Here is a 56,242-nt window from a genome sequence, read left to right on the forward strand (position 1 = left end):
GGAGTTCTTGATCATGCCAAGTATTCGGTTAGCTTTGATTGTAACTTTAGTGGTATAATCATGAAACTTAAGCTTGTCATCAAAGAGAATTCCGAGGTCATTGTGGGATGTAACTGTGTCAAATGGAATTCCATTAAGGTAATAGAAGCCATGATGGTGAGTTGAGCCAAAATGGAGATGCTTACATTTGGAGATGTTAAAATTCAATTGCCAGAGTTATTACCATCTGTTTTACTTCAAAACTTTCTGCGAAGGCCTGGATCAACTATGAAACAATGTTTTGGAGTGATTTTTATGATTCACTATAGATCAATGCAATGTAGCTATATGCCACTGAGCTATAAGACTGAGTTAACAACCTCAGCTGGACTATTGCTGGTGGGATCACAGTTATTGAAAACTTCCTGAACCTGAAACCGTCTCTGAAAATTCCTAGATCCGCCACTACAACAATAATTAGGCCACTACACTTTGATTTCAGCCATGTTTAGCCAGTTACACAGCATTGCATGGGAAGCTCCTCTGGAACCATTCCAGTCATTACAGTAACAGTAAATACAGATAACTTCTGTTACATGTGTAGGGAAGCCATTACGTGAAGCTAGCTACCACAAATCAACATCTTCCACTGTCAGTAAAGATACATAAAGGAGGACTCAAGTAGGTCCATGATGTTCACATTATAAGTACTGCGGTATGCCAAATTAAGATACCAAGTGATGTTGAACAGTGAAGAAATCAGGGGGTCTGTTCCAGGTAGTTGTAAAGCTAAGTACTGTGTGAAAATACACATATAGGTAGCAGGTATGTCCAGGTTTGCCAAACAATATCCCTATGTTGTCAAAAGTTGTCCTACAGTCCAAAGGTTCAACTAAAGGAGGTCCAGAGGTTGCTGTCTTCAAATCCCAATGTCCAGAGGTCCAAAGGTTCCATCACAGGACTGAGGTATTATCCTTGCATTATCCCAAGGTCCAGAGGTTGCTGTCATCTAATCCCAAGGTCCAGAAGTCCAAAGGTTCAACTAGAGGACTGAGGTATTATTCCTGCATTATCCCAAGGTCCAGAGGTTGCTGTCATCTAATCCCAAGGTCCAGAAGTCCAAAGGTTCAACTACAGGACTGAGGTATTATCCCTGCATTATCCCAAGGTCCAGAGGTTGCTGTCATCTAATAGAGGCCCAAAGGTTCACTATAGGACTGAGGTATTATCCCTGCATTATCCCAAGGTCCAGAGGTTGCTGTCATCTAATCCCAAGGTCCAGAGGTTCAAAGGTTCACTATAGGACTGAGGTATTATCCCTGCATTATCGTTCAAAGGTTCACTATAGGACTGAGGTATTATCCCTGCATTATCCCAAGGTCCAGAGGTCCAAAGGTTCAACTACAGGACCGGGGTATTATTCCTACGTTATCCCAAGGTCCAGAGGTTGTTGTCATCTAATCCAGAGGTCCAAAGGTTCAACTACAAGACTGAGGTATTATCCCTGCTTATCCCAAGGTCCAGAGGTTGCTGTCATCTAATCCCAAGGTCCAGAAGTCCAAAGGTTCAACTACAGGACTGAGGTATTATCCCTGCATTATCCCAAGGTCCAGAGGTTGCTGTCATCTAATCCCAAGGTCCAGAAGTCCAAAGGTTCAACTACAGGACTGAGGTATTATCCCTGCATTATCCCAAGGTCCAGAGGTTGCTGTCATCTAATCCCAAGGTCCAGAGGTCCAAAGGTTCACTATAGGACTGAGGTATTATCCCTGCATTATCCCAAGGTCCAGAGGTCCAAAGGTTCAACTACAGGACCGAGGTATTATCCCTACGTTATCCCAAGGTCCAGAGGTTGCTGTCATCTAATCCCAAGGTCCAGAGGTCCAAAGGTTCACTATAGGTCTGAGGTATTATCCCTGCATTATCCCAAGGTCCAGAGGTTGCTGTCAACTAATCCCAAGGTCCAGAGGTCCAAAGGTTCAACTACAGGACCGAGGTATTATCCCTACGTTATCCCAAGGTCCAGAGGTTGCTGTCATCTAATTCCAAGGTCCAGAGGTTGTTGTCATCTAATCCAGAGGTCCAAAGGTTCAACTACAGGACTGAGGTATTATCCCTGCTTATCCCAAGGTCCAGAGGTTGCTGTCATCTAATCCCAAGGTCCAGAAGTCCAAAGGTTCAACTACAGGACTGAAGTATTATCCCTACGTTATCCCAAAGTCCAGAGGTTGCTGTCATCTAATCCCAAGGTTCAGAGGTCCAAAGGTTCACTATAGGACTGAGGTATTATCCCTGCATTATCCCAAGGTCCAGAGGTTGCTGTCATCTAATCCCAAAGTCCAGAGGTCCAAAAGTTTAACTATAGGACTGAGGTATTATCCCTACGTTATCCCAAGGTCCAGAGGTTGCTGTCATCTAATCCCAAAGTCCAGAGGTCCAAAGGTTCAACTACAGGATTGAGGTATTATCCCTGCATCATCCAGAGGTTGCTGTCATCAAATCCCAGGGTACAGTGGTTCAAAGGTTCAACCATAGGACTGAGGTACGTATTATCCCTAAATTATCCAAATGCCAAAAGGTTGCTGTCCTTATATTTAAAGATCCTGAGGTCCAAATAAAGTGTATGTCATGCGTATGAAGTTTATATTGTTTTAGTTGATTTCTTGCATTTACGTTGTTTATAGATTATTTATATAATTGTATATATGTGATTCTAAATCTATATGCCACATGTCAGATAACCAGAAAGTGTAATATAGCCATGTATTCAGTCACTTAAGTTATAATTGTAATTTAAAACAAATTGATTGTGGAGAGAATACAACTGACTATAAATCATTCATGTACAATGAAATGTATAGTAGTAATTTTCTACATATAGCTAGATGATTTTAACTTGATCAACTCTTTGGCGTTGTGTAAATGGCAAATGTAAGTTAGGAAGAATGTGTATACATGTTGGTTCATTCTCTTTGTCATCTTTCCAAAAGCTGACATCCATGAAAACGTCTGCTCACACACTTCTGTGTCCACCTAAGGAAATAAGCAGCAGGACATAATAATGGTACTAGATAAACATTATAAAAATAAAAGAGAACTATATTTATTTTATCATTTTAATTCTCAATAATGCATGTCCTGCAGTAAATTGTAATTGTACAAATAAGGTGGTCAATCAAAGCATATAAACGTTATGTCTAGGGTGGTGGAGCAGCTAAAGCAGATGGGAACTTTAGAGATGGGGTTATACAATGACATTTGAAGCAGTATTATGTTGATATTATGGGACTCTGAAAATCACAGCATACTTTTCAAGCTTTCTACTTATCCAATGCTATCAATTTTATTGAATCTTAATAGAGATGTATGTGTGGAAATTTTAAAATATTCTATCCCTCATCAAGTACACTGACCTAAATAGCCAGGAATTATCAGCATACTATTGGTTGGTCCTGAGATATATGTACTGTATAAGTGTATATATAAAATTTTAGTCAACTAAGAAGCAGCTCACCCAGATGCAATGTAACTATATACATAAAAGCAAAGCAACTCCGGCAGCCATGTGAAACACAGATATAATTGCTGCCCAGTGAACCAACACTGGGATGCCTGTGCACCACTCAAGCACGTATGCCTTGTGCAGGTAAATCCTCCTAGGGCGGGGCTAGTAATCTGCAGGAGGACTGTCCAGGTCTCATGGAGAGAGGTCACGGAACCCAAAGTTTCACAACAACCCCACCACCACTAAGCAAGACAATGATAGTTGGGCGTTTGCTTCCCCAGGTATCCATCGATGTGGTTTCAAGGGTATTCTATCACATATTGAACAGTCATATTTGATTCCAGTAAATAGCGATTTAAGTAACAGGGTGAAAGTACAGGTACTGTAGTCTAACTTAACTAATTGTGATAGCTAATAATACAGCCATACAGGTAGGTGCCTGGGTATGGCATATAAGATACTGTGCTAGGTACGCATAGCAATTCATAATTATTAATGAGAAACATGGGAATGCTATGCTAATAATTTGCCAAATTTTATTTTTTCCAGCAGTGGTATTGTTTTTTTCCTCTAATTTCACTTGAAATCGTCACACACAGATCTCTATTCAGACTGAATGGATATGCATAGTTTCCATAAAATTATGGTCAGATACAGGGTGGGTTTGACATGTCTACTGCAGTGATAGAATGATTTTATTGATTGACTCTTGTTCTTTAGTGATCTCAATTTCACACAATTACATTTTAAAAGTATTCTTATCAAAACAGCACAGTATAAGTACTGTTTAAGTAGGGATCGCCCCAAAACTGGTACACACCACCAAAAATGCCACCATTAAAAGTCATCAGTTACAGTTGACATTACATTTGTTTTGCCCTTAGTAAAATGGCTGATAGTTTGCACCCAAGGCACTTTTATGGTCACAAATCTTCATTGCACACCTTTATACAGTGTACACTATAATAATGTGACTGGAATCACTGGTGTGGGAAAAGTAGTCTTATTGCCCATGACAATAAGCTTGAATTTTAGTCCCAAATGTATATAGCTACATTAATACACTAGTTATTAAATTTCACTCTCATAACCAGCCAGATTTAAGTGGTCTGCTTCTGTTGACTGTGTTTTCCAAGCACAGTGTGGTGAGCCTTTCTAAGTCCAGTGCCTTGATGAAGCTATGGCCAATCAGGAGGTGGCTATGTGTATGGCGGTACAGCTCCATGGTATTGGATAAATAAGTTTTCTTTGTATCTTTAGCTAATTGTGGTCCCCATGACTTAGCCTAATACACACGACACATTCCTGTTTCATTATTTCATTAATCTTTTCCTTACTTTGGCCCTTTTTCTGTTACACCTTATTAACTATAAGTCATTGAAGTCTAAATCATTGTATTTAGGTTAGGTAATCCAAAGGCTGCAACACAAGTTGCTGTCAGACCTTCAGTGCTGGTCACTGTAAAGTGTTAATAATAATAACCTTTTGCCCTCCTCTCCACCCACTACTGCTCACCTGATACAGTCAATCTGGATCAACCTTGGTAAAACCCATCTAAAATGGCAGGAAACCTATCTATTGGCTACCTGTTCTTCAGTGGATCATTTAAGGAATTGGCATGAAGGCAAAACATGTGAAAATCTTGTGCACATAGCTACAAGAATTGGTGAACTACAACACTCAAAACCGGTATTTCTTAACAGTTAATTGTAAACAGATGATACTACCAGTTATTACAGAGACAGTCTCAGATGGAAATTTGGCATTTGTATATTAATAACGTCATACAATTCATATAACTTACATCATTAAGCTCTTCAAAATTGTTCGGATCACAATTTTCAGCACACCACTTGTCAACATGTCCTCTCATGTGTAGCTTATCTATTACAATCTCTATCTTAGCCAGTGCAGCAGCAGCTGAAGACACTTCATTACGTTGGGAGTTTCTGGCATACTTTCTCAAGTGACATCCATCATCATAACATATAAACTCTATATTTAAATATAGAATATATTTGGGTTACATGGTTATGCTTGTTTATAGTGTGTAGCCTTATTAATTTGTTTTGCATGTCTGACAATTGATCACAACTGTATGGAGACATAATGGTGTGTACTAGTATTATTGCAAGACAGTCACATACAACCATTATCTGTAATTCATGATGCATCAATTATTGTCAAGAGTGGTAATAGTAAAAGGCTTCATTACAGACCTACATCTTAAATGGTGCAGATAATGCAGAGTGGATTTTGATGTCTAGCTGGAATCTCTTTGACAAAGGAACTTGGAGGAAACTGGATTGGCACTAACAGGCTTGTAGCTAACCACAAATCAACAAACCACATCCACCATTCTCTAAGCTAGTAAGTCATACACTAGTACCTAGCACCTTAAAGTAAATTACTTTAGAGTACAATTGCAAGCAGTGGTGGGTGTAGGGGGGTTGCAATAGTTACAGCTAAATCCCCCTCTGAAAATAGCACACGTTCCCCTAATATATTTACAATTCGTGTGGGTGATAACATCACCAAGAGTTATACATAGTGTATATATTATATTAGGACTTTTTCTACTGGCCAAACTTCATACTTTTCCTTTGAAATCACCATTACGACATTCAACAGCGGGTAGTTGCATTTTTCTTTGGTCTTTGACTTAAAACTAGGCTAAAGTTACTATTCCAGAGTGGAATTCCCCTTTCATAAAGTCTGGATCTGCCCCTGACAGTTATTAAAAACTTCCTCAACCTGAAACCCCCACTGAAAAACTAGATCAACCACTGACAAGGATGCAGTAAAATTATTCTATCACCTCCCCTTCAATTGCCTCAAAGATGCAAGAAGTCAAAGTCTTACTATGGTACAATGGACATGATAGCCCTTGCATAATTATATTTTGCTTACATTAATCATTATAGCAGGAACACATACACAAAATCACATAACAAAGTGTGAGTTTTGTGCTTTTTGTTGTATAATACATACACTCCTGATTATAATAATAACAACTTACTTATAGTGGAGCAGACATCAGGGAATGTATTGTACATGTCATACAAGTATCCATATACAAGCCCAATTGACTCAGAACAATACAGTTAATTAAGTGATGTTATGATTCCACACGGCCACATTGTTGCAAGTACACCTAAAATTGTATAAATTTATCACACATGCCACATTAGCATAAAATTCACTAATATACGTGTAATAAAGTATTGCAAGTTATCTACATTCCATAATCTGAATGTTGGTGCACCATATAATAGTATGTAGTTTGGAGTTAGAAACATTTTGTAGAATCATCCTTGGACCATGAATTGTTCAACTAATTCTAATTCAATGCTTAATAAGTCAGCACAAAATACATTTGCAAACTCCATGTGCTCACAGGCACAGTCCCGGTAACATTTGTACATCTCTAACTTGTCCAGAAACATTTTTGGCATATTCTAATTATAAAGAAGATAAATTATAGACCAAAATTTTGCTCTTTTATCGGCACAAAATTTCTCAACCTTAAACATTTATTAGCAATAAAGTTATATATATGTACCTGCTGTCCTGTGATTCAAACGCATGTTCTTATCCTTCTCAGTATTGCACTTCAACTTATCTTCCTTCATATCATTATCCATGAGTTTCCTGGTAGAGCAGAACTTAAAGTCACCATAGATGTGATTGTCTTATTTATATGTACAAGTAAATGTAATTTTTGAATTTTTTAGCTAGGGATCATGGTAGAAATAAAAAGTAAAGATACAAGGGTGATTGCCTACACCTCCAGCCATATAAATTATACTAGTGAACATATAATCACTACTAGTCATGACATGAAAGGATGTAGACTGAAGTATATCCATTAGTATATAGGTGATCATCCCTATGAACTTATCTTCGTTTACTCTTTGTAACTAGCTAGTGAACCCAAGCATACAAAATAATGGATCCAGACATCTGAACATGCATACCAATAATATTAATCAGTGAAAAGTCAATGGGTCATTCCGGTTCACTTTTTTTGTTCAGCACTTTACAAATGAAGAATAGCATTAGAACCACCTCTACAATCAATCCAGTCACTATAATTATGGAAAATAGGAAAGATTCACTCATCTAAACACTCGTGCCCCAACCATCAACTTGTGAAAGTTACTGTACTATGTTCAGCCCATTACACAGTGTCACAAAGTACAAGATTGTGTGGAGCATGTCTGCAGTTAGTATGGATAATATGGACATTTACTGCATGGGAAGCCACAGTGATGCACTACTATGAATCGACACCTTACACTGTCAGCAAAAGCATTGGGACACAAAAGAGGTAAGTCCATGATGCATTCATTGTATGTACTGCAGTATGCCAAATTGCACCAGTCAGGATGAAGCGACGTCTAACAGGGAAAAAGTAAGCCCTTAGCCTTAACTGTTGTCAAGTTATGCTTGTCTGAAGGCATCAGTTACAGTAGTAGTCAATCAGTAGAATAATTTCTTAGCAACCTAACATACACATAATTGGCTGCTCTGAAGACACTTTTGGGCTTAATTCCACTGAGCCATGAACATGATCATTACTAGATTAGAAACCCTAGCTTCATTGCAAAAAGGAACTTTTCCTGGGTTCCCAACCTAATATTATTATATGAAGGTGAGTAAGAGAGATTTAATAAAATGCTGTTCCACACTTTGAAGTGACAAAACAACCTTCTCCTTATCTGACAACAGAGCTACTACAATTTAATTAGTACTGCAATTTCATACTGACAGTCACTACGTATACATGGTGAAATTTTAGCTAGACAGTAGAAAATTTCCATTAATTTTGAGCAAAATAGATATTATCTTGGAACAAAACTATGGAGTACAATTGGTAGAAAAAGCAAAATAGCATAGTGATACACAAACCAACAGGGTTGGATTCAGCCAAGAACAGGTCTGATTGCTTGCTAAATATAGTAAGACTACTGGGTTGCTACATAGATGAAGAAAGCAACTACAAATACTTAATTAATACCTATTAACTACAAATAATGTGTGAAGAAGTTTAATTGATGCTGATTCTTAATTTTATTAATATTACAATGAAAATTTATTCTAAAGGTATTACTGTCACATATACTGTAGGATAAAGCTGACACATTTTATGACTTGCAATTTAAATAATAAATAAATTTATGGTTATAAAAAATCATAACCAACCACACACATCTACCAACGCCTTAATGCATGCAGGCCCAAACAAATATATCTATCAACCAATATAAACTTTCTGCTTTCATAAATATCACCAAGGTGGGATTTATTCTTACCCTTGTGTCATTACTGTTTCATCCTCTGTATCAGTGCGTCTTCTTTTGGCACTATGATCTTTGCTTTGATCATCAGCTTCTTTATTGTCATCTTCATTATCATCTTCATGTCGTTTATAGTCCTCCACCATTTCTTTAGTAACATTAGATTCTGGTTCCCAAGTAACTTTATCATTTGGTCCAACACATAAAACCTTTAATTTTGCACAATCATAATGATACACACTGTCGCACTATTGAATTTACATTTAATTTTGTATAAAATGCACCACATAGACCCTGCAAAGAAATGGTATACTGTGGTATTTCAAAATTAATACGTTTATGTATATGCAGTTATGGGACTAGAATAATGGACTGGACCACTGGACTTACATAGGTATTGCTCTAACACTTTTTAAAGTTCATGCAATAATGGCTTCACATGGTAGACGTACATACAGCTAACTGATTAGTTGATTTGAGTTCGTTTCAGATTTTAAAGCTCTGAGATAGCTTTTTAAAATTGCTGGCTAGAAACTTACAGCTTTTAAAAATGTTTCTATTTTATTTGTACATAGCCTTATACCAGCATGCTGTGCATTAGTGTTGTTTTACTACAACTAAAACTAAAAGTACTTTAGTAAGACAAATATGTTTTAGGTACCTAAAACTATAACTAAAAGCAAATCCATATAAATCTATAATTAAAAAACAACTAAATAATTTCATATCAAAACATTTGTCAACTTTTACCATACATTCTAAAAATCCGTAACATAAAAAAATACGCAAAAATTATACCGACTGCTAAATACGGCACCATAACTTCCGCATACGTTCATTTACGGAGATCTACTATGGCTCATCAGAATCCTTAATCAATGGCGATTCGAGTGATATATAGGAGTTTGTGAAGTAACTAAGAGAAACGGCAGAATAGAGCCTTGTATCGCTAGATTATGTGTTCAGATAAGTAATAATTTAGCAGAAAATAACTGTTTTTTCGTATGTTTTGCAATGTAACTCTGTACAACAATTAGTTAGACACTTACTTCGGGTGGATTCTTAATCAGCAAGTGTCGATACGTAGAATGATACCAAGTTTAGCGAATTTGGTTGAGGGTAACACATTGCTTTTTTGGGGTTTCCCACCCGATTAATTAAATTCTCCATAGGAAATTGTATGGGGGCACGTATTATGTTGTAATCAACAGTAAATAACTTTTACTATGGTAACAGTAGAGGGTTACTTCGGGCGGAATCGTGCATAGCAATTCAAGGGCTTTATTTTGTTGTATAATGTCCTGTAGAGATTATGGGTGCTAATGGTTGCTTTTTGTATTTAGTATAAAATCCATGTATTTTGAATGGGGGAAGAAATAATGGCTGCCGACAAGGTTTTTCAACCAACTGGTTTGACTAAGTTATGAATACCAAAATGACGTGGAGTTGATTTTAAACTATTTTATTACATAATTCATAAGATGTAATAGTAAAACTTGATGTTATGCAAAATTTTGTTTAGACCGCTTCGGTTTACAACTCCCAATAGAATGTTTTGATATGTGCCAAAACTAAATCTAAGAATTGGGAAGAATAACTAAAACTATCTTATGCACAACTTAAACTATAACTAAAACTAAAAGGTTTTCATGTTCTTAAATAAAGCTATAACTAAAACTAAAATGACACAAGCAATATAACCATAACTCAATCTATAACCAAGAAGAATTACTAAAACTAAACTCATTGAAGAAACTAGCTAGCGACGTAAGACTAAGTAAAACTAAAACTCCTTACTAAAACAACACCATGTTGCTTAGATCACTGCATGTATATAAGTTAACATACGTTCTACAGGTGGAACGAAATTAATTATAGCTTTAGTTTAAAAAGTAAAAATCTTTTAGTTATAGTTTTAGTAAAATCTATAAAAAACCTTTAGTTTTGGTTACAGTTTTAGCTGTACATAAAAAAATTGCATTGCATTGCATAGTGCTTGTATTAGTGCCGGTAATAGGCAAGTTATCTTCAATGAACTATGCAGTTATACTACCAATGAGATTTAACAAATAATGTACAAATTTTAGTGCCATGGTGAGTTACTTCGTGGTTAAGCAATAAAACAAAACAACCAGTCCAGTCTTGTAATCCATCCAGTTAATGTATATATATCTAATATTGTGGAAAATATTGTACAGGTCACACTTGTACCAATAGCTCATAGAATACCAAACCTATCAGTTGCTTTGGTTATAATTATTAGAAACTGCGTTGTTTGTAAACCAAATCACGGTAAGTACCCTGTATAATTGGTTAATATCTATGCAAGTATCAATGTGTAATGAATGCTGAGGCATAATATGTTAGATACAGACAGAGTTTAGACTGAAATGGTCAAACAAAAGTGGTTGAATTTGCGAAAAGGGGTCTTCCCCACACATCCAATTCTGTGAACTCAGAAGACCATAACTCAGTGTTCAAGAAACATAACATTCTGAAAAATATTCCATCCACTAATCTATGTTGGTACTTAGTACTGGTCAAATTTCAAGTCAATAGCCTTTTCCAATCTGAAGTTATGAGATGTCAATGTTGGTAAATTGGATGTGTGTGTAAGACCGTTTTTTGCAAATCCGGTCACAAATTGTCCTTTATCCATTATGAATCATTATGAATGTAATAATCATTACTGTATACCTGATAATATATTCCAGCACGTGTGGTCTTCTTGGCTGTAATGACTTTAAGTGGCTGTTCATTTGATGCCCCTGACAATGAAGTATGATCAGCACAGTAGCGGCTTTTGTAAGCTGGTGTATTAATACAACCAGTCTTTATCTGACCAGGAAGATTCATAAACTCAATGTGCCCTGAATTCTTTGCAAAGCATATGTCTCTGTGGTTTTTCATATTTCCGTCAATCACTAGCACATATCCACAGCCTGGATATAAGCACCTGTGAGCTGCACATGCAAATAAATACATTATACATAAATACTGACTTACAAACCTGAGTATCTTTGTTTAAAAGCTAAACAGAGCTTTGGGTTAATTTCTTTCAGGGTATAGTGTATGTCTGGTTTGATTGTTGTATCACTAAACACCTCCGGAAAACTTCTCTGGATACGAAGTACCGCAAACCGCAAATGCGCATTTTCCAGCCTCCTTCTATCAAGTGGTGTTCTGTTGCTACAATAATGGTCAATATAAAATATAAATAAGAGTTGCTACTAGACAAGCTATATACACCTAAGCAATACCCATTATACACAAGAAACTGCAAATTCTAAGTGGTGATACATGTAAAGGTCACATTTTATATGTACCAAATTGAAATAATTATGGTTTGTGTATGTATGCATGCAGGGCTGAAATGTTATTGGGAAAATCAATTTTGTAGTTAAAGTTATCCATAGTAAATTTTGTAAAATGACTAAAATGTTTACTCCGGCGTAGAAGCAGTTCATGAACCTGAAATTATTGTTGGACATCTGCTATTTTATTACAAAATCTGGCTAATGTTTGAACACATTTAGAACAGTACTAATGAGTATGTCCAACCACATAACAGGACTGATTTGTCATCATTTCCAAAACATAATTTCAGACTCTGGAGTAGGAAATTCTGTGCAAATGAAGTTATACTGATACTTTAAATACATATCTATTAGCAACAGGAGTCAGAATGCTAGTGTAATCATTTTACATAACAAGTGGTATTATATCAGACTGTCTAATTAAATTCCTTTAGAAATTATTTGGGATCTGTATTTCATGTGGCATCAGACTAACCTTTTACATGTTTCACTTGTAAGAAGCACCTCATCACTTTGAAAAGTTGTACTCTTCTTTTTACTATCTAATTTGGTGTTGCGCTTTTTGAAGCTGTCATAGCATTGGTAATGGTTGTAAATGTCGGCCTTTTGGTTGTATGATAATTGCCCAATTAAAAGCTCTGAGTCCATCTTCTTCAAAAATTCTGTCTCAAATACCGTCTCTTGTGAGGAAACGAAGTATGGGAGGTCTGCCCAATTATCATCATACTGTGCACCAGATTTCAGCCCACTAGTTACATAGCCATAGTGTTGTACAACTTTACATTTGGGATTTTTGCACAACTTATGGTAGTGCATTCCAACAGTAGTACCCACTGATTCAGAATAAATCGTGACTTGGCTAGGACGATCAGACCTTAGTCTAAGACTGTTGCCACACTGGAAACACGAAGATTTATCGGAAATCAAAACCACGCCCAACTCTCCGCTTCCGTCGCGCTTTTGCATGTGCACCAGTTCCTCTGCGAGCTCTCTGTCAGATATAAATGCAGCAGGATAAATGGTCCTGAGATTTTGCAAGGCTATTTGTAGCTTCCTTTTAAAACTCTCTTCCAAGACATCTGGGTTGTCACCTGTAGCGAACTTAACCACCGTCTCCCAATAAAGAGGATACTCCTTTGGTAAAGCAGCAGACACGAAAATTAACCGTCTACGTACAACAGCACTTGGAACTAGTGTACACAGTATATCCATTGGCGATAGGTTATCAATGGGCCAATTTAACGTCGCGTCGGAATTCCGGCTCCTTATAATTAACTTCCGCAAGAACTTCCGCCATAGGTAATTTACGAGTACATTAGTGTTTCACAGTGGATCCTGAGGGTATCCGATCCGGACTTGCTTCCCATTATGACGTAAACGTTCACTGTAAATTTCCGCGGGTGCTTGACTCATTTCTTTGCATCACCAAGTTCTTGCAACCATTTGAGTCTTAGTTTGTTGTAGTTAGCTACAGCGCATAATGAATAGCACACTGAAGGAATTTGTGTCTACCAGCCAAGCGAAGGTTAGCGCAGAAGCTGCTGAGACGAGAAGAAGGTTGGAGAGATGCTGGCCTTTTGACGTGAATTGGGATCTTTACCCCAAAAAGCTTTCTCTTGTAAGTTAACAATACATGAATAGCGAAAATAGACTTGTGCATAAACTAGCTACGTTGGATACTAGATAGCAGAATGTAGCTACCTACTGATTAGCTACCTATATTCTACCCTGAGTAGCTTTTGTGTATCACAGCCGGCAGTGACCAACACCGAAGGTCTAACTGCAACTTGTGCTGCAGCGGTCTTAGGATTACATGCATGTAGCTACTTTCATTTAATTTTTGTATCTGTAAGTGTTTAGTGCTGTATATGGAAGAATGTTCCAAGAGAATAAATAGATTTTCTTCATAGGGTTGTAAGCAGTTTGGAAAGTCTCTTGGAGTTCCATCAAGTTGTATATTGGCCGGGCTTGTAATCCTATGCAGTTTTATGTTGTCTCCAGCCCAAGTCGCTGTCCCAGGAACAAGCTGGACAGAACCAGTTCTTGTATGGATCACAATGTCGATGTCGACAGGTTCTAGGAAATCAACTATATATAGTCTGCTATCCAGGATTGTCAAGGATGTGAAAGAGAAAGTTGGGATTAAAGGTGAGGTTTTGTTTACCAGAATGTTCTTTATATAAAAAAATTATCATGGTGTATCTAGGCACACAAAACATTATTAAAACTGTGTATTGTTTCTGCAATCAACACTAGTGTAAGATTTTACTGATCCAGTAGCTACATGGCTTCATAATTACTTACTCCATTTTACACCACTTTAAAAATCACTTACTATTTACAATTTAAAATGTCACAAGTCTACTCCTTAGAAAAGTTTCTAAGTGCATACAGCCCATTACAATTATGTCACAGTAGAGAGTCCAAGCAATTCATTAGACTGAACTTCTTGTAGCTACAGTAGCTACCACCAGGTGAATGCATAACATTGATAGGAAGAAGCAATTATTGTTTGCATTTCTACTGCTGTGAAAGGATAGCAAGACATCCTGTATATAATTAACACTATAATAATCCCTGTGTCCATGGTTACAACCAGGTGGATGGTCTTAGTGTTACAAAAGTGCTACACAGTGAATGTCACTGAAGCAGCTGGTTACAATGTTGTGCAGATATATTCTCACCTGTATGGCTAACTATCAATGTGTGAGCTGAAATCGTTAATGTTCTTCATGTACAGTAGATATAATGACATGAAATGGCTACTGTTTGATATGAAATAGCTACAATTTGAGCCTTAAAAACCACACTCATGGGGAGTTTGGAGAATGTGAGCTATAGCTATATGCTAGCTATAGCTATATGCTAGCTATAGCTACATGCTAGTTCAAAGGGTTACATTGTATGCCTGCATTTTGTTTAGAAACAAGATCATGGGGAATGAAGGACACAAGTTTTCAGAAGATGGGAGAACTAATGGCAGATAACGATGGAAGACTTTTGGGAATTTTTGATGAACTCTCCTCATTTTTGGCCAAAATAAATATTTATAATGGCAAAAGTATATGTGACTCCAACGAACTATCAATGCTATTAGAGCTATATAATGGCAATGGTTGGTCAAGGAACACTGGTAAGTTATTTTTTGTTATTGCATGAATAATCCTGTTAATACAATAGCCAGAACGTAGTGTCACAGTCCCAAAATAACAGTTCACATATATTTTATATATACATGCACACATCATGATTAGTATTATCATGATAACATGTCATGCAGCTATGAACAAATGGATAGTCATCACTATACACAGAATCCAAGAAAACTTTATTTTCAACAGTATGGATATGTAGTACTATCATACACTACAGTAGTACTGCATATCTGGGGATGATTAGAGTCTCAGAGTAGCCAAAAATGTTGCTAGCCAAGTAGCTATGAAATTTAATTCAGTGGAATTTGTGCTGACTGACCGGTTTAATTTAGTGGAATTTTCTGCTGACTGACCGATGCCTGCCTTCATACAGGTGTAACTCCATAACAGCTAAGGTTACAGGCTTGATTTATTCACTGTTAGACATTATATACTTCAGCCCAATTGGTATATTGCAGCATAATTATATTAATTTCATTAAATTTTAATTATGAGGCAAGCTATGTAAAGAAAGCCAAGCTATTTTGCATTAAACTAGTTGTCTTACTTGCTAGTTTTTCTACATGCCTTACTTTGTAAAATGTGAATTCTACCTTGAATCTATATCTATATATATCCAATGTAAAGGTTTGCAACTGCACCAAGGGGGTTAGAATTTTTAGAACAGTTTAGTTACTATTAAAAGTGTGTGGGTGCCAAACTTTGGACAGTTTTTGTTTTCAATGTTCTATCTTCACCATGCAAGCAAATCATTTCATACGGTGATAAAACCTATTCTATGGTGCATCCGTCCTGCAAGTTTCATTATAATATCTCCATCAGTTCAGGAGCTATGCTCCAAAATTCAATTGTGTGTAATTTTCGTGAATGTTTGTAACTGCGGACACTTGTTATTACGCCTGAAACAATGTTTCAGAAGATGATTTCAAATTTTAAACACTGCCACATTTAACTTAATAGCATCTATTTCCCACTTCGTACTCAAATTTGAAAGTAATAATTCTTGCATTGTCAAGTTTTGGAAATTTCAATCAAAGTGTATTTCGGCAAGTTTAAGTGCAGTTTGAATGAGACTGGCTCATACAAAATCATCCATAATGAGTATTTGGCTGATTGAGTGACTGTAAACGAATGGAACTTGGTACAGTGGTAATTCATAGTAGGCATTTCTGCCCTTTTTAGAAAATGGACATTTTATATGCTCATTGTATAGATAGAGTATTGATCGCTGATCTCAGAAATATATTATTTTGTTGGGTTGGAATTGGCTACTTTGGCATGCACAGTTCTTTTACAAGGCTCCAGAGCTCCACATACATTTTAAAAGAAAATATGGCACAATTGAAATAGGAAGCCATCTAGTAACATGGACTGTCTAGAAATTTCTATAGTTATGCAGTAGTTGCAAGTTTGTACATGTAATGAGAGTAACTTTAGGTTTTGTTGATACCCAGTGACCTTAGTATATACGCCTTGTGGTGAACAAATACTGATGTTTCACCAAATGGGCACTTGTCAATACAATGCTGTATAGTTACCCAATGCAAGGCAAGTGGCTATCTCAAGTAAGTGAAAAATATTAAAAGTTAACAAGTTATAAAGGTAACAACTGAAGCGGAGGTGTGTCACAATGATGCAACAGTATTCCTGCCTTGCCAGTGGGAATTCATGGAGAATCTTTTATTTTAAAAATCTTGGATACTGAAATGCCTATTCGTAGTTGTATTCTGTGCTGTACTAAAATCAGCTAGATAGCACTATTTGCTTCAAATATTGAACATCATATCTCAAAAAGTAGCTGCTGTATTTATTTGAGATGAATGCTTCATTTATGATGATACTATGATTCCAAAATGTACTGCTAGTTAAGGTGACTGACTGATGCATTCAGACAAGCGTAACTCGATAACGGCTGGCTTGATTTTTTCACTATTTGGTGTCACTTCGGTCCGAGAGGTGCCTTTTGGCATACTACAGTGCGTACAATACTATGCATGACAAAATTATCAAAAATTCATCGCACTTGGTGTGCAACATAATGCTATGTCTTAACACATTAGTTCAAATCTATTGTTTTACTGTAGTGTCAGGTGAAGCCAACTTTCAAATGCCAAGTACAAGCTTGACAGTTGGGGGATTTAATCAGCCACCAATAGCACGAAGCCTGATTGAAATACAGCGAAACGCTGAGAAAGGACTGTCACAACGATTTATGTGGTTTTTCCCCAAGCCAATTTGTGGAAAACTTCGTGATCTGCAGCCACTGGATAAAATCTTTTATGATCAGCTTGGTATGAAATAAACATGTAAATACATGCAAGTATCTCTTTGTTTGTATAATTTAAGTCAATTTTGTTGTTTATGTGTTTGTCAGTTTCACAGGGTAGTCAGGCATGAATGCAGTTTCATTGTAAACATACCTGAGTGTTAAACTATGGTGTACAGTGTCCCACCTACTTCAAAAATCACCTAGCACAGAACAGTGTTATTATTTCAACCAGAGTAATTATCAGTGAAAAGTGAGAATCACAACATTCAGTAAACATTTTCTGACCTGGCAAAATATTGGGAAATGGATGGCAATCTTGCTAATTGGTCGGCAAATGGCTGATGGCCAACTGTTACTGTCATCCTAAGCACATTCTTTCCTGAGTATATATTTTACATAGCTGTTCTCAAGTAGATATTGTTTTAGGGTGTACATTATGTCTAATATGCAACAGATGGCTCCTTTATCAATGTAACCATACGGCACAGTATCACAGGGAGTCATAATCATGCAGTACGATATACTGTATAGTAGAGTCCACAAAGATGCGGGTGTGGCCCATAAAAACAACATTTAAAATCCTGCATCATTTCCCCTAACAATGATGAAGCAGTATTGGTTAGATAAAACTAAGCCCACAAGCCTTCAGATTGACCCAAAATGTTTTCAACAAGTTGCTAAGGGATTTTAAAAATATATGTTTAACAGAATTTCTACTAACTGACTGACTGACTGATGCATTCAGACAAGCGTAACTCGATTACGACTGGCTTGGTTTTTTCACTATTTGGTGTCACTTCGGTCCGAGAGGTGCCTTTTGGCATACCACAGTGCATATAATGCATTCTTCATGGACTTACCAGTGGCCTCCTTTATGTCCAATTCATCTTTGCTGATGGCAAAAATCAAAGTGTCGATTTTGGCAGTAGCACGTGATGGCTTTCCTTAGGCTACTTTGATTGCAGAGGTGCTTTTTGAACAGCTCTTGATTTTTAATGCTGTGTAATGGGTAGAACATAGCTGATACACTTTTAAGATGATAACTGATAGCTGGGGTACACGGTATCATTTCTTTCTTTTGATGCGGTATGCATAGGTTCACCAGTCATAGTAATTTTGTTTTACAAACAAAGTTAACAAACAAGTACACAAAAGAGTTTGGAATTTTCGACAGAGTAGGGACCATTACTTGAGCACAGTAGGGATATACACTTCTTATGGCTTTACTGTGATTATATTTTAATACTGTGCACTACTTCAGCTTGTTTCAGAGCTTTTATCAATGTGTTATGGTTCCTACTCTAGTTGAAATTCCAAACTATTTTGTGTACTTGTTAAGGAAAACAATGTCCCTGAAGCTACTACAGACTTTTAAGAGTCTGTGTTGCCAATGATGCTATGTTATGTAGCAGTGAATGTCCACAACATATTTATGCTCCAAATGGGAAGCACAATGACTATATACACGGGCTGAAACTAAATGGATATAATACATTCATGCAAAACTACCACAAATTTATTGGAGACAGCAATATAAGATGTCAATGTAACTATTGATATTTGTCTATTCTGTGTTACAAGTCACCCCTGAACTATGAATACAACATACCAAATAGTTGGTAACACATACATTGATTTGGATATCTGATTTATAAACACAATACTTGGAGAAACAAAACAACTATTGCCACATTTCCTTGAGCATTATATTTACAAATCAGATATGGGTAAGTATATATTAACTGTTACTTAAATATAATATTTTAGTTGACTTGTTTTTTGAAACCTGGCAACGTGGAAATGATGACTCAGATGACTGCCTGACAACTCGTGAATTTATATTTTTAAATGAGCACTTTGCTACTAAATATGATGAAATTCAAGAGGCAGTAAGCAAGTTGGCAGGTTTAGATGATTTGCTTGCTGGTGAGATATGCATAAGTTTATGCGTATATGCATGTAGCAAGCATAGTCAAGATACACTAATATACAATATAATAATATTATCATGTAATAACACATGTGTATGAAGAAACAGTGACTTTGTAAATGTTAGTGAGTACACAACAAATCATAATGGGTAATGATGTGGATAGCATAACCCTGTATCATGCAGATACTATTATTATGTGCCTTCCACACACATGTCCATTTTATTAACTTTGGTAATTCATGACGTCACACTGGTAAAAATATTAATGTAAAATTTGGTCAGTATTGAGCACTAACATAGCTTAGCAGATGTTTTTAGTCTAAAAAACATTTAGGTATGTCTATAAAAACAATCCAGTGGTAGCACTCGTGTTGGCTGGGGTGGTTGACCACTCAGCATGGTGAGAGATATCAGCCTTCACCGGCTTGGGTGATTAGTTGTACTGGCATGAGCGCTGTGGGCTATTAGCCTGCACTAGAGCAAACTGTTCTTTATTGCCCACAAAGAATGCTTTATTGCACGACAAAGAATGCTTTATTGTACTATTGAAGTACTCTTTGTGGGCAATAAAGCACTGTTTGCCGTCATAAAGTGTACTTTATGAAATTTAAAATACACTTTTCCTTTGATCTTGCCCATGCAAAGCTCTATAATTATATTATAATGTGTAAACCAGAGAAACAATGAAAGTACTATACACGGATGATAATTGTGACCGGATTTGCGAAAAGGTACCTTTTCCACACATTTGACATATCAGCAAACAAAATAATGTAACACTTGATTCCTTATACTGATTAACTTGCTCTTAGTATCACAATGTAGCCAGATACTGTAGCTACATTCATTGAAAATTTCAAGCAATTATACAACATGATCAAAAAGTTATGAAGCTTTACAGTTCAAATAATGGGTCAAATTTTGTGTGTGAAAAAGGTACCTTTTCGCAAATCCGGTCACAATTACAGCTCAAATATTTCATAATCTTATACTGTGTTCACTCACATCCTGGCTGAAATTTGGAAAGAATGATCTGACTAGCTAGACTTAGAAATGCACTAAGATTAAGCATCATTTCAACAGATTTGTGACAACAGAGTCACTGTGTGTACTTTACTGATAAAATGCAGCTAGTCGTGGCAAACTTAATATTATTTTTAAATTGTAGAGATAGTGCACACAACCAGTATATGGAACCGTTTCCAAACATAATGCAATGTAGTCAAATTTTATGTACTCCTCGCATCAGGGACTGTGACCAAACTGTTGGAAATCAGCATGTAGTACCAACAATCGTATTGTAATGCTTAATGTTACTACTTTTACTTTATTAGGCATGCTCAGCAAATCAACTGGTCAAATACTAAGAGTGGCAGCATGCTTCAATGTGTTGTTCAGGATCCGTGATTCAACTGAGCCATGGCCAGAAAACAATCCAGAAGACAAGATTATTCATGATGCTATAAAAGCCGCGTGTGATTTTGTGGACATATGCTGTATTCACACAGCATTCATGGCTGGGAGGTCAACCTCATTATCAAAAACGCAGGAACTTAAAACAAGCGATGAGAATTTTTTCCTTGTATTTCCTGGCAGTGTATTAATTTTAAGTGATATCATAAATGCAAGAAGGTTTAAGAGTAGGGGGAAAAAGGATGAGGCTGTAACTGCTTTAACAGCACTGCAAAATGATGGCTTGGGAACACTGAGTGACTTACCATCATCCAAGCATTCTGCACACACTGTGAGTGTCATGTGTAGTAGTATTATTGTGTTGATACAAAAATCACTTATTGCACTACAACAGAATAGTGTATGAATAATGATGTAGGAGCTCTCCTATTATTAACTATGATGAGAAATTGACCATTAAATTCATGTCCTAGTTATTGTATGATATATAAGTTTGATTTGCACACTTATAGTGGTCTAACTCACAGAATGCGTGAATAGCAATCTCAGCAAAATTGCAACATCTTGAGAATTTAGGACCCGTGCATTATATAGACTCGCGTAGCCAGACTGCTTTTTTCTTTTGTGTGGGCATCGGGGAAAATCCCTGACACCCACATAAGAAAAAAGCTGTCTGGCTACATGAGACTATGCATTATATAGCTCCAGAAACATTAAATATATACAGCAGTGCATGGAGTTAATAGATGTTTATGTAAAAGTGTACTTTAGGTCATGTACACTTTCTCGTCCTTTCCTGGGTCTGACTACATCAAAAAAATTTTGGTACTGCTCATGGTTGATTGCAAATAGAACTGTATACGTAAGTTGGTTACTTGCTAGAAAAGTCTAAAAATTTACATTTCATATCATAATTATGAACTTTCTAATTTCTATCGATGTAGCTAAACGCACCTTCTCACATTGTAATCAAGTTTATGTTGCATAAATTCAAATTTGCTCTCATTTTAATTGTTTATTATTATAGGATGTACAAATAACGCAGTATGCTTAACTACATATACTACTATATAATGTAAATCATACATGTACAAATTATCTGATAGGCATATCAATTCACTAAGGCTAAGGTGCCAGATTCACCAGAAGGTAAAGAAAAGTTTGCTGCTGCCTTGATGAAGCACGGGGTTTCACTGGAGGAATATGTAGAGGCATTTCAAAAGCCAAACTTCGTACATGCACCGTAAGCAATTTATTATATAGATGATTTGTGTTCCAAGTTGACAATACTACAAACAATACTTACCAATGATATTGTTATAATCGTGAAGTGTTCTCGATCAATGTTCTACCCATACTTGCCAAAGTAGTTATCCAATTGTTAGCAGCAAACACACCTTAGTTTACAGCATACAACACTAAAACTTAAACTGAGATTTCTGCTTATTGCCCAATAAACACCTTAGTATCTAATTACAGTTAAAAAGCTACATCATTGTCCTACTATCACTCTATCAATCATACGTATAGTATTACAAGTAAAGCTACAGATGCTAAGCATTTATCCAGTCATATAATTTGTATACAGTAGACAATTTTACTGTCAATCATAATTGTAAAAATAAAGATTTATAATTTATTACTTTGATACATATGTTTTCAGGCCATCAAAGAAGAAGAGGGCAATTATAGAGCCTGGTGAACAGAGCAAAACCAAAAAGTCCAAGGAGGTTGCAGAGTCAGATGAGGACTGAATGAGTACAAGCATGCACTAACACTGCCGTATATCGCACTACCATAATAATAATGGATAAGTAACAGTAATGCATGCAGCACTAGCAAACTTGATCACTTTTTGTCACTATTTGCACTGTATTACAATATTTAATTGTCACATACAAATAAGTCTTAATTTTCCTTAATGGCTTAAACGCATAGTTGCTTTCACAAAAACTATAAACAAGTCAGTTAGACATCTTCTTTATGGTGTAAGTCACGTTATCATTTCATCACCTCATTGAGTACACTTCTTGCATCTATCTTCAATCAACCTGCACGCGTAATAAACATTAATGACGTGCAATTTTATAACAAATAGAAAAGTAAACATACTATGTATCACACACAAATAGTATACTAGTCAATACAAATACACTCATAATACAGTAATATTGTATATTAGGAATCATGGAGGTTTGCATTTTCTTACAAAAAATTTTTGGACATCAGGACATTGGGATTTGATGGCAGCTACTTATGGACCTTGGGATAGCTTATGGATAAAACCTCAGTTGTATATTTGGACCTCTGGACTTAAAGGATAACACCTCAGTTGTATAGTTAAACCTTAGGACCTCTGGATAACTAAGGAATAGTACTTCAATTGTACAATTAAACCTTTGAACCTCTGGACCTTGGGATTTAATGGCAGCTATCTCTGGACCTTGGTATATCTTTGGGATAATATATTAGTGAACCTTTGGACCTCTGGACCTTGGGATAACTAAGGAATAGTACCTCAGTTGTATACATAGTTAAACCTTTGAACCTCTGGACCTTGGGATTTAATGGCAGCTACCTCTGGACCTTGGGATAACTTTGGGATAATATATTAGTGAACCTTAGGACCTCTGGACCACTAAGGAATAGTACTTCAGTTGTATAGTTAAACCTTTGAACCTCTGGACCTTGGGATTTAATGGCAGCTACCTCTGGACCTTGGAATAACTTTAGGATAACATATTAGTGAACCATTGGACCTCTGGACCTTGGAATAACTAAGGAATAGTACCTCAGTTGTATAATTAAACCTTTGAACCTCTGGACCTTGGGATTTAATGGCAGCTATCTCTGGACCTTGGTATATCTTTGGGATAATATATTAGTGAACCTTTGGACCTCTGGACCTTGGGATAACTAAGGAATAGTACCTCAGTTGTATACGTAGTTAAACCTTTGAACCTCTGGACCTTGGGATTTAATGGCAGCTACCTCTGGACCTTGGGATAACTTTGGGATAATATATTAGTGAACCTTAGGACCTCTGGACCACTAAGGAATAGTACCTCAGTTATATAGTTAAACCTTTGAACCACTGGACCTTGCGATAACTTACGGATAACACTTCTGTTGTATAGTTAAACATTTGGACCTGTGGACCTTGGGATAACTAAGGGATAACTACCTCAGTCCTATAGTTGAACCATTGGACCTGTGGACCTTGGGATAACTAAGGGATAGTACCTCAGTCCTATAGTTGAACCATTGGACCTATGGACCTTGGGATAACTAAGGGATAACTACCTCAGTCCTATAGTTGAACCATTAGACTTGTGGACCTTGGGATAACTAAGGGATAGTACCTCAGTCCTATAGTTGAACCATTGGACCTGTGGACCTTGGGATAACTACCTCAGTCCTATAGTTGAACCATTGAACCTTGGGATAACTAAGGGATAACTACCTCAGTCTGTGTACTTGAACCATTGGACTTCTGGATAACCTTGAAACCTGAAGATTTAATGACAGCAACCTCTGGAGGACCTTGGGATAAGGTAGGGATAATCACACAGTCCTATAGTTGAACTTTTGGACCTTTGTATAACTAAAGGACTTTTATTGGCAAACCTGGACATGTATGATAGGTAGGGGGTCTGGAGGCATGCCCCTAGATTCCTTCTAAGATCACTCACTGACTGCTCTATTAGAACAAATGACTTCTATCAATCTTTTTCCAAACTAATATATCAGAAAATTGATAGGTGGGCTCCATAAATTGATAGCTGGTTGTTATGTCTATGGGGATCACAAAGGTTTGGTCTCTTGCAAAAGTATCAGTTAAAATCCAGCCTAACTTGTCCTTCACTACAGCTTGGCATTATTACAAACTTGGGAACTGCATGGACTACTTGTTCAGTATTATAATAATTAACCACCCATCTCCACAATGTCCAGGTCTTATGACTGGTGGCTATATATTTTTGTGATGCTTGAGAATATGATAGCATACATAGTTCGTTATACTTCCATACCTCTGCAAGTATTTTCTTGTAGTCTACATGTCCATTTTCAGTTGAATGCACACGCTCTACTACGTCATAAAAATTCTCAACTGTTGCAACTAAACGATGGTGGCCTAAGACAGTTTTGTCATTCTCATTCTGTAAATTATTACAGAATTTTGTGAAGGGCAGGCACAAACAAAGCAGGTTTAGTTTCTTACCCTTTGCTAGGCAGGCAAATATAGAACTTCTTCCTGAACTTCACTGCATGAGCTCTGGGTAGTTTAACAAAACAAACCGGCTTCTTTGTTTCAGTCAGCAATGAAAGGGCTAATTAGACATATCATCACTTCTTTCCACTCCATTCAAAACGTCTGTTATCTTCTGCACCTTCTCCTCCATTAATCTACTGTTTTGCTTTTGGAGATGTGATTGGGATCAAGTTATTTTCCTCTACAGAAGCTCTCTGTGCGTGACCCTTTCCGACATATCTCTAAACTCAGAATAGCATAGATTATATAATCTATGATATTAATGGTGATTCGAATCTCACACCTCGCATACACTGCCACGAGGAAATCTTGTGATCCAACACTTGGAACAACAGTAGGTCAGCAACTGATACAACTGTAATGTGTCGCATCTCGCGTTGCCCCTTGCCATATGTCAGTACGACACTTGCACGATTTATAAATTATTGTGCCTTTTATGAATTCACAAAATGTGCAGCGCGATTTATAATCTGCACAAATTTACAGATTGCGCCTAACACTTTCATTTCATATCCGCGTTGCATCCGTGATATTTTAGCTGGGAGTGTAGTTTCTACTGGAGTCTAATGGAGAATGATGAGTTGAATGTATAAGAGTAGCTCTAGCTTTGCGAGACATAAGTATGTTGTTTTTCCATTAAAAATACTACAGTCTAAGATGGCAAAAACCTGGAATAAAGATTAGAAGTTGGGTTTTTTTTTTGATAATGTGCGATAAATAGAGTCAGCACAAAGGACATGTTATTGCATTCAATCTAGCATTCAGCATTGTTTCAATTAGCCTGCATGCTTTTACATTGCCTGTCCTAATGGCAGACTGCCAATTTACAGTACATTAAACAAATCTATGGAAGTTTCTAATTAGTGCACGCAGCAAAATAAACCTGCTTTCAGGCATCATTCCTGAGTTTTGCCACCTTAGAATGCCATATTTTAAACAATAAAACAACATACTTGTGTCTCATAAAGCTAGAGCTACTCTTATAGGCTTAACTTACCATTCTCCCATAGACTCCTGTACAAACTATACCCCCAGTTAAAATATCACGGATGCGACGTCGAAAGTATAGCATTCATAAAATGGATGGTATATGGCACTTATGTGGCTTTGTGAAGTTTTGGATAAAGCTCATTGGGTTCTTTTGAACCGATTGCTACAAAGTGCAAGTGTATCTATGTGTGTACTGTAAGCATAGTGTGTGTGTGTGTGTGTGTGTGTGTGTGTGTGTGTGTGTGTGTGTGTGTGTGTGTGTGTGTGTGTGTGTGTGTGTGTGTGTGTGTGTGTGTGTGTGTGTGTGTGTGTTCATATAACTTATCATGTTGTACAAGGGTCTAGCTAGTGTATCAGGTGACTGTACTGTTAGATTATGGGATACCAGTACTGAGACTCCTCATCATGTTTGTAAAGGTGTGTATAATATAGTGTGTACTGTGTACATGTGTTGAAGATACAGATCACATGGTAGACACTGTGTATAACAAGGATACAATCATATAATAGTCTCCATAGCTGTATAATACAAATCATTAATGTACACTAGTATATACAAACAGTTCAGTTATCACATGTCTCTTATGAGTCCTCAGTGTCCTGCCAAGTCTCTGAACTGTCTTGACAACTTGTCCAGTAATCACAGGATGTAATCTAGTTGTGGAGGAGATGATGTCTAATGTAGAATGAGTTGACTGTGTCTGAGCTCATCCATAAGTAAACAGGAGAGTTCTACAGTCTTGTTCCATCATGGTATTCTGTGTATCAGGGGGTACATTCTTTTGATGTGGACTTAGCATTTGGCAGTGTCTATACTCAGTAGTACAGTTGACAGCCTTTTCATTTCTATAACCATCCAAGGTTCTGTCTATTGTGCACCTAGCTTCGTCATTGCTAGAAGGACTTGTTGTCCAGGGGCTAGCTAGGTATACTCTTTAATTATGAGTGTTTCTGTTGATCTGACATGTGGCATGTAATACCTCATTTTACTAGAAGGAGTTTCTCCTCACTGTAGTCAGACTGATAGATCAGTACTGGTTAGGTAGCCACTGACAGTTATGTGTAAAAGGAGCTCATAAGGAGGACAGTTCAGTAGTGACATGTTTGGTATGTAGTTACATGAGCAGTAGGAGCTGTGAGTGTTCCTCCTGTTCCACAATCAATAACTGACTATTGTTGAGTAGTGGAAGACTTGACTTTGTGACAAAAGATGTACTAGTATAGTCAGCTACAATCATCATTGTCTGTATTGGTTGAAGGGACTTAACCACTCTGTGCAACAGTTTGTTGTATTGACTACCAAAAGCATGTGATACCTCTAAAATGCCACTAAAGCATTAGGCCATTTGGACAGGGAATCAGCTTATTGGTTTGGTCTGCCAGTAAGATGAACAATATTTGGAAGTTATATACATGAAGTTCTAAGGGCAGACATTGTGATCAAGCCCTGCTAGACTTTGATGACCCAAGTGTTTGTAATGTGCGTAATACCTAATTTTCACAGTGGCCCATATCATTGCCAGACACTGTTTTGTAGCTTAGGTTGTTGACAGGACAGCCCCAAGTCCCACATCTGAGGCATCTGTAGGTAATGTAAATGTGTCACCACAAGCAATTACAAAAGTGATTACTTTAGACCATTAATCTGTCATGTTCAACTGCCCACTTGTGGACTACACTAGTGGCCATGCCAGCAAATCTAGGACAAATATACTGGTAGAATTAGCTAGACCAATAAAATGACCTGAGCATTTATAAAGTACACTGGAATTGCCTTCTGGTATTCACCATTGTTAAGAGTACTTGAATTCCAGGTGTGAGATAGTATTCTTTTCAGGTAAAACTGGCCGCAGAGGTTGGTACTTAAATCCAATTTGCCAAGAACATGAGAGAGATCATTAGCATGTGAGGCTGAAAAACTACAATTGTTGACATACTCTAATTATCAACATAGACCTTGTGATCTCTTGACACTTCGTCTCATCTCCTATGGCACTCCATAATCTTTACCAAGTGCCAGGGTTGAATGCCATCTTCTCAGTGGAGTCCTTGTGCTTATAAGAACTGCTGAAATATAAGCACTGTGGTTCACAATTAATTCCTACAATGGTCACATCAAAAGTATCATTTTAGGTGTTCATATTGTTGTTGAAATGTGCTTGTATAGCTAACACAATTGAGTGGTACCTTATTGTAGTGTACATACTAAAAGGTTGATGTAGTATCTTATCTTTCTCTCTTGCTCTACATACATGTAGCTCACTGCCATTGGATCCTCAGTATTGCCTGGTCACCAGATGGGAAGAAGATTGCATCAGGTTGTAAAGCTGGCAAGGTGAGTGAAATGTATGGAGTTGTCCACCTCATTTCCCTCTACCACCCTTAATAATACTCTTACTACTACAGTGGAACCTGTCTAAAGTGGTCACCTTCGGGCCAGAGATATTTGGTCTTTATAGAGAGGTGGCTGCCTAACTCACTATCATATCTCTATAAAGCAGCCATAGGTCACAAACCAAGGTTGACCTTTATACAAAGATTCCTGGGATTGTAGCTATCCTCACACATGCCTACTCTTCAATCCATTACTTACATAACAGGCATAAACAAAGTAGCAGAAACCAGAAAGGATGACCAACAAGAGCGAGAAACCACTATATGGAGACATTATCACTAGGCTGCCTTGCTACAAAGCCAGTGAAGGAAAGGCTATGGTTTTTATACTGGAAAGACAGTTACCTGGTAACTACACAACTGTAAATTCCGAGATAAATTCAAAAAATTAGCATATTGTGGGGTGAGCTTTAATTGGAATCATGTGAAGAGACAAAAGCCATGGAGTGGCTATAAGCTTATCTATACAGAACACAACTGTGAGTATAAAATGTTATAGAGGTATAAAGTAGTGTAACTGGTTTACTCACCATTATGGCTGTTGCTGGCTGCTTTGTGAGAGGCTTTTGTGTAATGAAGTGCTGTTTTACGTGTTATAGAGGTGACCGCTTAATGCAAACTATTTCTGTACAAACTGTTTAGGAAGGTTAGGACCATAGTCACGTGGTCATTTTGCTGAGGTGACCGCCCAACTCAGGTGATCGTTGAGAGGTTCCACTATACTACACAGTTATACACAGTATGTTAATACCCTACTACACAGTGTGAGACATATCCAATCCTTATGTGAAAATTTCCCTTCTACACACCATGATACAATTGTTATAATACAATTTACAGGTGTGTATATGGGACTCAGTAAATGGTAAACAATTGGGGAAATCCCTAACTGGCCACAGACAGTGGATAACATGGTTGTCATGGAGACCAATGCATCAGTAAGCAAAATTAATAAGCTCATATGCAGACCATGTGTAGATGTTCTGCATATAGTTGTGAGACTGAATTGTATGGGATTTGTAAATGCGAAGTCAAACTGTTGGTGTAGTGTAGTGCGTGCATGTGTGTGTGTGTGTGTTGTACTAGTGTATGCATGTGGAGTGTGTGCGTGTGTTTGTGTGTGTTTACGCATGTGTAGTGTTTGTGTGCGTTTGCATGTGTGTGTGTGTAGTATGTGTGCATGTGTATGTTTTTGCGTGGGTGTGGGTGTGTGGTATTATCCATTATCCATACCCACAATACAGAGTTGACATATTTCCCCTTCCATAGGGAATATTATGTAGGACACTATCAGGACATGGTCACTGGGTTAGTGGTGTACATGTAGTAGTAACTGGATCATGTGAGTCAGGTGAACACACTATGTCTCAACACTGACTATGTGTTAAGGACTGGACCATATGAACCAGCTAATGACAGACTGTCTAAACCAGAAGGTATTGTGTAGTAGTTCAATATATGACCTCTCATGTACATCTGTGTTTATGGTGAAATATCTTGAAGCTATTTTGGCTTGTCATGATGTTAACAGTACTAACATTTATTGTATGTGTCAATGAATGCAGAAGACTTCCTTGATTGATATGTAATGATGTTATTTAGCATTACATAATGTGTTGTTAATTTGGATCTCTACACAGGTGACCTCCACCAGTTGTCATTAACTAGGTATGATATGAGCACCAGTAATAAGTACAGATGGTACAGTGGTTATTACCATATTAGGAAGTGATCAGTGAAGAACTACTTGTGTCGGGATCTGATGACTTTACACTGTTCCTATGGCAACCATCCACCGGCAAGAAACCATTGGCTAGAATGACAGGTAGGTACAGTGAAATACAATATTGTTTAAACAGCACTTACTGGAGAAAAAGATGTAGTTGACCTTATTATATACAAGTATAAGAAAAAATTGGGAACTTTAAATTAGATTAGGGACAGTGTATAATGCTGCAATAAAAAGTACTGAAACAAGCTGGATCAGAGTAGTACGTAATGTCCAAATACTGTAAAACAATAAGAAGTGAATATCCCTACTGTGCTACACTCAATGCACAGTAGGGATATATAATAGTTATACGGACACAATGTGGAGTCTATGAAATTTATAAACCCGAAGGCCCGGGCTGTAGCGCACGAGCGAAGCGAGGGCGCTACTAAGGGCCTGAGGGTTTATAAATTTCATAGACTCCACATTGTGCCCGTATAACTGCTTTAGACTCTATTTCACGTTACACTCAGATTACTTACCTCATCCACGGCTGTTTCTGCTGTAGGCTCGGCGAAAGCAATTGTAATTGTAATTGTAATTGTAATATTTAAACAGGGATTAAAAGGCTTACATCGACTGTAGAGTTACATTGTCAGGCTTACATTGTCAGGCTTACATTGTCAGGCTTACATCGACTGTAGAGTTTGCACCTGCTGAATTGTAATTGTAATTGTAATTGTAATATTTAAACAGTAATATTTAAAAGCGACTGGTTTTCTTACGATAATACTAGCGCCATGGCAACTATGCGTCCTCACGTGACTAAATAATCGCGCTCGTTAAATCACTGCACGTGAATAACGCATAGCGATTGGACAAACCCGAATTTGAGCATATGTCATATTGTGCTTGAAGGCGTGGAGTATATTAGAAAACAAGGTGGAGTATATGAGATTTATTACCCACCCAAAACAGCCTAAATAGAGTCTAATCACTTCTTATTGTTTTACAGTATTTGGACATTACGTACTACTCTGATCCAGCTTGTTTCAGTACTTTTTATTGCAGCATTATACATTGTCCCTAATCTAATTTAAAATTCCCAATTTTTTCTTATACTTGTTTGTGAAGTTTTTTTGCAAGCTCATGACCACTAAATATCTGCTGAGTTACTTACAGCACTATTATACTAGATTATGACTCATATAATAACAACTGATCAGTGGGCATGGCTCTACATAAGCCAACAGACAATAATGGACGTGGATTCGTGCATATCTACATGGGCGTGGCTACCATATGTCTACAGACAGTAATTTACGTAAGTGGGCGTGGATTCGTGCATACCTACACACTGATGAATGGAAGTGGTTACCATATGTCTGCAGACTGTAATTTACGTAAGTGGGCGTGGATTCGTGCATACGTACACACTGATGAATGGAAGTGGTTACCATATGTCTGCAGACTGTAATTTACGTAAGTGGGCGTGGCTCACGAAAGAAGCAGAGCTACGCTATGACGTGTAGTAACACATCCATATTTAATTTAGCACGTAGGGTCAGACCCGAATAATCTTTAAAGCAGGACCTGGATGACCCAACTCGGTTTAACATTGTTACTAATTAACTATATTTATTGACTTACACATTCGCTATATAGTTCGCCGTGAGTTGCTCTCTCTGATCGATATCAACAGCAAGTCTGACGTACGCGTGTGTTTTTGGTACAACCGGCGACCACGAGTATTCGAATAGTTTGATGCAATATACACTGGTATGGAAGCCGTATTGTAGTCTATTAACACTCAGCAGTAGAACCTTGACTGATGGCCATGGTAAAGAAGGATAAAAGGTATGACAATAGCGCAAGCATTGTATGTTTATCAATATACCAAAGGTTTTTTCTTAAGCGATCTAGAAACGTTTCTGCGAAAGAATTAGGGCTGTAGCTGTAGCCAGTTTTCTGCTACGCTTAACTGAAGACGTCAGGCAGGCAGGCAGTAGAAAATTCCATTGACTAAATTTAAAAAAAAAATTCTGTAACAACTTGATGGAAACATTTCGGGTCGATCTGAAGACACTTTTGGGCTTGGTTTTACCCAACCAATACTGTCATATCGTTTTGAGGAAAAATCGCGGCAGGTTTTTGGGTTATATTATATCATGGATCGCCCCCACACCTTCGATCTCCCTAATATACAGTACTATCGTACTGTATGATACACTAGCCTAAAATTTCCCATTTGGAGGGTCACAGTTGGCCATAAAAGTATGTGTGGTCACATGTCAGTGCATCTAGTAAGAAAGTGACCTTAGTAATGATGTTGAGTGTTTTAATGTGTGCATTGTAGTTCCATGTTGTATCACAAACCTTCTCCCAATACAAAGTGTGCCTTCCAGCTAAGATACACTAGGTGTCATGTTTGGTTGTACAGTCATGCATGGCAATAATATTATATCACAAATAACAGTATATCATCACTTTGAAAATTTTACGTAGTATTTCCTTTGATGTCTGAGGTTACTAAATCCAATAGAAACCTGTGGTGGGGTTACTAAATAGTTAGTAACTTGTGGTCTTGCTGGTGATTGTTTACTACTGTACATTCATCAAATGAAAATCGGCAAAGCCAAAAAACAGATTAATGGAAGCACCCATGACTTGGTCACCTTTCATGTAGTAGTGATGTCTGGTTGGGATTTTCCAAACAAGGTGATACCATCATGTGGTAGTGTATCGGTTACCAAAAACTTTACAAATCTTTCATTAAAGGGGATATTTGGAATCTAAATTAAAGCTTTCATTTGGAGTTTCTTGTCATTTGATTCACCAGTGAAATCATCAAATATTTTCTTCGTGTCTGTATAGGCCACTACCTCATTACTCTCTATTGATGTGTGATAATATCGAGTAATCAATTATATCATGTATATCATGATTGTGATTAACAAAAAGCTTATGTTGTGATATGATAATGTGTGTGCATGTGTTATAACCACGTTTTGTAAAATGGCTTCCAACTTAGTACTGCTCCCTACTGGAAACAGTGGCGGATACAGGGGGGTTGCAATGGTTTCAGCTGAAACCCCCACCGAAAAAGTGCGTGCGCCCCTACGATTTGTGAGTGATAAAGTCACCAACAGTTATGCATAGTGTGTCACATGGGACCTTTTCTACTCATACTTTTACCTTTGAGATCGTTAAATATGGCATTATGGCGTTGAAGCGTATTAACCACCCCTAAAATTAATTATCATTTTAGTGCTGTTTTGCTTCAAAGCTTTCCGCGAAGGCTTGGATCAACTGTGAAACAATGTTTTGGAGTGATTTTTATGATTCACTATAGATCTATGTAGCTATACGCCACTGAGCTATAAGACTGAGTTATCAACCTCAGCTGGACTATTGCTGGTGAGATCACAGTGATTGAAAACTTCCTGAACCTGAAACCCCCTCTGAAAATTCCCAGATTTGCCATTGGGAAATAGCAAAGTTTGACGTTATTTGGTTTCAGAAGTGATGAAAATGGGAAAATAATGGACAGGAGAGGAGTGATCTGCTAGCTAGGTTTGCTCACAGACTTTACCATACTTGGGAAATACAACGAATCTAACTTACATCTTAAGCACAGTTACGATGAAGAGTAGCGCTTATTAGTAGGTCAGCTCTGTTTCCGTCAACTTCCAAGTCTAAGAAAAAGGAACACTGTATTTCACAAAAAGTCTCTATACTTGAGTTAGCCAGCATTTTAAGGATTGTGAGGAGTCGGTGATGGAATATGAGTGCAAAGACATGGAACCATTGGCTACAGTTGACAGTGTTCTGTTTCTTCGACTGCTGCAGACACTGGATCCAAGGTACAAGTCTTCTTCTCATGCCTACTTTACTCGAGTATTGTTACCTGTCAAGTACAAAACTGTTAAGGGTGCTCTGTACAGTTCCGTGTATGGCTTCTGAGGTTAGCACAGCTGGGGTTTACTAATGGATTCCCATGGTCACCAGTAATTATCTAATTAGTCTGTGGCTTGTTTAACATGTGGTGCACCCAATGAGACAATGTCTTTTATGATGAAATAACTTGCCACAAACGAAGAAAGAAGAGAGATATACATGAAGGAAGTGAAGTAAGTGTTGTATCTTCTTCATCGTGGTCTAATAAATATGGTGATCCGTAATTTACCGATTATCTTCTGGTTACGCAATTAAGAAACAATAACTGTGGCCATGGAACAGCTGCGGGCGTCTCAGTTTCTACACCTTGATACTAAAATTAGAACTAGTTTGTCATTTTAGACCTGATAGGCATGAAAATTTCAGATGGGCAACCATGATGTTTATGCATTAAAAGAGCGTTTGTCGTTTTTTTTTTATAGCTCCTTCTGGCAAGGAATGGCGTGGAGGTAAAGAAGACTGATTAGTGCCAGCACAAAAACGGAAGAAGAGTATCTGATGACTGAGAAGCCAGAGAAGAAAAATATAAACGCACGTTTGTTTGTACAGTTTTCAATAATGTATTTGGGGCGAGCCTGAGCGAGTCCCACAATTGCAGTACTCTATTCGACTGTACGATCGTCGCGTTCCCAAACGTTTACGCAAAGAACACGGAAAGTCCCACACTGTTAGTAGTCCATTGGACCGTCGTACGACTTTTGCGTTCCCAAACGTTTACGCAAAGAACACGGAAAGTCCCACACTGTTAGTACTCCATTGGACCGTACGATCGTCGCATTCCCAAACGTTTACGCGAAGAACACGGAAAATCCCACACTGTTGGTAGTCAGGACCGTCACATTCAGTTTCCAAAAATTTACAGTGGTCACTTTTATTGCACGTGGCGCGATGTGACCATGGCGAGTGTTGAAAGTGCAGAACAGAGAGAAGAAAGGCTCAGAAGAAGAAGGGAGCGCGATAGGCTCAGAAGAGAGAGAGAAACCGAGGAGGAAAGACAAGCAAGGTTACACCAAACGCTTACCAGAAGACAGCAAGATCGGCGTACACGTGGAACAGAATCTGATGAACAGAGGGAAGCAAGGTGCTGCCGGGTAAAAATAGGACTGTTGATGGGTGTTAAATGCATGTATCTTTAATTTGTAACACATTAAGTTTATCAAAGAACTGTGTATTAAGTACTTTCAATAAACTAAGTGAGGCTGTGTTGATAGCCATCTAAATTGCATGTCAACATAAGTCAGTAATAAGATAGGACTGTTGACGTAATTTCTTCTTTATTATTCTTCGTTTCTCAGTGTTACTTTACGAGAAGGTCATGGTGTGGAATGCAATAAAGACAATACGCAATTAGGGTGTTTACCTGTATTGTTGCATCACTAATGTGTATAGCTAGCTATACAAGTCTTTTAGCTATAGATCAGGCTCGCCCCACAATGCTTTTAGCATCTGTCTAGTTTTAAAGAATCAAGTCTGTAGGGCATAAACTGTGGGGCTAGTTCTAGTTTGAAGCGAAAATTTATAACTCACCTTCTACAGTGAGTTAAGACATGGGATTTGGACTAAACTGTGCAGTGGTGATAGCTTATTGCAAATAAAAAGAGTTTAGCAGAATAGTTTAATGCATTCGTAAGTAATAGCAGAAAACATAATTTATGGGAAGCCATACGCGTAACTGTACAGAACACCCTTAAGGTGTCCGTTGCAGGTTTGTTGAGTAATGCTAGCTGCTTAACTATGGATATGTGGACTGGGTGCCATAGCCGTTCCTATATGGCTGTGACTGCTCACATAGTGATGAATGGAAGATGAAGAGTTTTTATCTTGCAGATTGTGAGATTACTGATTCCCACACTGCTGATAACGTAGCTACTAAACTATCAGCTGTTATGGTGGCCGTATAGCACTGGAAACCTTAGATGTAGCAGTTAGAAACCTTACCAAAGATTTACTTAACTAATTACTTTATCTCATTATTGGTCATGTCATATGGGGCTGTTTACATCATAACTGCATGACACAGTCCCTGAGGGTACACATGAAAAATCAAAAGTTGTTACACATTTACATCACATGAAGTGCCATTTGTGTATTACAAGTCACAACATTGTTCATATATTCATAAATAATTGATGTGATACATACAAAATGAAACAAAAATTTTGATGTCACACTGCTGAGAGATGAGCAATACTACCACCTAAGCATCTTGGGACAAGTGTACACATGAGGAGTTAGTAGTAGTTTGCCTGTGTAGCCAGGCATCACCACTCAGGTTGAATGCAGTGAACACCGGTAAAGAAAACAGATAAATGTTGTGGAGACTGCCGACGAACACATCATAACTACTGACCAGGCTGAGAAGAATGAGTTGTCCTACTTCAAGTACATAAGGTTACATCTAACTCTAGTTTGTTTATGAAGAGGCTAAGTTCCTATACATTACTGATGAAGACTCCTGTAACTTTGCATATCCGACATATGATACAGTACTAGTGCCAAGCATCTGCCATAAAGTACAGCCATGATCAACTCATTGTGTGGAAAGTGTACACTGCTTCGAGTGAGGTGGAATTATGATTACCATTACAGATGACTGTATATCTAAATTATTATACATAATTTATTAACACTTCCAAAATTGTGTGAGTATTAATTTGTACCACAAAGTTAGGGAAACTAGTATAAGATGGTCTCGGGCTGAGTATTGTATAACAACCATACATTTACTTTACAGGAAATAACTGGCAAAGAACATCACCAGATTGGCTGGTAATAAACCCATCCAACCCCAAAATCAAGTTCCTGGTTCTTGAATTTTAGCTCAACACATAGTTGCAGGGCAGTCAAGTTGATTAATACTCAATGATATACTTTATATACACACTACTGACAAGCTCTACCTCTTTTAGAGCACAGGGAGGTTGTATTCCAGCTGATCTGAAGACCATTAATAGAAGCTTACATTGTAGTGTAATTCTGCCATATACATTGTCATGGATGTGAGAAAACTACAGCTTTATGTCTGCACTGCCTCCTTAGCACTTGCCATCTTTTAGTTATTGCCTGAGTCGAGAAAGAAACTCGGAAAGAAGAGTGTATCGTTTGAGAATTTACTGAATAACGTCGAGCACTGTTGAGAAATAAGTCTCGCACGTCTCTTCATGCTGCAGCTTCATGTATCACATTACAGACCTTGCTCACAATAGTATCACGTAGAATGAAATGTAGTGCTTACTGTAGTCTGCCATATAATGCTGATTCATTCATGCACAAGTTGTGCCACGTGCTTTTGTGGTTTTGATAAACAAGTAATTCTTCAAATCGATGTTTCTATCGACCTGTTGGATGAAATACAGCGAAACTCTATAGCAATACAGATAAATACTAGCATTACAAATCTATGGATTCGCCATTTTTTAATCTTTATCGTGGTGCGTGATAGCAGCTTTTTCTTCCTGAGGAAGAGTGGTTCAGCTGTATCTGTCAGGCCTGTAGGGTACAAAAATTCATAGAATTGTTACTACGCTTTTACCAAGAGTATATAATAGAAACCAAGAGTATCGAATGGTGTATAATCCTGTGATTAATCATTGCGTAGAGTAATATCGTTTTCGTATTAGGTTGTGTCATACTGAACGTTAACGATATTTTGTTTAATGACGACAGGTTACGGTGCCACCAGGTTTAGGTGTGACCTTATCAATTATTTTGACCACATCACTATCTAATGTGACAGTAAACAGTCTTGTGTCCACACCAGCTATAGTAGTATCAGTACTAACACCAAGATCAGTACCTTCATATCCATCTGGTAAATAACCAGTTTTGTTTTTCTCTGACTGATCCAGTGTTTAGGTGTAAATGGTCAGGTAATACCTGCCTAATTTTCACAGTAGCCCTTATCATTGCCAGACACTGTTTTGTAGCTTTGTGTTGCTCTGCTTGCATACTCAACAACATCATTATAGGTTGTTGACAGTACAGCCCCAAGTCCAACATCTGAGGCATCTGTAGGTAATGTAAATGTGTCACCACAAGCAATTACAATAGTGATTACTTTAGACCATTCATCTGTCATGTTCAACTGCCCACTTGTGGGGCCATGCCAGCAAATCTAGCACAAATATACTGGTAGAATTAGCTAGATCAATAAATGACCTGAGCATTTATAAAGTACTGGAATTGCCTTCTGGCATTAACCGTTGTTTGAGTATTTGAATTCCAGGTGTGAGACAGTTTTTTTTTTTCAGATACAACTGACTGCAGAGGGTGGTGCATAAATCCAATTTGATGAGAGATCATTAGCATGTGAGGCTGAAAAACTACCAATTGTTGACATACTATTGACACAGTCCTTGTGTGATCTCTTAACGCTTCGTCTTGTCTCCTATGGCATGTTTGTGGATCAGTGTGAACTCCCATAATCTCAGTGCCAGGGCTGAATTTCATCTTCTCAGTGGAGTCCTTGTGCTTATAAGTAACTGCTGAAATATAAGCACTGTGGTTCACAATTAATTCCTACAATGGTCACATCAAAGGTATCATTTTAGGTGTTCATATTGTTGTTGAAATGTGCTTGTATAGCTAACACAATTGAGTGGTACCTTATTGTAGTGTACATACTAAAAGGTTGATGTAGTATCTTATCTTTCTCTCTTGCTCTACATACATGTAGCTCACTGCCATTGGATCCTCAGTATTGCCTGGTCACCAGATGGGAAGAAGATTGCATCAGGTTGTAAAGCTGGCAAGGTGAGTGAAATGTGTGAAGTTGTCCACCTCATTTCCCTCTACCACCCTTAATAATACTCTTACTACTACAGTGGAACCTGTCTAAAGCGGTCACCTTCAGGTCAGAGATATTTGGTCTTTATAGAGAGGTGGTTGCCTATCATATCTCTATAAAGCAGCCATAGGTCACAAACCAAGGTTGACCTTTATACAAAGGTTCCTGGGATTATAGCTATCCTCACACATGCCTACTCTTCAATCCATTACTTACATAACAGGCATAAACAAAGTAGCAGAAACCAGAAAGGATGACCAACAAGAGCGAGAAACCACTATATGGAGGCATTATCACTAGGCTGCCTTGCTACAAAGCCAGTGAAGGAAAGGCTAACTGGAAAGACAGTTACCTGGTAACTACACAACTGTAAATTACGAGATAAATTCAAAAAAATTAGCATATTGTGGGGTGAGCTTTAATTGGAATCATGTGAAGAGACAAAAGCCATGGAGTGGCTATAAGCTTATCTATACAGAACACAATTGTGAGTATAAAATGTTATAGAAGTATAAAGTAGTGTAACTGGTTTACTCACCATTATGGCTGTTGCTGGCTGCTTTGTGCAGTCGAAACGCAAGTGGCAAAAATATGCTTTATTACGCATATTTAATTGCACAGCTTGTTTTCCCGCGAAGAAACAAGCGCTTCTTCGGGTAGAACACCATCTGACTACAAACGCTTGTAGCTTCCAGATGCAACGCTCTTTCCTGTTTGCACTGGGTGTCACGCAACAACACGTCACTTGTCTTTCCACAGCAACCAAATTCGGCAGCTGCAGTTAGTTAGCAACGAGCTACAAAGCACTGAGCGAAGTTGGTGAGTAATAACAAGGTGGTTTTGAGGTGTGGTACAAATTTGTTTCAAGCCATATTAGTGTTTCTAATTAATTTGCACAACTAGACAAAAGCCCAAACTTAATAATTATGTTGTAAAAAGTTGTGCACTTTGGCTGCTGTTTACACATACAGTGATTGTTGACAAATAGCATTTTTACACATTTTAAATCAACAATTTCTATAAAAGTTATCAGGTGGAGACTTCCTGTGCCAGAATACTGCTGCTACTACTCCGAGTTGACCAGAGATGAAAGTTTCTACCATCAAATTCAACAATAACTTGTAGCTGCTTGGGTACAGCCATCTTCAAGGACTCCATTTCTACTGTGTCCAGGGTAAATCCCACACAGTACTGCTCCTGTCATGGAGATACACAGAGGTCTGGTCATCCATCACAGTCCTAACCTGTATTAGTTTCAAAAATACAACTGGATGTACTAGCTATTAGAACGCAGTATTACTAAATACATAGAATGTGAGGTAAATTGGTCAAAAGAAAAGTAAAAATGTTACCAAGAGTTAATAATAGTGGAGTATTAACTCTTGATGCTACTAAAATCGATTGAGGAATGGATAGCTAGCTACACTGAAAGAGAGCAGTCACAACAGACCAATTTACGTACCAAGGCCACCTTCATCTAGCCAAATTATTGTTGCTTCAGAAGGGCTTTCTCATTCCAAAACAGAGTTATCATGGTACGACACTGCAACTGGTACAATCAGTTTGTTCTGAAAGTTTTAACAAACCAAGGTTATCATCAGTTACCTGTACAGTACAAACGTCTCAAGTACACATGGGTACACATGAGACTTTAAAAGACCATCATTCTAAATCAGGGGAAGATCCAGGATTTCACAAGCTAACAGGAACAAAATTTGTAAAGCAGGGACTCAGAAAAGAGATACCGTATGACAAGAAAATTTGATGAATCTACATTTCAGCCATTTTGGTGAATTACTATAAACATCCTCAAAAATCGAGAAATTATAGATCTAAACACATACTTTTAAAGGTGCTTATGAGCATTTAATGAATTTATAGTTTACAATCTAAACTAATTATTTGTCAAATTTTCTCGAGCAAAAATTTCCTGCCTTACGGTAAGCATCCATTTTGAGTAATTATCAATTTCCAGCAGTGATTACGATTTTAAAACTTCAAGAGTTATTTGTATTACTATATTATATATAGTAGCTCCATGTTTCTAATTTTACATACTGGTAAAGTTTCATAGTGAAACACATAGTGAAACACATTAAGCAACTGCAACTGGTCTAAATAAAGCTTGTCAAAAATTCAGGGTACCGTGGGACAACATTTAAATCTACATAATATACAGCAATGCTCTAAATTGCCAGATTTTGCTGTGGGAAGCCCTTACCATTGGATGTGAATCACAAGTTCCTGAATTCAGCTGCACTGCAAGAGTCTGACCTAGTAGAAGAGGTCGTAACTGATTGATCTATTTTTAACATGTGCACCACTAAGGTAGCAGTAATGATTATTTCTCAAGATGTGGGATAAAAAGATTGCATGGATTTTGTAGGCATCTGATAATGTAGGGATTTGCAATGGTGATGTCTTTCCATAGGAATTAATAGTTTTATGCACGGGCAATCCTTGTTATGAGTCCAGACTATCTCACTAACTCAACTTTGCTTCCTCGTGAAATATCTTGATAGTTTCACTTTTACATTGGGTGAGTGTTATCAAATCACAGTGGCATGCAGCCAGTTTATTCCAAACTTCATCGCTATGGTTGCCCAGGTTTAACTATTTCAAAGCATCAAGACAAGGTACAAGAATTTTTTCAGTATTAGCAAAGATTTTTACATTTCTGTAAACTGAGGCTGATACTGTTGACTACTGAACTTGTAATGAGGATTGTCCATGTTATGAATCTCTACTTACACAGTACATGTACTAAAGGTGTGGAGCAACTGAGATATTTTCACTATTGAGAGAGCTATATCTGAACCACAAAAATTTCTTTCAAAAATGTTTTTACATTTTGGCAATCCACAAAAGTTGTTTTAACACCTTATGACACTGTGGTGTATGGTTTATTGTGTATAACAAGATACTGAATAACACCCTCTTCTATATTAACAGAGTACAAATTTGTTTCACAAATGTGTACAGTTTCATACAGCTACTAGACGTGCTCTATACAAACCTTATCACTTTCGTTGACTCAGATTTTGTGCACTCTTTTTCGTTTATCCACAGCAAAGTGAAACCGGGAGCAGCTAAATTCTTGTTCAATTCTAACACTAAAATACTTTCAGCCCACACGTTTCAAGATTAAATAAACTGAATAATTGTCTCCATAAATCATCTCCTCAAGTGTTTTTACTCGAAAATACGCCAGAAATTTACTGGTTGAACGCCATTTCTCTCGTCCGTGTGGCCTGGCGAAAACGCCATTTTGGACTTGTCGTAAATTGCGCGTGCAAGTAAAAACTCCCGTTTTTTGTCGCTTGCGTTTCGACTGTGTGAGAGGCTTTTGTGTAATGAAGTGCTGTTTTACGTGTTATAGAGGTGACCGCTTAATGCAAACTATTTCTGTACAAACTGTTTAGGAAGGTTAGGACCATAGTCACATGGTCATTTTGCTGAGGTGACCGCCCAACTCAGGTGATTGTTAAGAGGTTCCACTATACTACACAGTTATACACAGTATGTTAATACCCTACTACACAGTGTGAGACATATCCAATACTTATGTGAAAATTTCCCTTCTACACACCATGATACAATTGTTATAATACAATTTACAGGTGTGTATATGGGACTCAGTAAATGGTAAACAATTGGGGAAATCCCTAACTGGCCACAGACAGTGGATAACATGGTTGTCATGGAGACCAATGCATCAGTAAGCAAAATTAATAAGCTCATATGCAGACCATGTGTAGATGTTCTGCATATAGTTGTGAGACTGAATTGTATGGGACTTGTAAATGCGAAGTCAAACTGTTGGAAATGATCAGTGTGGACTTAGCTTTTACCTCCATTAGCTTTATTGTAATGCCAATGGAAAGTATAGTCAATTAGCTACAGCCTGTACTTGCGGAAGCTACATAGGCCTAACAACCACTGTATCATTTTTTTGCAGAAGCTGTACAAGCTTTATGCTTGCTTTCAACTTTTGGTCCTTGTGTACATTTATCATCATTTGTGTTAGTAGTTATAACACTTTGTGTACAGCAATCATAGCAGCCTGTGCTTGTATACACTGTATTTTGCATTGATAATTACATAATATTTTATGGTACATAATTCGTACAGTATATGTACTCCACACTATAGGATAGTAGTGTATGTACTCCACACTATAGGATAGTAATGTATGTACTCCAGACTATAGGATAGTAGTGTATGTACTCCACACTATAGGATAGTAATGTATGTACTCCAGACTATAGGATAGTAGTGTAAGTACTCCACACTATAGGATAGTAGTGTATGTACTCCACACTATAGGATAGTAGTGTATGTACTCCACACTATAGGATAGTAGTGTATGTACTCCACACTATAGAATAATAGTGTATGTACTCCACACTATAGGATAGTAGTGTATGTACTCCACACTATAGGATAGTAGTGTATGTACTCCACACTATAGGATGGTAGTGTATTTACTCCACTCTATAGGATAGTAGTGTATGTACTCCACACTATAGGATAGTGGTGTATGTACTCCACACTATAGGATGGTAGTGTATGTACTCCACACTATAGGATAGTGGTGTATGTACTCCACACTATAGGATAGTAGTGTATGTACTCCACACTATAGGATGGTAGTGTATTTACTCCACTCTATAGGATAGTAGTGTATGTACTCCACACTATAGGATAGTAGTGTATGTACTCCACACTATAGGATAGTGGTGTATGTACTCCACACTATAGGATAGTAGTGTATGTACTCCACACTATAGGATAGTAGTGTATTTACTCCACACTATAGGATAGTAGTGTATGTACTCCACACTATAGGATAGTGGTGTATGTACTCCACACTATAGGATGGTAGTGTATTTACTCCACTCTATAGGATAGTAGTGTATGTACTCCACACTATAGGATAGTGGTGTATGTACTCCACACTATAGGATAGTAGTGTATGTACTCCACACTATAGGATAGTGGTGTATGTACTCCACACTATAGGATGGTAGTGTATTTACTCCACTCTATAGGATAGTAGTGTATGTACTCCACACTATAGGATAGTAGTGTATGTACTCCACACTATAGGATAGTACAGTTCACATATGGGATACAAGACTAGCTCATTCAGTGATTATATTAACTGGTCACAGTCAGTCAGTGACTTGTGTATGATGGGGAGGAGAGGGACTGATATATACCTCATCACAAGATAGGACTGTGAAAGTGTGGAGAGACCGTGATGTGAGTGTAGTGTGTGTAGTGTAGTGCGTGCATATGTGTGTGTGTGTTGTACTAGTGTATGCATGTGGAGTGTGTGCGTGTGTTTGTGTGCGTTTGCATGTGTGTGTGTGTAGTATGTGTGCATGTGTATGTTTTTGCGTGGGTGTGGGTGTGTGGTATTATCCATACCCACATTACAGAGTTGACATATTTCCCCTTCCATCGGGAATATTATGTAGGACACTATCAGGACATGGTCACTGGGTTAGTGGTGTACATGTAGTAGTAACTGGATCATGTGAGCTCCTGTCAGGTGAACACACTATGTCTCAACACTGACTATGTGTTAAGGACTGGACCATATGAACCAGCTAATGACAGACTGTCTAAACCAGAAGGTATTGTGTAGTTGTTCAACATATGACCTCTCATGTACATCTGTGTTTATTGGTGAAATATCTTGAAGCTATTTTGGCTTGTCATGATGTTAACAGTACTAACATTTATTGTATGTGTCAATGAATACAGAAGACTTCCTTGATTGATATGTAATGATGTTATTTAGCATTACATAATGTGTTGTTAATTTGGATCTCTACACAGGTGACCTCCACCAGTTGTCATTAGCAAGGTATGACATGAGCACCAGTAATAAGTACGGATGGTACAGTGGTTATTACCATATTAGGAAGTGATCAGTGAAGAACTACTTGTGTCGGGATCTGATGACTTTACACTGTTCCTATGGCAACCATCCACCGGCAAGAAACCATTGGCTAGAATGACAGGTAGGTACAGTACAGTGAAATACAATATTGTTTAAACAGCACTTACTGGAGAAAATACATGTATTATACAAGTATAAGAAAAAATTGGGAATTTTAAATTAGATTAGGGACAATGTATAATGTTGCAATAAAAAGTACTGAAACAAGCTGGATCAGAGTAGTACGTAATGTCCAAACACTGTAAAACAATAAGAAGTGAATATCCCTACTGTGCTACCCAATGCACAGTAGGGATATTCACTTCTTATTGTTTTACAGTATTTGGACATTATGTACTACTCTGATCCAGCTTGTTTCAGTACTTTTTATTGCAGCATTATACATTGTCCCTAATCTAATTTAAAATTCCCAATTTTTTCTTATACTTGTTTGCGAAGTTTTTGTGCAAGCTCATGACCACTAAATATCTGCTGAGTTACTCACAGCACTATTATACTAGATTATGACTCATACAATAACAACTGATCAGTGGGCGTGGCTCTACATAAGTCAGCAGACAATAATGGACTTGGATTCGTGCATACCTACACACTGATGAATGGAAGTGGTTACCATATGTCTACAGACTGTAATTTACGTAAGTGGACGTGGCTCATGAAAGAAGCAGAGCTACGCTATGACGTGTAGTAACACATCCACATTTAATTTAGCACGTAGGGTCAGACCCGAATAATCTGTAAAGTAGGACCTGGATGACCTGACTCGGTTTGACATTGTTACTAATTAACGATATTTATTGACTTACACATTCGCTATATAGTTCGCCGTGAGTTGCTCTCTCTGATCGATATCAACAGCGAGTCTGACGTACGCGTGTGTTTTTGGTACAACCGGCGACCACGAGTATTCGAATAGTTTGATGCAATATACACTGGTATGGAAGCCGTATTGTAGTCTATTAACACTCAGCAGTAGAACCTTGACTGATGGCCATGGTAGAGAAGGATAAAAGGTAAGACAATAGTGCAAGCATTGTATGTTTATCAATATACCAAAGGTTTTTTCTTAAGCAATCTAGAAACGTTTCTGCGAAAGAATTAGGGCTGTAGCTGTAGCCAGTTTTCTGCTACGCTTAACTGAAGACGTCAGGCAGGCAGGCAGTAGAAAATTCCATTGACTAAATTTAAAAAAAAATTCTGTAGCAACTTGACGGAAACATTTCGGGTCGATCTGAAGACACTTTTGGGCTTGGTTTTACCCAACCAATACTGTCATATCGTTTTGAGGAAAAATCGCGGCAGGTTTTTGGGTTATATTATATCATGGATTGCCCCCACACCTTCGATCTCCCTAATATACAGATAATACAGTACTATCGTACTGTATGATACATTAACCTAAAATTTCCCATTTGGAGGGTCACAATTGGCCATAAAAGTATGTGTGGTCACATGTCAGTGCATCTAGTAAGAAGGTGACCTTAGTAATGATGTCTAGTGTTTTAAAGTGTGCATTGTAATTCCATGTTGTATCACAAACCTTCTCCCAATACAAAGTGTGCCTTCCAGCTAAGATACACTAGGTGTCATGTTTGGTTGTACAGTCATGCATGGCAATAATATTATATCACAAATAACAGTATATCATCACTTTGAAAATTTTACGTAGTATTTCCTTTGATTTCTGAGGTTACTAAATCCAATAGAAACCTGTGGTGGGGTTACTAAATAGTTAGTAACCTGTGGTCTTGTTTACTACTGTACATTCATCAAATGAAAATCGGCAAAGCCAAAAAACAGATTAATGGAAGCACCCATGACTTGGTCACCTTTCATGTAGTAGTGATGTCTGGTTGGGATTTTCCAAATAAGGTGATACCATCATGTGGTAGTGTATCGGTTACTAAAAACTTTACAAATCTTTCATTAAAGGAATCTAAATTAAAGCTTTCATTTGGAGTTTCTTGTCATTTGATTCACCAGTGAAATCATCAAATATTTTCTTCGTGTCTGTATAGGCCACTAACTCATTACTCTCTATTGATGTGTGATAATATCGATTAATTGATTGTATCATGTATATCATGATTGTGATTAACAAAAAGCTTATATCATGATATGATAATGTGTGTACATGTGTTATAACCACGTTTTGTAAAATGGCTTCCAACTTATTACTGCTCCCTACTGGAAACAGTGGCGGATACAGGGGGGTTGCAATGGTTTCAGCTGAAACCCCCACCGAAAAAGTGCGTGCGCCCCTACGATTTGTAAGTGATAAAGTCACCAACAGTTATGCATAGTGTGTCACATGGGACCTTTTCTACTCATACTTTTACCTTTGAGATCGTTAAATATGGCATTATGGCGTTGAAGCGTATTAACCACCCCTAAAATTAATTATCATTTTAGTGCTGTTTTGCTTCAAAGCTTTCCGCGAAGGCTTGGATCAACTGTGAAACAATGTTTTGGAGTGATTTTTATGATTCACTATAGATCTATGTAGCTATACGCCACTGAGCTATAAGACTGAGTTATCAACCTCAGCTGGACTATTGCTGGTGAGATCACAGTGATTGAAAACTTCCTGAACCTGAAACCCCCTCTGAAAATTCCTAGATTTGCCATTGGGAAATAGCAAAGTTTGACGTTATTTGGTTTCAGAAGTGATGAAAATGGGAAAATAATGGACAGGAGAGAAGTGATCTGCTAGCTAGGTTTGCTCACAGACTTTACCATACTTGGGAAATACAACGAATCTAACTTACATCTTAAGCACAGTTACGATGAAGAGTACGTGCTTATTAGTAGGTCAGCTCTGTCTCCGTCAACTTCCAAGTCTAAGAAAAAGGAACACTGTATTTCACAAAAAGTCTCTATACTTGAGGTAGCCAGCATTTTAAGCATTGTGAGGAGTCGGTGATAGAATATGAGTGCAAAAACATGGAACCATTGGCTACAGTTGACAGTGTTCTGTTTCTTCAACTGCTGCAGACACTGGATCCAAGGTACAACAAGGCTTCTTTTCATGCCCACTTTACTCAAGTATTGTTACCTGCCAAGTACAAAACTGTTAAGGATGCTCTGTACAGTTCCGCGTATAGCTTCTGAGGTTAGCACAGCTGGGGTTTACTAATGGATTCCCATGGTCACCAGTAATTATCTAATTAGTCTGTGGCTTGTTTAACATGTGGCGCACCCAACGAGACAATGTCTTTTATGATGAAATAACTTGCCACAAACGAAGAAAGAAGAGCAATATACATGAAGGAAGTGAAGTAAGTGTTGTATCTTCTTCATCATGGTCTAATAAATATGGCGATCCATAATTTACCGATTATCTTCTGGTTACGCAATTAAGAAACAATAACTGTGGCCATGGAACAGCTGCGGGCATCTCAGTTTCTACACCTTGATACTAAAATTAGAACTAGTTTATCATTTTAGACCTGATAGGCATGAAAATTTCAGATGGGCAACCATGATGTTTATGCATTAAAAGAGCGTTTGTCGTTTTTTTTTTTTGATAGCTCCTTCTGGCAAGGAATGGCGTGGAGGTAAAGAAGACTGATTAGTGCCAGCACAAAAATGGAAGAAGAGTATCTGATGACTGAGAAGCCAGAGAACAAAAATATAAACGCACGTTTGTTTGTACAGTTTTCAATAATGTATTTTTAAAGAATCAAGTCTGTAGGGCATAAACTGTGGGGCTAGTTCTAGTTTGAAGTGAAAATTTATAACTCGCCTTCTACATTGAGTTAAGACATGGGATTTGGACTAAAATGTGCAGTAGTGATAGCTTATTGCAAATAAAAAGAGTTTAGCAGAATAGTTTAATCTGTTCGTAAGTTATAGCAAAAAACATAATTTATGGAAAGCCATACGCGCAACTGTACAGAACACCCTTAAGGCATCCGTTGCAGGTTTGTTGAGTAATGCTAGCTGCTTAACTATGGATATGTGGACTGGGTGCCATAGCCGTTCCTATATGGCTGTGACTGCTCACATAGTGATGAATGGAAGATGAAGAGTTTTTATCTTGCAAATTGTGAGATTACTGATTCCCACACTGCTGATAACATAGCTACTAAACTATCAGCTGTTATGGTGGCCGTATAGCACTGGAAACCTTAGATGTAGCAGTTAGAAACCTTACCAAAGATTTACTTAACTAATTACTTTATCTCATTATTGGTCATGTCATATGGGGCTGTTTACATCATAACTGCATGACACAGTCCCTGAGGGTACACATGAAAAATCAAAAGTTGTTACACATTTACATCACATGAAGTGCCATTTGTGTATTACATGTCACAACATTGTTCATATATTCATAAATAATTGATGTGATACATACAAAATGAAACAAAAATTTTGATGTCACGGGGAGTTAATAGTAGTTTGCTTGTGTAGCCAGGCATCACCACCCAGGTTGAATGCAGTGAACACCGGTGAAGAAAACAGATAAATGTTGTGAAGACTGCCGACGAACACATCATAACTACTGACCAGGCTGAGAAGAATGAGTTGTCCTACTTCAAGTACATAAGGTTACATCCAACTCTAGTTTGTTTATGAAGAGGCTAAGTTCCTATACATTACTGATGAAGACTCCTGTAACTTTGCATATCCGACATATGATACAGTACTAGTGCCAATTAGCATCTGCCATAAAGTACAGCCATGATCAACCCTTTGTATGGAAAGTGTACGCTGCTTCGAGTGAGGTGGAATTATGATTACCATTACAGATGACTGTATACCTAAATTATTATACATAATTTATTAACACTTGCAAAATTGTGTGAGTATTAATTTGTACCACAAAGTTAGGGAAACCAGTATAAGATGGTCTCGGGCTGAGTATTGTATAACAACCATACATTTACTTTACAGGAAATAACTGGCAAAGAACATCACCAGATTGGCTGGTAATAAACCCATCCAGCCCCACAATCAAGTTCTGGTTCTTGAATTTTAGTTCAGCACATAGTAGCAGGACAGTCAAGTTGATTAATACTCAATGATATACTTTATATACACACACTACTGACAAGCTCTACCTCTTTTAGAGCACAAGGAGGTTGTATTCCAGCTGATCTGAAGACCATTAATAGAAGCTTACATTGTAGTGTAATTCTGCCATATACATTGTCATGGATGTGAGAACAACTATAGCTTTAGTGTCTGCACTGCCTCCTTAGCACTTGCCATCTTTTAGTTATTGCCTGAGTCGAGAAAGAAACTCGGAAAGAAGAGTGTATCGTTTGAGAATTTACTGAACAACGTCGAGCACTGTTGAGAAATAAGTCTCGCATGTCTCTTCATGCTGCAGCTTCATGTATCACATTACAGACCTTGCTCACAATAGTATCACGTAGAATGAAATGTAGTGCTTACTGTAGTCTGCCATATAATGCTGATTCATTCATGCACAAGTTGTGCCACGTGCTTTTGTGGTTTTGATAAACAAGTAATTCTTCAAATCGATGTTTCTATCGACCTGTTGGATGAATACAGCGAAATTCTATAGCAATACAGATAAATACTAGCATTACAAATCTGGATTCGCCATTTTTTTATCTTTATCATGGTGCGTGATAGCAGCTTTTTCTTCCTGACGAAGAGTGGTTCAGCTGTATCTGTCAGGCCTGTAGGGTACAAAAATTCATAGAATTGTTACTATGCTTTTACCAAGAGTATATAATAGAAACCAAGAGTATCGAATGGTGTATAATCCTGTGATTAATCATTGCGTAGAGTAATATCGTTTTCGTATTAGGTTGTGTCATACTGAACGTTAACGATATTTTGTTTAATGGCGACAGGTTTAGGTGCCACCAGTGCCTCGGCCGCACCAAGTGATAAAACAGCTAACATTTGCAATGAAGTCAAGCGAAAGAAGGAAGTATATGACAAGGATGAAGCAGAAGAGTTGAATTTCATCACTTAAAGAAGTAGACGTGCATGTGCTGGTGGAGGAAGTTGGTAACGATTTAAAGTCTCAATTTCCAGTCACTGAAATGGAATGTTGTCTCAAAGTATTAGCAACTACTTTGTGCTGCGAGGGCAAAACCCTTACTGATATCGTTGAATACCACTGTAATTTATTTGTAGAGCTATACGGCCAGCGCAACAAAGTCTCCTTTGCACAATTTCAGATAGATTGGCAGAAGTATTGCAGTGCATTTCTGTTAGAGGATGGTTTAAGCCTGCAAGCTATTGGCATAGAGAAGGACCATAGTGTTTCAGAGTTTTGCCAGGTACGGGTGAAGTTTTGTGCTGCCAATAATACACCAGTGCCAATAAGCAACCGTGTAGTGATAACCATTTCATCTGGTGTTTACACTGCTTTGCTTCAAATTATCAACACACTTCTGGCATTGAAACACAGTCTCCATTAGAAGTGATGATGATGGTGGTGTTTATTACAGATTTGGTGGTGCTACGTTATGTGAAATGCTCAAGAAAAGTACCAAAAAATTAAAGACTGGAAAAGAGCAAAGAGACACACTTTCCCAAGAAATTAGCATTTTACAGGCAATCAATACCAAAGATAAAGCAGGTATTCCAAACTACCTCAAGTTCCATGACAGAGGATATATGTATTTCCCACACAAACTGCTCATACCGTTCCTCCTCCATAATGTAGATTCAGTTGTAAGGAAGGTAGTAAATCCTCGAGGTTTTCAAGAATATGGAGATGATTTGGTCAGATAATTGGAATACACTGCTTTTGCTTTGATATACTGCTCTAATAGAGCACACCCTATATGGAGCATGGTTGACAAAATACTGCTAGTAGAACAGTCAGTTTGATTTAGATAATGTATATGTTAGGGTAGTTGAGGTCCTACTGTTATATGTTTAAGCACTGACATTTGTAATACAATTACGCTGCCCATGTTGAAGTGAGTGCACAAACTGATCTATATGAAGATTTTAATTCAGTACTAAATACTTGTCTTCCAAGTAGTACATGTGAGGAACGTGTTTTTCACAATGTGTACTCAGAATTTGTTAGAAAGTTATGCAACACTGGCACACAAGAATTTTTATCTGCTTCTAAACAAGACACTGCAACAAGAAAATGACTAGCATCAACAGTAGATCTGAACCTGACACAACATACAGAATTAGCTAGTAAGTTAGTATGAACTACAAAGTGTTTACATATCTGTACAATGTATACATGTATCCAGTATGTCTTAATTATATTTCTTCTTCTTTAATGGCATCTCCAGATAAGTTAACCTGTGGTCTCTGTGTTGTTTCCCACTGTGATGCTCTGCGATGCACTCCTTTACTAAGTGGGAACACCTCGATGTGGCAAAGTTGGTAGCACTCAACTTGCCTCCAGCACTATGATTATATTGGCTAAATAGGCTTCAACAGCTGAGCCAGATATTCAAAGTGGTGATAGGAAATATTTGGGGTATGTTTTGAAAACCCACTGAGTAAATGCTTTGAATCCATAGTAGTCTATTCTTAGCAGATCCCATGCTAAAGGCAGAATTTAAAGCATAATGCAGTCAAATTATTTGACTAACTTTGCCATGAAAGAAAGTTTCATTGGGTTGATGATGTATGTGGATAACTTGGATCTAAAGGGAATAGTATTTTGTAACTTAGTTATCAAGTGTGTAGACATTGATATGTTCAACAGAAGTAAACTAATTCTTATAACTTTTATCAAGAATTTCTAAAAGCCATGATGCAAAGTACTGGTAGCCTGTGTCAATATTTTGTACTGTATCTGAATTCAAGCTTTTAATCTTCTCTTGACTTAGAGACCTGCTTTCGAATAAATTGTGACATGCTATGAGATACTCCAATGTTTCAGTAGTTTTCAAAGAATCTAAGGGTGGTGGATTCTGGTTTGCATACCAGTGTAGTTCACTCATGACCAACTCTTGCTAAAAGAGAACATGTATGTATAAGACTTTGTACATACAATGGATCCTTGGTTAAGTTATTTGAACACTTAAATTATCTGATTGTGACTGTTCGTATTTCACTGGTGCTAGAGTGTATATGTTTTTTATTGAATGTGGCATATAAGAAAGGATTTTAGGATGTTACACCTTTTTAAAATGGTGTTCAGATAACTAAGGATTCACTGTAAATATTTTGTGGCTTACCTGCATGATGTTGGCTGGAAACACATTCAATTTGGTCCAAGAATCTCTTGAATAGTACACCTCCTTCAACTTTGGTGCCATTCTAGTGAGTTGCTGTTTACTTCTAGATATTTCGCGTTTGTACAAATCATTAATGCTATCCCACCCAAATGAACTCTTTCCAGATCGTTGGAATGCCTTTGTTCCTCCCAATTTTGAAGAGAACGGAGCGTTGATGATATTCTTTAACTGCAATAATGTAATGATATTGACAAGGGTGCCTATCAATACATTGTGTATATACCTGGTGTGTTGGACAAATCATCCAATAAATTTTGTCAGGTAGATGAAATGGATTAAACATCCGAGGTGTTATCTCAAGGCACTTTTGTGGTTGGAATAAGCACCTATATGCCCATGTGTGGCTTTGATTGTAGCCAAATTGGAAGAAGCCCCATCACTTACAAGAAGACTGGTTTTGAGACCATGAATTTGAAATAGTTTCACTGTTCCAAATATACAGGTTATCAAAAAGTTCATGTCTACTGATTGAGCACTCGTGAAATAGGGACCTACAATGTCATAACTACTAGTGAGGTCCCTCCATAAAAATTGTAACACATAGGAAGTTTGTTTTGGATTTTGGGGCTCTTCGAGATACTGATAAATGTCATTTAGTGGTGCTAGATCTTTGTATGTCATAGCCAAGCCAGATAGTGTTTGGTTTCTAGAATTCCACAGTAATTGGCAAGCTACTTTGATCTCATCAAAGATTAGGACTTGCATCTGCTTGTGGTTCTAGTTTACCTGACTTGACTTGTTCATTTTTGAATATTGCATACTGAGAGACTTGACTAGCAATGCAATGACTGCTTGCCCCGGGTTCATGTAAGAATGCTCCGGTATAGGCTTGCAGGGTTGAGCAGCATGGGAGTTGAAGTATTTCAAATGATTTCAATGCTTCATATGCTGCAGGACTGTGAGTAAACACAGCCAGTGCTGTTGTAATCATTAAACATAACATCAATGTAATGTGTAAGCTGTTTATTTACCTATTCTAATTGTTGTCATGTTCCACCGATTGCTGTGGTTACCTGACACTATAATAACAAGATAAGTTTACATACTTAAATGAGTACAGTGCAGTAACAATGATAACACAATTCAACATTAATGTTTTAAAACTTTTGTTTTTGGTATGTTCAGTGGAGCCTCTTTATAGTGGACACTTTGGGACTACTTTGAAGTTTTACAAAAGTGCAAAGATTTTAACCTTTTGGACCAAGTTTTTGTCCTCATTATAGACATTTTTCTCATAGTGTCCTGAAGTTAGATGGTTGATTTGCAGTGTAGCAATGTATCATCACCCTCCCACTAAACACACACGTAAGACCCATACAGTGGACCCTCGGTTATCCAAACCCTAATGATAGCAGGCAATAGTAAGTGTGTTCGGATAATGGAACACCATACATTTATATACAAAGCTCTTACTGTAATCTTAAATTCTAATAGAACAGTCACTTCCATTTGGATAATTAAGAATGAGGGACAAATAATTGAGGACCTACCGTATATGCAAAAGCATTGTATATGACATCACACACACTATAGTCACTTGTAATCATGACAAGTTCTTCAAGCAAAAATCAATAGACACCACAGTAAATCTTACCATTTCTTCTTTGATCTTTTGCAAATTGTTTAATCTGTTGTTACTATCAGTTTCCCATATTTCCCTCACCTTATCACCAACACCATAGCTATCACCTTCTGTGAATATCCTTTGTAAGTCTTCATTGCCCACATCATTAATTTTGTTTGTAAGGGTACACATGTCTTCATGTTGCTCATCAGCTAGTGTGATGTCAGTACTTTCATACTTTATAAGTTTCCTTCTGTCATTAGATCTTTCCACTTTAGAATTTGATTTGCATTGAAGTTGGTTAGCAGGTGACATGTTTGTTAATTTTGCTAACTGCCGTTTGATCTTTCTATCAGGACTCTCAGATAGAGTTCTCTTCTGCTTGAGATATGACCACTTAAAAAGTTATTTTAAAATATCGTTTATATTCTTTACAGTCTCACTTTCCTTTGTTGGTGGTTGAGATGTGGTTCCAGTGAGTTATCAACAAACCCATTTGACAGTAAAGCTATGGCTGTTAAATGTTAGATCGATGAAGACTGGCTGAATAGGATATGTAGTTCACGAAGTGCTGGACTCATTTCGTGATGCTGTGAATAGACGTCTGATCACCAATGTGAATTTTGCTTGGGCTAAATATTTGGTGTCGTCAAAATCAGGACCTGGATACTTAACATTACAAAGCATGGAGTACACGCCATGTTAAATTTTTAATGTGATGTTATATCTAGTGATTTTTTTTAATGCTATAATTATACATTATTCAATTCAATCATTTCTCTGTGCATCAGAATGTTTGAATAAAAATTAGTGTTGCCAACCAGTATGGAAAAACTGGTTATTAACTGTTATTGTCTAGGTCAAGCCAATTATTGGCTAAGAATCCTTTAAACTAGTTTTTCCCATCCACTTGGTAAACCATAAATTACCCCTGTTAACATCATAACATAACCTCAAAGCATGTGTAAATATGCAGTTGTAATAACTGTTATTGTAAGGCAGGATGTTGATGGTCACTAAACATGGCTTGTCCAGTACCATTTTGTCAATAACTGGTCAATATCCAATTATTCACCTTCCAATAACCAGTTTTAGTACACTCTGCAGGTTCACAGCACTAATAAAAATACAGGTCACTAGGTGGGGGAGGTAATTCCAAAGGCACATTATGAAATTTGGACCTATGTGATAGGCTGCTAACTGGCATAGATAGTAGCATGCCATGGAGTGAATGCAGCAGGTTGTTCTCTTCTAGGAGCACGTATGTCCTTTGCCTTCTTGGGTGGTTTGTCAAATTCAGGATGAGGGCCCTCATTATACCGGGTATGTGAAGGTGTGGTAATAAAATGGTAGTGCAGGATCAATTCGCTTCAAAAATTCACAAACAATTTTCCTCATTCCGAATTTTACTTCCTTGACAGAAAATGTTTGCCAATTCTATCACGTGTCATGCTGAAGAAGCATCCAACATCGTCTGTACTGCTTGCCCTTGGGTGTTCCTATGGTTTCCTACTGATAGTA

The 56,242-nt window shown here is 37.6% G+C and overlaps 3 protein-coding genes and 3 long non-coding RNA genes across 6 annotated transcripts; 3 read left to right on the forward strand and 3 right to left on the reverse strand.

Annotated features, from left to right (window-relative positions):
* The first annotated feature begins 1,939 nt into the window (after positions 1-1,939).
* On the forward strand, positions 1,940-3,158 carry LOC136244425 (uncharacterized). Its single transcript, XR_010695240.1, has 3 exons — positions 1,940-2,521; positions 2,861-2,910; positions 2,970-3,158. It is a non-coding gene; the product is annotated as an uncharacterized lncRNA (long non-coding RNA).
* On the reverse strand, positions 2,704-6,582 carry LOC136244424 (uncharacterized). The gene is made up of 3 exons (XM_066036008.1): positions 6,504-6,582; positions 5,289-5,479; positions 2,704-3,012 (listed from the first exon to the last, which is right to left on the reverse strand). Exons 1-3 carry the CDS (start codon positions 6,538-6,540, stop codon positions 2,851-2,853), a joined length of 390 nt encoding a protein of 129 aa, XP_065892080.1. The 5' UTR covers positions 6,541-6,582; the 3' UTR covers positions 2,704-2,850.
* Positions 6,583-6,592: 10 nt separating this feature from the next.
* Positions 6,593-15,879, reverse strand: LOC136243969 (uncharacterized). The gene is made up of 7 exons (XM_066035507.1): positions 12,577-15,879; positions 11,795-11,973; positions 11,482-11,747; positions 8,800-8,993; positions 7,047-7,135; positions 6,882-6,942; positions 6,593-6,638 (listed from the first exon to the last, which is right to left on the reverse strand). Exons 1-7 carry the CDS (start codon positions 13,311-13,313, stop codon positions 6,593-6,595), a joined length of 1,572 nt encoding a protein of 523 aa, XP_065891579.1. The 5' UTR covers positions 13,314-15,879.
* On the forward strand, positions 14,159-22,771 carry LOC136243971 (uncharacterized). Its single transcript, XM_066035508.1, has 6 exons — positions 14,159-14,249; positions 17,341-17,547; positions 19,293-19,451; positions 20,793-21,202; positions 21,978-22,114; positions 22,535-22,771. Exons 1-6 carry the CDS (start codon positions 14,159-14,161, stop codon positions 22,623-22,625), a joined length of 1,095 nt encoding a protein of 364 aa, XP_065891580.1. The 3' UTR covers positions 22,626-22,771.
* Positions 22,772-29,781: 7,010 nt separating this feature from the next.
* LOC136244888 (uncharacterized) lies at positions 29,782-30,200 on the forward strand. Its single transcript, XR_010695618.1, has 3 exons — positions 29,782-29,836; positions 29,880-29,964; positions 30,169-30,200. It is a non-coding gene; the product is annotated as an uncharacterized lncRNA (long non-coding RNA).
* Positions 30,201-39,935: 9,735 nt separating this feature from the next.
* Positions 39,936-41,992, reverse strand: LOC136244887 (uncharacterized). The gene is made up of 2 exons (XR_010695617.1): positions 40,445-41,992; positions 39,936-40,226 (listed from the first exon to the last, which is right to left on the reverse strand). It is a non-coding gene; the product is annotated as an uncharacterized lncRNA (long non-coding RNA).
* Between the last annotated feature and the right edge of the window lie 14,250 nt (positions 41,993-56,242).

The sequence above is a fragment of the Dysidea avara genome, chromosome 14, assembly GCF_963678975.1.
Source record: "Dysidea avara chromosome 14, odDysAvar1.4, whole genome shotgun sequence".
NCBI lineage: Eukaryota > Metazoa > Porifera > Demospongiae > Dictyoceratida > Dysideidae > Dysidea > Dysidea avara.

Excerpts from the sequence above, each read along its gene's own strand:
- LOC136244424 (XM_066036008.1), bottom strand. The coding sequence starts at position 6,540 with ATGTACAATACATTCCCTGATGTCTGCTCCACTATAA. Across the intron at positions 5,480-6,503 it reads TGATGTCTGCTCCACTATAA|AGTTTATATGTTATGATGAT; the intron begins GTAAGTTGTTAT and ends ATTTAAATATAG. Across the intron at positions 3,013-5,288 it reads ATTTTGAAGAGCTTAATGAT|GTGGACACAGAAGTGTGTGA; the intron begins GTAAGTTATATG and ends TTATTTCCTTAG.
- LOC136243969 (XM_066035507.1), bottom strand. The coding sequence starts at position 13,313 with ATGGATATACTGTGTACACTAGTTCCAAGTGCTGTTGTACGTAGACGG. Across the intron at positions 11,748-11,794 it reads TTTTAAACAAAGATACTCAG|CTCACAGGTGCTTATATCCA; the intron begins GTTTGTAAGTCA and ends TTGCATGTGCAG. Across the intron at positions 8,994-11,481 it reads GTGCTGGAATATATTATCAG|GTTTTATGTGTTGGACCAAA; the intron begins GTATACAGTAAT and ends GCAAAATTAAAG.
- LOC136243971 (XM_066035508.1), top strand. The coding sequence starts at position 14,159 with ATGTCGATGTCGACAGGTTCTAGGAAATCAACTATATATAGTCTGCTA. Across the intron at positions 21,203-21,977 it reads CCAAGCATTCTGCACACACT|GCATATCAATTCACTAAGGC; the intron begins GTGAGTGTCATG and ends ATTATCTGATAG. Across the intron at positions 22,115-22,534 it reads CCAAACTTCGTACATGCACC|GCCATCAAAGAAGAAGAGGG; the intron begins GTAAGCAATTTA and ends ATATGTTTTCAG.